Genomic DNA, 58,414 nt, shown 5'->3' on the forward strand with positions numbered 1-58,414 from the left:
TTGTTTTAATTTAGTTTAATAAATCAATTGTTCAAATAAACTTCTGAATTAATTATAATTGGTACTTAAAAGGAAATTACAGTCTTCGTGGGAACGACACTTCACTTATCTCTATATTACTTGTGCGGATTGTGCACTTGCAATAATTTCACAACACTTGGGGCGCAAGTTATTATTAAATTATTTAAAAACCATAAATAAATAAAAAATTGTTTATAACAAATTGTTGTAAACCATAAAAAGTTAATGGTTTTGAATGAGTTTGAGATTTCAGGCTATTCATTCTTTATGGCTTAAAATAATTTACTATTTTAATTTAGTTAATTTTAGCAACCAAACCTTGTATAAATACATAAGTTATTCATTGAAATGAATCAAGTAATTCTAAAAGCAGAACTCAAAGAAGTTCCTTAGTTTCTTCCTTTTGTTTCTCTAATTATCTTGAAATTCCTCGCATTCTCCTGGACTTTGGGTCTAAGGAAGTTTTGGTCACTCACCCTAGGAACTAATCTAAGAGTTGACAAAAATTGATTTAAATATCAATATGTCATGATTTTATTACTTTTATTGTACAAAATATTAATTTAACTTAAACAAAAAAGCAAAAACTTAAAAAAAGAAAAAAATACTCCAACCAAACACACATTCTCTCTCAGAAAACCAAGAACATGTTCTTCCTCCATTATCATTCACAACTACCTTCAACTCCGGCATTGCATACGAAAATCAAGAACACGTGTTGTTTAAGATTCACTCTAATTCTTATTGGTTATCTATTTCATTTCTTGATTTAGATTCAAATATTCAATTTTTTAAGAAACAAAATAAAATTTATGGACCCAAATTCGGAGCCATCAAGTCGGTTCACACTTTAACTTGATTGAATTTCAAGAACCCATAACCAAGTCACTTTCCTGTTGTTCTCTGCCTTTGTGATCAATTTCTGTTTATAAATGTTAGATTTGAATGATTCATGAACTCAATTTGGGAAAACTTCAATTTTTAACAAATAAATTTTGGGTTTTTTTTTTTCTTTCCAGTTCATGAACCTAGACTTGGGTTTCTGCAACTATACTGTATTTTCATGAAAGGTTCATGTTTTCTCATTCACTGGGCATGAAGGAGAAAGATGACTGGTGTCGGAGACAACAGTCTTAGATGCGGATGAGTTTTTTGTTCATGTTTTTCATCTCTCATATTAAACTCTTTTAAAAAAAATTAGTTTTAATAACCAAAATAGTATTTTACTGCAGTAAAAGTAAAATAAAAGATAACATATTGATATTTAAACCAGTTTTTTCTCAACCTTTAAATTAGATCCAAAGGTAGGTGACCACAACTTCCGTGGACCATAGGGTCGATGAGAATTAGATTGAATTCTTGTAACCAAAAGCAGTATTTTTACTATATTGACACCCACCCACCCACCCACCCAACCTTTAGTACGTTCCCGTTTAGAGCACTTCCACCCATTTACCATGGCAAATGGTAAGAGCAAGTAAGGGCGATTACTATTCACGTGGATAGTATATGGCCTAACAATTTGTTTTTTGTGCTTTTCAACCCATTGCCATGGCAACTTAAGGGCAATTACTATTCACACGAGATTAATTTTATTTATATGTGTGAGATTAATAAATAAAAATTTTCTAGTTATGTATATAAAAAAGGGACATTTTGGAAAAAGCAAAAGAGAGAGAAAAATTTTAAAAAGAGCGGGACAAAAATGCCCTTATTTATTTTTAGATTTTCTAAGGAATCAATAATATGCTTTGATTTGAAAGTTGAGTGGTTTTTTTCTTTTAAAAGCTTTGGCTTTTTAAAAGTGAAATTTTTATGTCTAAAACCTAAAAAAAAAAGAATATTCTGAATTTTTTTGGTAATTTTTAAAATTTTTTTCTTCACTGATGTCAGCGCCTTCAAACAACAATTCGGACTATATTGCTTGCCCGAGCTGGATGTCACCGCTGGGATAGCAAGGGGCCTTTTGCCTGGGCTGGGCTGTCGGCTGGAACTGCTCTTTCGCACATCCATTTATCACCCGAATCAATTCGTCCAAAAAATTCCTCTCCGAGCCCACTATCTTCCTTCCCCTTATGCCAAGATACCAAGAATCAAACGTGGGCTCATCAGCTATAGCACTCTCCCTAGTCCCTCATGTGCCCTCGAGTGCTCGTCTGCTCGTCTGCTGTCGGCGGTCAGGTACTGTTCTGTAGCAGCGACGTCGTCTATCAGGTACTGTTCTCTCCTCCGAAACTGAGTCGTTAAATCTTTCGATTAGTTATGAAATGAGACTGTCATACATTTATTTTCATTCCCGCATCTAATGATGATTTTGCATTCAACAGGGTGCAAATTTGGCTATCCAGTCGATTTGTTAATTGCCGATGGCTAGCTCTCTACAACGCTTCTCCACCCGTGCTTGTGTTTCTCGAACCACTATTGTCCAAGGGTCAAAACCATTCCTGGTGGACGCGGTCGGGATTCTCCCTACTATTCCAGAAGAAAATTGTCACAGTGAGGTACTATCATCTCTTTTTCTTTCCAAAATTTAATTCGATCAACTTATATTTTGGCCTACTCTTCAATGGGGCGTACAATCCCTTTGTTTTGATGGAGTAATCTTTTGTGTGTTAGGGAAACAGTTTTTGGTATGCCAATCCACTTGGGCATTTGTGCAAATTGTTATATCTGTGTGAAAATAACAAATCTTGGGGTCTGAACTTGTTCTTTTTCCATGAACCCACAAGTTTTTCATAGTCACCACACCATTTTCTACTTTCTCAGAAGGGACTGTGCTTGGTAATATCTGTTACTCTTTTCTTTTTCATTTTAATTCTCATATTGGCATACATGACAGGTTGTAATAGGCTCACCTGCTAGGACTGCAACTCAACAAGGGTCAGGGTAAGTTTGCGAGATCGAAGTATGTCCTTTTTGCTGTTTACCGTTTTCATTTCTTTCCTGTTGAATATTTGGGTTTTGGGGTATTGGAATTTGCTTTGAGCCTCAGGATTTTCTGTGTTTGGGATATGTTCTTTTGTGGTTAAGAGCAGTATATAGGTGTTATCCTTTTTGCTTAACATAATCTCGTGCACGAGAACTATGAAACTTATGATACAGTCTCATCGTGTATTCATCTAATGGCTGAAAATATGTGTAAAAAATGTGATGCCACCCACTAGAATACCACTAGAATATGCATGGATGTATACACATATTATCATAATATATATTCTAATGATGAAAAATGTTCTATTTCCAGACTGTCATATGCATCTGTCTTGAAATATACATCTGGCAGCAGAACATTATTCCTCTAATATATGTATATATAGTATATGTATGTATAATTGTATATAATATTAGGAATACCATATTCAGATTTTGCGCAGTAACAATAATCAAGCCACTCTTCTTAAATTCAGTACTGAGACCAAACTACTAGACATTTAGAGTTTTTTTCCTTTCTTTTTGTCATATTTGACTTTGAGAGTTTAACTGCAACCTTTTAAACTTTCCAAAACCCTTGAAATAATATCAAAGGTTCCTGAAATGTCCAACGTAACCACAAAAGTTCTCTGCAGGTCCCTATCAAGATTTGCTACTGCTCTTTCTCGCCCTTTCAGCTCAGCCACTACAGCAAATGAGACTCAGACTCAGAAGCTTGAGCGCATCGCTGACAAGCTCCTCAACCTCACAAAGATCGAAAGGCACGATTACTCCATCCTCTTCAGGCTGAAAATGGGCCTCAATCGGTATGGCCCGGCAATCTCTGGAATTGGCCCGTCATCTTCTGAATCCGGGCCTGCCTCCACAGATGCCAAGGCTGTTGAGAAGACTGCATTTGATATAAAGATTGAGAAGTTCAATGCAGCGGCAAAGATCAAGATCATAAAGGAGGTTAGGACTTTCACTGACTTAGGACTGAAGGAGGCTAAAGAGTTGGTAGAGAAGGTCCCTGTTGTGGTGAAAAAGGGCCTGACTAAAGAGGAGGCAGGGCCCATTGTTGACAAGCTTAAGGAGTTGGGCGCTACTGTGGTATTGGAATGAGATGAGTTCTGTCCTTTTGTTTTGCTTTTCAGTTTATTTTATTTTATTATATTTTAGTTTTTCTCTCCCCATAGATTAGTGACAATGAGTTAAATGATAAATGGAGACAATATTTTTTAGAGTGTGTTGAATTGGGACTCTTAAGTTTAGGGTTAGGATGGTTCCTAATTATTCCCTCCACCTAATGGTTTACTTTTGTTATTGTCTTTCATATGATTCACCCTTTTTCTTATTGTTATATTATTGACCTAAAAATCAGCAGATTTGCTGAGAAATGCTATGTTTATGGCTACTTTTGAAGTTCTTGTCAAGATTGGGATTTTAGGACTTATGCTTGAAGCTTGTGATTAGTTTGTGTCTGGTGCTTAGTTTGTTTAATGGGACTCTCACCATCACACAAGGACTAGGGATCACCATATAGGCTGATTATTTCACTGTCACAACCCTCTTGGACTTATAATTTCTCACGTACGGAACATTCAGCGTTTTCTTTTTTTCTTCATGAGAAATCGATGGATTTGGTTTGGTTGATTGTCTCAGCTGCTCGTAATTGCCAATTTTACCATTTTTGGGTTTAGGTATTCTTTTTATATTTTATATTACGGTTTGAACTTCGAACCTCTTCTAACATTGTAGAAGAGAAACAGTACGAGACTAGTGGCTAGTTAGAGAGGCATTTAGGTATTCAAACATGGACAAGCCAATTTTTGCCTATCCATGGTGAATACAATAAATCCAGGAACTTCAAACATGCATGTGAAGGGATCTTTCAACCCTTTTCAGCATCATGCCCTCATCTCTCACTGCTTCAAAGCAGGCAAAGATGCTCATTTTGGGACAGTGTTGGGGCTGAGGTGGGGTTAGCCTTGTATTGTCATAGCTAAAACTTAGTCAATTATAGTTTGATCAAATTTTAATATATTTTCATCAGCAATGGTCTCTGAACTGTTACGGACTATCAATTTGGTCCTCAAATTTCAAAATCGCTCCACATTGCATGTCATGCATCAATTTAGTCCCCGCCGTCAAATTTGTTTCCAACTTTTTGTTAAAAACGATTGCGAGCGGAGAACACGACCACAATTTTGAGTGTAAAATGGCAAATTAAACATGTAAAAACAAAAATTACAAAACAGATGACATCCCAGCTTGAGCAACCACAGAAGTAAATGGAAGCAAAAATCAAGAAGATAAATAAAATTTTATTTGACGAATACCGTACAAGTAATCCAGACAAGTACAACTGTACAAGAAACTTATTATTAATGCAAATCCCAAACTAATTAAGCTCATCTTAAGTTGAAGAATCAAGTGAACCAAGCTGTTGATTTCTTTAATGAAATCGTATGACAGAAAACTAAAAGTAGGCTGCATCTATTCATCTGGAACAACACTGACTTCATCTTTCTCCAGCAATTCATAAAATGACCTGGTCTTCTTCTGCAAATCCCAGTGATACATTTTCCAAAAGCTCCCAGCAGCAAAAGCAATCACAAGACCAAAACACATCTCCCTGATCACGCTTGGTCCTTTCAGGGTGGGATGAGCAACCCTACCTGCCATTTTTCACTTAAATCTGCAATTTCAAAAACAAAACAAATAAGTTAATTATAAAGTATTATCATTTCCCTGATTTTCAATCGAATCTTTCATAATTAAGCTTTTGATCCCCAAATTACTTGTTAAGGTTGGTTGTACTGTCTATCTAAATCAAATGAAACTTGTGACAAGACAATTTGTTTTTAACTGAAGTTTTGTCCCCCCCCACATAATGCTAGTCATGATAAATTACTTCGTTTCAAGCATGAGCATGTAAGGAATAATGACAGAATATGATAAGAAAAAAGAAGAGAAAAAGGGGCAAGTGGTTTTAGGTCTGAACTTGTGTGTGAGAAAACCTCAAAAAAAAAAAAAAAAAAAAAAAAATTTAATAATAATAAAGAGAAGAAAAGAACCATATACTCATGTCATCCAATTTTACAAAATAAAAGAAAGAAAAGGAAAAAAAAATCACAATACATAATTATTCCCCATTTTTCTCAATCACAAACTATCAATAAATGCCAATGGGTTCCCACCACCAGAGCCGGCCCATGGCATGTGTGGGTTGGGCGATTGCACAGGGGATAGGGCCTCCAAAATTTAGGGTCCTCTAAATGTTTTTAAAAGCCCAGGATTATGTTATATATTTTTCGCTACTTTTCGTTCTAAGCAAATTTTTATTCCAAAACATTATTTTTTGTTCCTACCGTGCAATTTTTGTTCCAACCATTAACAAATTTTAAAAAAAAAACTCGTGAGTCATGCGTGCGTGTGACATGCTCTCCTTGCTACTCCCAAATTGCTCATTTGGACCCAAATTCACATCTTCTCAACTTCTTCTTGACTCTCCCGTCCAATTTTTTTTTTTCTTCTTTACTCTTTGGCAAGGCAAAAAGAGTGCTATGCGTCTCTGCTCCTCCACTACACTTCTCTCTCTCTCTCTCTCTCTCTCTCTCTCTCTCTGATATTAGAATTTAGAAATTATGTGTTGCTTTTGGAATTAGCCATCATATGATTGCAAGAAGAAACCTAAAAGATCAGGTGAATCTCTATCCCTAAAGAAAATTTTGAAAACTTGTTATTTTACTTATACATATAGGGCCTCATTAGCTCTCTTCGCACAGGGCCTCCATATCTAATGGACCGGCTTTGCCCACCATAGTGGTGGTGGATTCCCCTCCCTTGCATGGCACCTAGAATCGAACTCCAGTGGAGTTTCTTTCCTCTAATGTAACCCAAAAAAAACTATCAATAAATGGTGAAATTAACTAATGAATTCGTAATTATCTAAAAGAAAAGAAGTCTTGCTCCTTTTGTTTATTTGTTACTTACAATTCTTTATATTTTAATTTTCTAGCAGTAATTCTTAATTTCCACTCTTCTAAGCAAAACCAATCAACAAAGTTCATAGTAAGTTTTTAAACAAAAGAACACCACCGACCATGTGGGCAGAGATTCCAAATCTCCAAACACCTGATGAATATTTGTGTAAAAATCACTCTCCCAATCGCTTGTACTTAAAAAATAATAATATTAACAAAAAACTAATAATTTTGGTTGCTAAATAGGGATACATCATACCAGAAAACAAATATTAATGATAATATGCACACATAAATCACCTCAATCCACGAAGTGCATAAAATTTAATCAATTCCTCTATAGAGTGCTTGTGCTTAGTGTGATTTGATATGAGGACACGAAATAGAAATTTGAACAAAAAAATGGACAGCAAAATTAATAAACCAGATTTGTATTTACAAAATTGGAATAAAAATCAGATTTGTATTTCCTCTATAAATCTACTTGTGCCTGTGCTTAGTGTGATTTGATTAGAGAGAGAGAGAGAGAGATACCTGAGGAAGATGGGAAGAACAAGCAACTACGCACGCTAATTTCACCTTTAACCCAAAATTAATTCCCTTTTTGGTTAAAAACTTCAACCCAATATTACAAGTAGATTTATAGGCTAGTTATCAGAAATCCCCAACTGACTGGCTAACTATTAGTTAGCTAAATACCTAGTCAACCCCTTCATTATAGGCTTGAGATATGAAATTTCTGTTTTAAACAGATGATGTTTTTGTAAATAACATTATCTTATATTTATACTTTCATCACTAATTGGAATTATATCTTGAAATCTTGTACCCACCATCACAGAATAAATTCTTTTGCACACTTTTTTTTGGGTATGGAGAACCTGTCATCATGTGCTTCTTTATTTTAATTTTAATCTTTTAAGAAAACATTTGCACACCTATCTGAAAGATGGTGAATTAGGAGAATATGTTGTTGCTTCTCCTGTTCATCACATTCCTTTCAAAAACAGAGACATAATTGTATTTCACAATAAATCCCCATGGCATGTCATGTGTTGTTACAAATCCACAATGAGTACGAGTCTAGGATTGACCATTTAGAATACAGAATTTAGATGTACAAATATTATAAACTCAGTGCACATGTACGTCCGCTAAAAGTAACGTATAAAAGGAGACACACTGAATGCCAGTCTCAATCTTAGAGCTAGAATTGCAGCATATGATTGTCATCCTTCAGAACAACTGTGCAATGTAATGAAACAAAACACAAATTTTGACCTTTCATCGAAAAATGATGGATTGGTCTGCCTCAGATAATGTACAAAGTTGAGCTGCCTGCTGTTTGGCTGATCCTCTTCTTCCCGTTCGGGTTTGGTTGGCCCAGAAGTATTGTAAGAAGGAATGGAACTACAGGAGAGTCATCTGCAGTTCACACTTGGACAAAGACGACTTAGTGTTGAAGCGGAACACAAGCCACCTTCCAGGCTCAAGGTTAGCACTAAAGTAGGCAAGCTGAATAAGGTAAACTTGTGGAACTCGATTTACAGTGTGCTTATCATCCTTTACATTAAAATGGTAAACTTGTGGAATAAAATCCAACATAACTGGGTTTGCAGGGAAGAGCTAGGTGTACTAGAGATCAAGTAATCATATGAAAACAAAAGTTTCTAACCTTAGGCATCCTTCAGGTCGATATTAGCAGGGGAACACATCCTCATGCAGATTTCTTTAGCCAGTTCATTCCTGCAATTAGTCCACATTTAATTTGGTCTAGCCAAAGTAACATTCCAAATAAAGCAAATAGAACCATTGAGACAGTAATGCCTTCTAAAACAATCACATTATGACAAACAAAACATCTAATCATGGAAAGATTTTGCAGAAATTGGTCAACTCATATCAAGAAAGCTGCAGAGTCTGAGGGAAGAATCTAACTATATCATCTTTAAAATTTCAGGCAATGTTTTACTACACCTAACCAAAATGAAGCCATTTTTCCATAAAATAAGAAAAGGTAATGAACTAGAATACATTACATCATCTTCTTGAAAAGCAGCAAGAAGTCACCAGCATGCCTTTCTTGACAACATGCTATTTTCCAACAGCAAAACTGGTTAAGCCAACTCAGGAGTTTAGCTTTAACCAGAGCCAGTTACTCAAATTTTCAAAATCGGTCAAAATTCAATTATATGGCACCATTCCCTTGACTTCAAAGCTATAGGTCACGAAGTTCAATTTCTTTCATGCTCTTAACAATGTCTTCAACTCTTACAGAGATATATTCAGCATGTTCCTCAAGGTCCTTGAGAATCATGCATAACTGTTGTTGGAATGCTGCAGATCGCTCTCTTTCACGCTGGAGCTCATCATATAGATCCTGGATTTTTTTATCCTTCTCTACCTGCAAATATGTTGTACAATTCAAAATTAGAGGCTAGTACTAACAGGGTTAAAGCAAATTAGAGAACTATCTTAGAATCACACTAATTGAGCAAAATATATTATATTATGACGAAGCTCATTGGAACCACATGTTAATGAGCTTACATAAAAACGGCGTGCAATTATTAGTGTTACTTGTATATTCTTTCTTATCGTAATGTTCATCCAGTATATAAACTATACTCTACCTAAGCTATATCTTCAAATCAATTTACCTTGTCGACCAACCCAAACATGACCTAATAAAAATAATGAAAACCATATCTTAAACGACTGAACAAAGAGCAATACAAGACCACAAGGGCAGTTTCGAAACAATTCCCTGAAGAATTGACTTAGATGAGTAGCTTCTATTTGCACCCACAAACTAGCTCAACACACCAAGCTTCAAAAAATGATTGATAATGAAAAAAACAAATTAATTTCATTGATTGACAAGCTTCCTTTTCCCAATCATGTTCAAGGTATGGCATCAAAATGGATGGATAGAAGGATACTTGCCACTTGCAAGTACCATTATAAGTGCTTCGAACTCAACTGTCCACCTAAATCTTCTCTTTGGTAATTAGACTTGTTTTCATATTAAACATATTAACCCTAATAGTCAAACCTATATTCACACATACATGACCAAGCACTGCACTGAATAAGGTGTAATTGTTTACTTAGCAACTTGCACCTGCAGTCATTGCATATCATCACTGAGCTCTGTATTTTTAAATGAAATTATTCTTTGTGTATATTGGGATTCAGTCAATCGGACCACATGTTACTTGGAGTTGCAGTCCTTTATCCTAAGCAAAATATCAGCCTTTTTCTTTTCTTCTATTTTTATGCAGACTTTAAAGTAGAATCGGTGAAGACCCAGTGGACATCTAGTGAATTGGCTACAGCGCAAGTTTAGAGTACAAAATAAGGCACATCATATCACTGTCAACCACATGTTAAATGTTATGTACAGGTTACAATGCCTTACAATATAAATGGTCAGAGACATAAAAGCCAACCGTTGAAAGCTAAAGTTAGAGAATGCATCAATAACTTCCAGAGAACTGATGAGCTTTGCGCTTGAGAAAAGTAAATCAATTAAACTAGCAAGATCATCCACACTAAGTGAAGATAGCAAGTTAGCAACTGAAGAACAAGGTAGATATGATAAGTGTGTTGAAGCAGTAATAGTTGTACAGTGCAGTTTTTGTCACATGAATTATTTTAAAGATGAATTCAACCAAGCATACTCCTGCCTGAAAAACAGGACAGCTTCAAACGAATCCTTTCGTAAACAATTCCAGAATTGGAAATTAATATACTGAGTTACATTGAAATTCATACCAAAACAAAAGTTACACCAAACGAATCCCTAAAAGTTATATCTCAGACATACCTCGCTGAGTATATTGATGATTGGCAGCTCCCCAGGAAATTTACAATGAGCCATTAGTTTGTGGTTGTGCTCTCTTATGAACTTGGTAACTATCCATCTTCCTTCATCCCTTGCTGCCAACCTTATCATGGCTTTGCACCCTTCTCTTGTGATTGGGCGTGGAGGAAGAACCCTGTCTTTTCGAAGTGTATGCTTTGCGGCACGAAAACCTTCTCTTGAACAAACAAAGTCCCGGCCTATTATAGCCATGTTCTTTAACGAGTGTCGGATTCGATTTGTTCGAATGGTGAAACCTGTGCGCTTTGCATATTCATAATAGAAATCTCTTGCATCATCCAATGACTGAAAACTCATCCCAGTGGATGGTTCCATTGAAATCAGACCATCATTTACAAAATTGCAATGCTGCAGTGGCATGTCATCTTCCACAGAGTAATTATGTTCATGAAAACTTTCAAAAGTTTCATCATCAGAACCACCATCACTGTCTAGAAATTGACGTCCACCATCACCACCCTCCATTGTATCCTACTTCCTACGTATTTTGGTAAGGCAATAAGAACAAAAGCGGATTACAGAAAACCCATGTTTACAACTTTGCAATGCTCAAAACTATAAATTGACACCAATATGATAATCTTCACAAAAACCCAGAAACAAAAATGAAAAACAATTACCTAAACTAGATGTTTCCCGCAAAAAAATAAAACAGCACTTACCGTGGAAGGCTGAAGCTGGATTTGATCAAAGCCTTTGATGGCGTTTCTTGCTTTCTTCTCTGTTTTGCTTGAGTGCCAGGTATTGATCAGAAGAAAAAGCACGAATCTCAAGGCAGGATGCTGGGGTTTACTAAGGGTAAATGCATCGGCGTGGTTCCAAGTCCAACTACAGCAAAGATGGTGATTGGTGATGACTGAGGAGGATTTGGGTTTTCGCAATGCTTCAGGGCCTAAAATTCACCAAAAATTCATCGTAACTCCGAAAAATTCAACTAAAAGATGCTACAGACTCTTTGAAACATTCGCTTTTCATTCTATGAATTCAATTTGAACCCAATAAAAATTTCATTCTTTTTTATTTTATTTTTTATAATAAGGAGAAAGAATTTTATTAGATCAATATGAACAACAGTACAATGGACACAAAATGGAAAGGTAATACGATAGACATGGGTAAAAGTTACCCAAGTCGAAAAGCCGAAATGATACGGAGAAAATCACTATAGAAAATAATTTTTGTATAACCCCTCCCAACCACTAATATTTACATGAATCTAGTTCAATAACATTAAGGACAAAAACTAGCCGTTAGCCAGTATGGCTCTCCTAGAGAGACTAAGAATGCCCAAGAAACTCAACTAAGTTTATGAAATCATAAGAGAAAAAAATACAAAAAACTCGTTGAGTTTTTGGACCTTATTGAACAAACTAAACCAAAATAAAAATCTAAAACAACACCCGCAAAAGGAAAACCAACTGCTGTTAATCTTCCTTCAGGACATGACATAGAGAGCAGCACATAGTTACTCCACGGCCGCAGTGCACCAATGAACAGTGGATCTACCGTGACCAAGCCTCAACACCTTAAAGAGTATCCTCACAACATGAGGCACAACCAAAGTCAGTCTGGATTAGAGACAATAGATCTTCCAAAAGAAGAGTAGATCAACATAAGTCCACCAAAAGCCAAACAACAGTGAAGATACAACAAGATTCAGGGGAAAGCCCCCACATCTAAAGCTCTCTCTCTCTCTCTTAGTGGCTAAAAATTTCATTTCTAAGTTTCACATTAATAGGTGTCACTTCAAAGTTTCATTATAACCAAACTAAGTTAAAATGAAAATTATGATTTGGGACTTGGGACTTGACACCTTAAGATATCGAACACACTTGTTACCCCTAGACACCACCATGACTATCAAACTCGCACACATAACACTAAAATAATAACTAATACAAAACAAAAAATTGAACACTGTAAGTAGTATACCACACAACTTTTAAACAATTTCCTTTCTTTTTTTAACTGAAAACAAAAACCAACAAATTTGTTGTCCATTATCAAACGAAAAGTGAAAACTAAAAAGTGAAATGATTATCAAATGAGTCGTAAGCTAATATAATGTTGTCATGATGAACCTTAAACGGCTTACAGGTTAAAACCTAAGAATAAATGCATAAACTAAAATCTAATGCACCTTGTGTTAGAAATTGATAACTCATATATTTATACATTTATACCATCCATTTCTAGTCTATTTGTGATATTTTTGAGTTAAACATGTTGCGTTTTACCCTATTTTGTGTTAGTATGCAGTTGCACCTACTTTAGGATCAAGTTGAAGGCAAAAGAAATCAAAACATGTCATTTTTGGAGCTGGCCACTATTCAAACGTGGAAAGAAATTTCGTGACCTGTTTTGAAGTCCAAATAAAGATCCAAAGTGAACCTGGCTTGTTTAAAGACTAAGAGCGGAATGGGAAAGTAATGGGGATTTCTAGCCTGATTTGGAGGTGCCAAATAAGGCAAAAACGTGCAAAATAAAGGCTGATTTATTAGGATCTCTTTGGAATATCTGACAGCCTCTTTTACCCCATAAAAACTTGCCTTTTAGCCACTTTCACAGACCCTATTTATTTTGGACGAATTTCACAACCCTAGACATCCTTCTTTTTGTTATTCTCCCCTTTCACACACACTTAAACCCTAGCCGCCCATATATTTCCACCATCAAGACTCATCGCAGGAGGCTGTTCTTGGAGAAGTTCAACATCAGAATTGGTTCAAGGGTTTCCTCTCATGAATTTATTTTCACTCATGTTGTTTATTTTCGTTTTAATCTTTGTGAACATGATGTGTAACTAAATTCATAGCTAGGGATTTCGATGTAGCCTTGCAACATTGATCCATGTTTCTAAGTTAAAGTATTCAGTTCATCAATCTGTTTCTTGTTTCATTCACTGAATCTATTGTTAAATTTGTTTGTCAATTTTAATGTCTGATCACCATTAGGGTTGCCTACAGATTATCTAGTCAAGGTTATTGTAAACATCATGCTTAATCTTGGTAGACATGTGAATGAATGAAGAGAATGCTATGCAAACATCCTGCCATGTGTTTTTTTCGGTTCTTTAACGTTTTCTTGCATGGTAATGACTCTTAACTTGGAACCAAAGTTGAACATCCCAATTAGGTTGCATATTAGGAGAATTTGATCAAAACCACACATCATATGGCTGATCATATATATGTAAAACGAACTCTGGAAACAGGTTGGTAGTTGAATATGGTTTAATTTTATAAACATGGAATTGGTTTTGCAATGGTGAATTCGAAATCCCTGGTCTCATCCCTATTCTTCTTACATCAATATCTCATTCGCTGCTACATTCGTCTTGCATTTTAAGTTATCTTTCATTTACAACACAAACTACTCTCAATTTGTTACTTTCACTTTTAGTTAGGGTTCTTTCAAAACTAGTAATTTATAGAGGTCCAATCGGTCCCTGTGGTTCGACACCCTTACTTGTACCATTATACTAACCATATATTGGCACTTGGAAGGAACACAACAAAATTTTGGCGCCGTTGCCGGGGACTGATTTCAGTCCTCTGTGATTGCTTGTTCTCAAACCCTAATTTCGTTTTATTTTTGTTTTACAGGTAGTATATGTCAGATACACTTGCTGAAATAGGCCAAAGACTTGAACGGTTAAAGAGCAACACTTTTGAGAATTCTGTATCAGCTAGTGCCCAGACTAGCCGTATAGAAGAGGACAATAGTTCTTCTAGCCCAGCGAGTGTAGATTCTTTCGATAACTCTAACTCTGACGGAGAAGAAGAGATGGCTGGCAATAACGATGACAACCGAGCTTTGGAAGATTATGCTCAACCAGTTATACCAAATTCACCTTCGTGCATCTTGCTGCCTACTGAAGCTAGAAATTATGAACTCAAATCTTCTCATTTTCACATGCTTCCTTCTTTTTATGGTTTACCTAACGAAGATCCATTATCCCATATTAAGGAATTCTACAATGTTGTGAGTGGTTTACCTTTGCAGGGAGTGAGTGAAGCAAATCTTAGGATGAGGGTTTTTCCTTATACATTGAAAGATAGAGCAAAGAATTGGCTAATGACTTTAGCACCTGGTTCGCTCACCACTTGGGATGCCGTAGCTAAGAAGTTTCTGGAGAAGTTTTTCTCAACTCAAAAGACAGCTACGTTGAGAGGGCAAATCTTTAACTTTAAACAAGATGATGGAGAACCTTTCAATGAATGTTGGGAGCGTTTCAAAGGCCTGTTGCTGCAATGTCCACATCATGGGTTACCTCTTTACTTACAAATGCAAATTTTTTATGATGGACTAACCCAAACATGTCAATCAACTGTGGATAATGCAGCTGGTGGAGCTTTGAAGAAGAAGAATGCGCAAGAGTCATATAACATTTATGAGATGTTGGGATCTAATGCTCAACACAAAGATACAAGAGGTAAACGAGTTGGAATGTATGAAATGAGTTCTAATAATGATCTTGCTTTGCAGGTGGCTAGTTTGGAAAAGAAGCTCGATTCTGTGCTCAATATGGCGCCTAAGATAGCTGAGGTGTGTGCCATTTGCAACATACCAGGTCATCCTACTTATCAATGCTCAGCTAGTGAGGCTTATCCCGAATTCGTTCAAGAGCAAGTGAATCTCATGAATTCTTACAATCAGAGGCCGAGGAATGACCCATTCTCTAATACATATAACCCTGGTTGGAGAGATCATCCCAATCTCTCATGGAAGAATAACAATCAATTTCAAAATTTCCAACCAAAGCCTGCCACTACGCTTGAAGATACTTGTCAAAATGCTAGCTCAGAACACCGTTCAATTCCAGCAAACTACCAATAGTACTCTCCAACAACATTCAGCTGCTCTAACCAAAATGGAGACACAATTAGGTCAGATTGCTGATGCTTTGAGTCAAAGAGAACCCGGGAAATTTCCAAGCCAACCGGTGATACTTCAAAGGAACCAAGAGCAGGCCAAAGCGGTCATAACACTTAGAAGTGGTAAGGTTATTGATAATAGAGTTGGCAATGAAGTTACTAATGAATCTGATCATGTGAATGCAGGCCCCACTCAAGAAGAGCATGAGAAACCGAATGAAGATCCAAGCAATGCCACTTCTTCGTATGAAGCTCCAAATTTTCACAAGGCTGAAAAACCTTACACTCCTCCAATCCCATTTCCTGGAAGACTTGCCAAAAGCAAGCAGGAGAAGTCATTTAAAGAAATTTTTGATATTTTAAGTAAAGTGAATGTTAATTTACCTTTGCTTGATGTCATTAGGAATATGCCAGCATATGGGAAATTTTTCAAGGAGCTAAACACTTATAAGAGGAAGTATGGACCTAATGAAAGGTGATGGTGTCTGAAAATGTGAGTGCTGTGCTTCAAAGAAAGCTCCCACCAAAACTCAAGGATCCGGGCAGTTTTTCTATCAATATCACCATTGGAGACACGCTAGTTGAAAAGGCTATGCTTGACTTGGGGGCGAGCATCAATTTAATGCCCTATTCAGTGTACCTTCAATTAGGTTTGGGGGGTTTGAAGGCAACAACTATTTCATTGCAACTTGCCGATCGATCAGTGAAATATCCAAGAGGTATAGTGGAAGATATCTTAGTTCAAGTTGACAAACTAATTTTGCCTGCTGATTTTGTAGTGTTGGACATGGAAGAGGCTCCTATACATGATCTTGAGTTACCTATTTTGCTTGGGAGACCCTTTATGGCCACGACAAAGACTATCATAGATGTGCAAAATGGTCTCCTCACCATGACTGTGCTAGGAGAAACTGTACAATTCAAAGTGTTTGAATCTCTTTCTCACCCTTCTAGTTCACTTGATTGTTGTTCGATTGATGTGCTTGATTCACTTGTTTTCTCTAAGTTTTTGCTGGCACAATCCAATGATCCATTACAATATGTTTTGAGTCAATCTCAAGATGACTTTGATGAAGAAGTGCTCATGGAGATGGTGGCAGCCTTGGAAGCATTAAAACCATATCCTTCCACTTTTTCACCTCTTATAGAGCCATTAGGACCATCTGCCACACATCTGACCCCTTCTGTTGTTAAACCTCCAAAACTTGAACTTAAACCACTTCCATCACATCTAAAATATGCTTACCTAGCTGAGTTTGAAACTCTCCCAGTTATCATAGCATCTGACCTCACCCCTTTGGAAGAAGAGAAGCTAATTAGGGTGCTAAAAGAGTTCAAATCAGCCATTGGTTGGTCTATTGCAGATATCAAGGGAATAAGCCCTACCATGTGCATGCATCGTATTTTATTGGAGGAGGGAGCGAAACCAACTCGTGAACCACAAAGAAGGCTCAATCCACACATGAAGGAAGTAGTGAGAGCTGAAGTATTGAAGTTGCTAGATGTGGGATATCATATACCCGATTTCAGATAGCAAATGGGTCATTGTTCACGTAGTGCCTAAGAGGATTGGAATCACAGTGGTAAAAAATGAGCATAAAGTGCTTGTTCAAATGAGACCTGCAGCTAGTTGGCGTGTTTGCACCGATTACATGGAAGTTGAATTCGTACACTAGAAAAGATTATTTTCCTATCCCTTTTATTGATCAAATGCTTAGCGATTAGCTGGTCACGCATATTATTGTTTTCTTGATGGATATTCAGTTATAATCAAATTGCGATTGCTCCAGAAGATCAAGAGAACACTACATTCACCTGTCCTTTTGGCACTTTTGCATATAGGAGGATGCCGTTTGGCCTTTGCAATGCCCCAGCAACATTCCAACGATGTATGCTGGCAATCTTTTCAGATATGATTGAGAGATTTATTGAGGTATTCATGGACGATTTTTCAGTTTTCGGTTCTTCTTTTGATACTTGTCTTAACCATCTCTCTCTAGTGCTTCAAAGATGTCAGGAAACAAATTTGATTCTCAATTGGGAAAAGTGTCAATTTATGGTGAAACACTATATGTGGGATGAGCCCTATTTGTTCAAGTATTGCCCTGACCAAATCATTCGAAGATGTGTTCCAGAGAGTGAGCAGCAAAGCATACTAACATTCAGTCATGCATTGGCATGCGGAGGTCATTTCAGTGCCAAAAAGACAGCTTTAAAGGTTTTACAATTTGGTTTCTTTTGGCCTACATTGTTTAAAGATGCTTTTGACTTTTGCTCTAAGTGTGATAGGTGTCAGAAAATGGGGAGCATCAGTCGCAGGAATGAAATGCCATTAAACAACATTTTAGTGGTAGAGCTGTTCGATGTATGGGGAATTGACTTCATGGGACCATTCCCATCTTCTTTTGGATACATATACATACTAGTGGCAGTAGATTATGTATCAAAATGGGTTGAGGCAACAGCTACAAGAACTAATGATCATAAAGTTGATTTGAATTTTCTCAAAGATATGATTTTCACTAGGTTTGGAACTCCGAGAGCTATCATTAGCGATGGTGGCAGTCACTTCTGCAACAAACCTTTTGAGGCATTGATGAAGAAGTACAACATCACACATAAAGTGGCAACTCCATACCATCCTCAAACCTCTGGACAAGTGGAAATCAGCAATAGAGAAATAAAGAACATCTTGATGAAAACCTGTCACCCTACAAGGAAGGATTGGTCACTAAGGTTGAATGATGCACTTTGGGCGTATCGCACAGCGTACAAGACCCCAATTGGAATGAGCCCTTATCGACTGGTGTTTGGAAAGGCATGTCATTTGCCAATGGAGCTTGAGCACCGTGCATATTGGGCCATAAAGAAGTTCAATTTTGATCTCAAAGAAGCTGGTACAGTGAGGAAGCTCCAACTCAATGAGTTGGAAGAGCTCAGAAATGAATCATATGAGAATGCAAGGATCTACAAAGAACGAACCAAGCTCTACCATGACAAAGCAATTCTTAGGAAGGAGTTTCAACCGGTATGAAAGTACTTTGTATGACTCACGTTTGCGACTTTTTCCAGGTAAATTGAAGTCTAGATGGGTTGGACCATTCAAAGTGCTTCAAGTATTTCCCCATGGAGCTATGGAGATAGAAAACATCAAGAATGGGACCCGTTTTAAGGTCAATGGACAGCGTTTGAAGCCTTATTTGGAGAATGTTTCACAGGAGCAGGTTTATGTAGTTATGGATTCTCTCGAGTTCATGACAACTTAGACACACTACCATGTCTTGCCTAGACATTAAATAAAGCGCTTGCTAGGAGGCAACCTAGCTGGGTTTGTGTTCTTTCCTTTTATTTGTGTTAGTTTTTAGTTTTTTTTTTTTCATTCCATGCACACTGCCAATTTGCATTGCATCCATTCCATTCATTTTTTTTTTAAGCATCGAGGACAATGCTTAGTTTAGGTTTGGGGGTGTGGGATTTTCGTTTGTTTCTAGTTCTGGTTAAAGTTTGCTTTTGCTTACTAATGTGAATGTATATGAGGGCTATGGTTTACAATGAGGACTACTGTGTTGTCATGAAAAAGTTCGTATCATTATTTTTTTTTTCAAAGCTGTTACTCTTGGAATCATGGTGGTTAAAGTATCATGCTCAAATTCTGGAAGAAGAATTGTGGAGACTACCCTAGAGAGTGATTTTGAGCTTATTTACTTCTTTGAGAGGGTTTAAAGTGTTTGTACTCCTATCTTTTTGCTTCAACTTCATTTCAAATGATCTCATTATTTTTGTTTGATTGAACGCTAAGAATTGTTCTCTTTCGCAGATACCATGTGTTTGGTAACACTCATGAATGAACTCATTGAGATGATGTTAGGCTATGCATGTCTTAACCACCAAAAGGCCTAATTTCTTACCTTTATGTGTGTGCCATTACCCCATTTTGAAGCCAATCATGTTTAGCCATTTTCTTTTCTCACATTTTTTCCCCCATATCCTTTTATCTCAATATGAGATATTTAGCCCATTACAGCTATACCCTATGGTTTGGGGAATACCAAAGTGATGAAGACAAAGATAATTCGAGCTCTACATAAAGAAAGTGGTGTGTACCGAGGTATGTGTGCTGGAATTGTAGAAAAAAGAAAGAAAACAGAAACAAAGTTTTAGAAAAGAAAAGAAAAAAAATCAAAGAGGATGTAATTTCTAAATCCTTCCATTATCGCACGAATCCTGGATGCCACGAACAAACAACAAAGATCAATTCAAGAGGAGAGCTTGCTGCTTTCACAAGGAAGACACTTTGGTATGTCCCAAGCTTTAGTATTTCCTATCCTTTCTTTCATAGCCCCTGACCTAAGCCTTAACATTACAAACCTTGTGAAAGACCTAGCTGATCTTTGAGGATGTATTCATGAGTGATGCTAAGTATGTGTGCTATCCATATTCTTAGTGTTTGATTCCCTTCATGAGATCTGTCCAGAAATTGTGCTTTTATTTCATATTTCATATGTGAGGATTTTGATTTCCTTTTACATAACTTCACTCACATATGTTTGAGGAGAGACCGTGCCTTAGGATCTGAGTGAAAATTTGAGTGATATCTGTGAGGACTAGAGTTGAGGCGATTTCTATCTTTGGCATTTGAGTATGGTATCTTTGAAGTCATGGGACATAGAGTAATTATTTTTTACACTTTATGATATGATTCTTTCAAGTGGCAGACTAGTGGTTTGAATGTATGACTAAGCTTTCATTGGTTCTTATTAGTTTGCTATAAGTATGCTTTAACCAATTTGCTTGCAAGTATACAGATGTTTGTGGGTGTCATCACTGTAAACCCTCAGGAGACACAACTCCTCCTACTAGGGACACCTAGGGGTTTAAAGGCTTGTTGCACATGCTCAGTGCAATCGTTTAGCCAGCGAAAGTGGTCTAGTTAGATTTTAGTGTCTTGTGTGTTTTCAGTTTCAGTTTTGCTCGAGGACTAGCAAAAATCAGGTTTGGGGGTATTTGATAACTCATATATTTATACATTTATACCATCCATTTCTAGTCTATTTGTGATATTTTTGAGTTAAACATGTTGCGTTTTACCCTATTTTGTGTTAGTATGCAGTTGCACCTACTTTAGGATCAAGTTGAAGGCAAAAGAAATCAAAACATGTCATTTTTGGAGCTGGCCACTATTCAAACGTGGAAAGAAATTTCGTGACCTGTTTTGAAGTCCAAATAAAGATCCAAAGTGAACCTGGCTTGTTTAAAGACTAAGAGCGGAATGGGAAAGTAATGGGGATTTCTAGCCTGATTTGGAGGTGCCAAATAAGGCAAAAACGTGCAAAATAAAGGCTGATTTATTAGGATCTCTTTGGAATATCTGACAGCCTCTTTTACCCCATAAAAACTTGCCTTTTAGCCACTTTCACAGACCCTATTTATTTTGGACGAATTTCACAACCCTAGACATCCTTCTTTTTGTTATTCTCCCCTTTCACACACACTTAAACCCTAGCCGCCCATATATTTCCACCATCAAGACTCATCGCAGGAGGCTGTTCTTGGAGAAGTTCAACATCAGAATTGGTTCAAGGGTTTCCTCTCATGAATTTATTTTCACTCATGTTGTTTATTTTCGTTTTAATCTTTGTGAACATGATGTGTAACTAAATTCATAGCTAGGGATTTCGATGTAGCCTTGCAACATTGATCCATGTTTCTAAGTTAAAGTATTCAGTTCATCAATCTGTTTCTTGTTTCATTCACTGAATCTATTGTTAAATTTGTTTGTCAATTTTAATGTCTGATCACCATTAGGGTTGCCTACAGATTATCTAGTCAAGGTTATTGTAAACATCATGCTTAATCTTGGTAGACATGTGAATGAATGAAGAGAATGCTATGCAAACATCCTGCCATGTGTTTTTTTTCGGTTCTTTAACGTTTTCTTGCATGGTAATGACTCTTAACTTGGAACCAAAGTTGAACATCCCAATTAGGTTGCATATTAGGAGAATTTGATCAAAACCACACATCATATGGCTGATCATATATATGTAAAACGAACTCTGGAAACAGGTTGGTAGTTGAATACGGTTTAATTTTATAAACATGGAATTGGTTTTGCAATGGTGAATTCGAAATCCCTGGTCTCATCCCTATTCTTCTTACATCAATATCTCATTCGCTGCTACATTCGTCTTGCATTTTAAGTTATCTTTCATTTACAACACAAACTACTCTCAATTTGTTACTTTCACTTTTAGTTAGGGTTCTTTCAAAACTAGTAATTTATAGAGGTCCAATCGGTCCCTGTGGTTCGACACCCTTACTTGTACCATTATACTAACCATATATTGGCACTTGGAAGGAACACAACAGAAATATGTCCTAAAGTCAAACATGTGATGTTGATTTCTGGATATTTAACCATCACTAATGGGCAACATCGTTGTTTTCAAGCATGTAATATGGTCTATTATCATAACAGTAAAATAACAAGTAGTCCTTGGAATATCGAATAGTATGAGAGCTATGCAATGAGATTGGATATAATGAGACACTACATCAATTGGGCATTGACCATCCGCAAAGACTGGTGCATACTACATCTGCCCAATTGAGAGAATGACTAGTCTCAAGTCATTGCGTGTGGAGACACTAAGATAAGTGTGTAGATGCTTATAGGGACAAGTACGTTGAACGCGATCAAACAACCATGAGTTCTAATATGGAAGTCTTACTCACATATCAAACTAGAACTCATAAGTTGAAATAGTGCAAACTAGTTCTCAGACTTGAGACATCATAGTTGTCTTTGTCAGATATATGCCCTAGAAGCCAATATAAAATTGAAAAATTCTAAGGATATAATATAATAAATACAATCAAAAGGGCGTGAATGTTTCTTTAAGAAACATAATGTATACAAAGTAACAAGTCCATGGATAAGGATATAAATGGAAACTAGTATAAAGAAGTTAGACTCACAAGACCTTTCCAACACAAGAATATCGTATCCTAAAAGGTTCCTCGTCATAGGATCACCAATTGGACAATAATGATCCGCAAAGACTGGTACACATCATGTTTGCTCAATTGGGAGGATGACTATTCTCAAGTCATTCGTGTAAAGACAATGAGACAGGTGTGTAGGTGATCTATAAGGATGGAGTTCACTAGACACGATCAAATCAAGAATTCTTGTATGGAAGTCTTACTCACAAGTGTCAAACAAAAAATTCTAAGTTGCGATAATGCAAGTTGGTCCTCAGACGTGAGACATTACAGTTGTCTTGTGTAAAAGTTGTTTGTCTTTGAGAGCACAATACAGTCGTATCAAAAAGATGTGACTTGAAGGTGTTCCTCAGGATACTCAGCATATGCATAGAGGCATGTGAATATACAACAAGGAATCTCTACTGTTAGTAAGAAGAGAAAATACTCTACAGATATCATTCGTGAAATCTTTGGCCAAAGTATAGGATGAGAATTGAAACAAGAATGTTTGCAATACATCCAAGTGAATCATATAACCTAGAAATGTCGTGTGAGGGGATTTGACACGAGTTAACCATATCCCAACAATACGACATAGAGTATTATGTTAGAGAATGACTGAATTGCATTGCAATCACAAACTGACTAACCTGAGGAAGGTGTTGAAGAGGCAATTGCAAGAAGATGAAGAAATCAGGTGCAGACATGCTAAAGAAGATCGTGAGTTGGATGAAGAGGAGGAATAAGTTGTTTTAGCGGTGGGTATGCTCAATCAATCAAGGCAACACCACCGTGGTTTGGCCTAAAGGTGGATAGACATAGGCACTCTTGAGGTAAGAATATCTTGGAAGATTACTTTATCCCAAATTCGTTATATCCCCGTTTCCTATTTTCGAGGGAGATGTAGAATGCAACCCCATTTGTTCCAAAAAATCATGCATGAAATTTGCAATTATGACACATACTTTGTTCAAAAGTACGATACTCTTGGGGTTTTGGGTCGTCTTCCAAAGCAAAAACTAACAGTTGCTTTGCGGCTGCTTGCGTATGGGGTATCTATAGATCAGGTGGATGAGATTGCTAGGATGGGGAAATCAACTATCCTAGAATGCTTCGTCAGATTCTGTGATGCAATAGAAACTCTCTACATGAGGGATTACCTCCACAAAGCTAAGCCTAAGGACCTCCGAAGGCTTCTACAAAAAGTCAAGGCTCGAGGTTTCCTATGCATGATTAGAAGACTGCATGCATTGGCATTGGAAGAACTGGCCAACTGCTTGGCAATGAGATTATAGGAATAGGAAGAGCCAAAAAGTATAATTCGGAGGCCGTTACATCATTCGATACAGGTTTGACTGCCTTTTTGGAGTTCTTTGGATCTCAAAATGACCTCAATGTGCCGGTCAATTCCGGTATTCAATTATGTCTTGAGAGGTCATTCCCCCCCAGATCACGTATCAAATCAATAATACCATATACTCAGTGCGTACTACCTAGCCGAGAATTTATCCGAGCTGGGACGACATTCGTCAAAGGAATTCTGAATCCCTAATTGGAGAAGGAAAAAAGCTTTGCTGCTTTTCAAGAGGGTTATAGGAAAGATGTGAAAATGTGTTTTGGTATCGTGCAAGCTCGTTGGGAAATTATTAGGGCTGCTTGTATGTTTGATGAAGAGGTGCTTCAGAGCATTATGATGACTTGCATCATCCTCCATAACATGATTGTGGAGGATTAGTATGATTATGATGCCCCAGAGATGTTCGAACCCAATCCTGTGAATGGCTCATGGGAGCAAATGAACAACCACTGGAGCACGAACTGTTGATTAGGGTCGATACAACAACCTTATGATTGACCGTTATCAGGAAATGCAATATTCTTATGTTCACGAGAGACGTCAAGTTGACTTGATCGAGCACTTATGGGAGATGAAATGCAATCATGATGGATGAAGTCAAGTTTAATGCTTTGTTTAGAATTATGTTTTGTTTTTAATTATGCTTTGTTTTATGTGTAGTTTGTAATGAATTAAGGTTTGTTTTGATGTATGAAATTTTTTTAATAAATAGCTATATTATTTAATGCTTTCTTTATTCAATAAAAGAGAAACAATACAACAAATTAATACACATGACAACTCTTTCAATACAACCTAATGGTTTTGATCATTTAACCAATCTGTGTTGCTAGGTCCATCGTCATGGAAAAGCTTTTTTCTCATACATCCTTTCATTTTAGCTTCCAATAAGACTTTGTTTTAGGAGACATGTGGTTCGTATCCATGGTCATGATTTTCATCTCTCTGTCCTCCATGTCTTGTTCTTGTGCTTGCTGCCTTTCAATTGCATATGCATCATATCGTGCCTTGTCTGCTTCTTCTCTTTTCAAGTCTCTCTCAATTCTCAGTACGCCGTTCTTAGCAATTTGCCCCTAAAATTTTGCACATTTAGTGTTCGAAGTGCTCCCTCTCTTGGCCTTTGCCTCCTTTCTCCCAATAGGCCTCAGCTCACGTTGGATTGGTGACTCTTGATCCATTAGGGAGTCTAATGGCGAATCGGTTGCCGGTGATTCGTGGAGCAGCGTCTCATTCAACACAATCATTGGGCCAGTGGAAATAATTTTGAATCTTGAACAATTCTTCACAACGTCACAACATTGGTGATTGATGCAACTTTTTTTTGCCTTGGCCAATGGCACTGAACCACATTGTGCTTGAATAATCTATTAAAAAGAAATTGGAAATGCAAGAAAAAAAAATTGGTGACATTAAATTGAATAAAACGGCATTTATAAATATTTTACCTCGTCGGCAAGATTTTGACCGCTCCGAATGTTGTCCCTCGGTTTTGTCAACCCATCTCTCCATTTCCCTAACTATTTATTCAAAATTTTCCACCTACTAGTTAGTGTCATTTCAGTATGAGTCGAGCCTGATCTTTCACAAAATTCTCCATGAATTTTTCTCCACATATGAGAGGACTTCATCTCAATGCTCGTGATTAGGCAATGACCAACTTTGACCCAACATGCACATGATAAAATATCTTTCACGTTTGTCCACACGCCTCCATCTTTTTTACACAAATGGAATTTAGTAATAGAAAAATTTTGTGTGGAAAGTGAAAAATATTGGAAGGAGATGAATTTGTATGAAGATTTGGTGTGGAACGTGAATAATATTGGTAGGTATTTATAGAAAAAATTTCTAGAATTTTTTTATATATATTTTCAATTTTTTTTAGCCAAAAAATGGATAGTCATTGGATTTGACAAGATTTTTGGATTGGTGGCTCCAAGAGAAGCCACATGGCTTGTAGCCGTTGGTTTTTGGCAGTTGTGGGTTAGCACTGATGTTAGTAGCCCGAAGGCAAGATGACGGGCCAGATCTCCCCTTGGGCTTGCCCGGGCTCGTGGGTCCCACGCATTGCCCTAGCTAGATGTTGCACACTAGAGCTGCTCCTTGGGCCTAGGGCCCCCTCCTGCTTGGGTTGGCCTCTTGTGCTAGAGATGCTCTCATGGTTCAAGTGTTTTAGTTTGTTCTTGCTTCGTGTTGGTTTTACTCAAAGTCAATTTGATGATTCTATGTTTGTTTATCAGGAACAATCGCATAAGATGATTTTACTTGTCTATGTTGGCGACATAATACTCACTAGGAGCAGTCAATCACATTTACATGCCTTTATTGATATGTTGGGAGCTGAATTTGACGTCAAAGATCTTGGCAGATTACATTATTTCCTTCGCATCGTAGTTACCTATCACTCTAATTTTATTCATCTCAATTAGACCAAATATGCCCTTGATATTCTCCAAAAGAATCAACATGCTGGATTGTAAACCGATCTCTACACCAATGGCTTCTAAAGGCAGCCTCTCCCACACTGATGGAACGGCTTTGTCAGACCCCATTGTGTATAGACAGCTTGTAGGTGCTCTATATTACCTAACCATGACCCCTCCTAACATCTCATACGTCGTGCAACATGTTTCCCAATTCGTTAGTTTCCCCATTGATGTTTACCATGAAGTAGTGAAACGCATTCTGCGTTATCTCAAAGGCACCATTGGTCATGGCCTTCCTATTCGTCGTTCTACGGACTCCTCCTTGCTTGTTGCCTATTCGGATGCCGACTGGCAGGTTGCCCGGATACTCTCCGGTCCACCACCGGGTACTATGTCTTTTTAGGACCAAATCTAATTTCCTAGAGTGCAAAGAAACAATGCACAGTTTCTCGTTCAAGTGCCAAAGTTGAGTATCCCGCCTCAGCCTATGCTTGTGCTGACACTATACGGATTCAAGGGCTCTTACATGAACTTCGGCATCCTATTACACATCATGTTATTCTTAATTGTGATAATCTCTCTGCCACATATCTTGCTGCCAATCCGGATTTTCATGCTCAGACCAAACACATAGCTATTGATTATCACTTTGTTCGGGAACGTGTTGCCTTGGGGAGTCACCAGGTTTGTTTCATGCCTTCTACTCACCAACTTGCCAATGTCTTCACCAAAGGATTGCCTACGGATCGTTTTGCCCGCCTTATTTCCAAACTTGTCTCCTTCCTAATAGTTACTCATACTAATGATAGAAAATGGTCAGTTGTCAGTTACGTTGTTATTAGGCTATAATTCTACATTTATGTTTATTATAATGACTTATTGTAACCGTAGATTGTTCTCAACAAACTTGTCTATATCTTGTATAATGATCTTGTGAATGATTAAGTGAAAATCAATTTCTACATCTCCGCACTCATGTGGTGGTTGCTCGAGCCTTTTCCTCAGATATGAGGTTAAAATGTCTCAAGTTATTATTATTATTATTTTTTTGGTGAAATGTCACAAGTTAATTTTGTGGCGACTTTGGTCAGTGGTTGCGGAAGTGGAGGCAGAAGTGGCGAATTTGGTGTGTTTTTGCTTTATGTTGATTTTGCTGTGGTTTTAGTTTGAACTTCCATGTGCTTCTTGTCGTGTTCCTGTTTTTGGCCCTTTTGGCTGTTGTTTTCTACTCCCTGCATTTTGGGTTTTGAATGAACTTTGATTGACCAACACACCTTTTTTGAGCATCTCTGATTATTCCGAAAGCCACCTTCCACTTCATCTTCTTCAAACCCAGTGCAGTACCAAGTGAATGCCACAAACCCATTTAAGCACCGAAAGGATGCGATCAACATCCCCTTCGCAATTCATATAATATTTTCCTCCAACACTCTGATTGCATGTTGACAACACTAACTGCCAAAGGCCCCAACCAAATTCTCATTCATTTACTATTTTTCAACATCAAGCTTCAGCTTTTAACCCCTCTTCTCACACTCGCTCTTCATACAAGTAAAAGAAAAACCCAGAAGGCCTGCAAATCTCTGCAGTCTGGCGACCATGATCTATGGTGGTGGAGCCATAGGCATAAATTGCAGCACAACGGCCTCACACCCACTAACAAAAACCAAGTAGGTGGAGCTGTTGACGTCCAACAATGTGACCAAGGTAGGGAGAGAGAGAGAGAGTTCAACCGAACCAACCACTCCACAAGGAGAAACATGAGCAAATTTTGGTGCTAAAACCCTGTACAGATTATTGAGCTTGCTAACCTAAACCCTAATGCAAATTGTCTTGTCATGCCAAGTTCGCCAAGTATAAGCATGTGTCTTACAGTAACAGTACTGTAAGGACTGTATGACTGACAAGTCCGTTTTCCTCAAGCTACAATATCTTTGATCTTCGGCATTAGTTTGATAATGCCAAACTCGAACAGAATGCTTACCTTTACATATTTGTGGTTGTTTGCAGTGGGTTTTGATTCTATTCTCTTGCAAGAAAAATTAAAATGTTACAGCAACAATTGAAAATTTGATTTGAGAGAAGAAAAAAAAATTAATACATTAAGATACAACATGAGAATGATCCGGGACACAATTCGACATATGATTTCTGCTCAATTTACTCATAAAGACTTCATCGAGCATGAGCATCTTGACCAGACATCAAACATCAGCTGCCAATTTTCTGGAAAATAATCAATTTTGTGGGACTAACTTTATCATCTTTGGGAACTTCAACCTAAACCATAGGTGAATTGCTAGTTGTTAGATGGCTCCTGAAAATGATTAATGGGCACTAAGTCCATCCACTATCTGAGTCCTCCGATTGTTCCTCCTCAATCTCTCTTATGCTTTGAACTATATCCGCCACTTTTTTTGACATGTGCTCTGTATGTTTTTCCAAATCTTTCAAAATCAAATTTAACTGTTCTTCGTATGCAGCGCAGCGTCGCTTACATTTTTGCCTCTCATTGTACAACTCAAGGGATAGTTCACGGATTCTTTTATCCTTCTCATCCTGCAAATTACAAGAGTATTAGGTCACTATGTTATTGTTTCAATTTTATGTTTAAGAAGGGTCACTACATTATTGTAACAATTAAGCTGCTGAACAATGAATCCTTTTGGATGTTTACTAAACTAATGGTTAATTCAAGATGAAACCAGGCTTAGTAACCCAGAATCCTGGTAACAATTCCTACAGCTCTTCCACATTTGAAAGCATTAGGATGTCATCCAACAATTATTTTCAAATCTAATACTTCCTCTCATGTGTCTCTCTACTCACATTAGAGGGTGCAACATGTTCAATTGAACTTATATTGGGAGGCTTGTATACTCAAAATCTTCTGCTCTGATACCGTGACAAGTTTTGTTCGTTTACCACTAGTTCCCAAAGCTTCAACTATTTGGACATTGATGAACAATTATTTTATAATCTAAAAGAAATGCCATGATCTGTGTTTATAATATTAGGTAGTCTGTTTATTCCAGTATTTAGTAGCAGTGAGTAAGTGGCAAATCTTCATATGTAAACATTTCATTCAGAATAATGTTGATAAAAAAATACTCCCCAACATACCTCACTTGCTAAGTGCTTTCCTGATCCCCGCCATGGAACCTTGCTGGGACTCATTAGTTTATGATTATGCTCTTTAACAAATTTTGTGACTACCCACTTTAGTCCATCTCTTAAAGCTAGCCTTATCATAGCTTGACAGCCCTCACGGGTTACTGGCGGTGGAGGAAGAACTCTGTCTTTTCTGTGTACATACTTTTTTGCACGAAAGCCTTCTTTCGAGCAAACAAAATCTTGACCAATAACCTGATTGTTTACTCGTGAGCGACGATTGTGGTGTATCCGTACAGTAAAACCGGATCGTCTGCCATATGCAACATAAAATTCTCTCGCTTCATCTCTTGAGTTGAACTCCATGCCTATATTTGGTTCTAAAGCTTCTATGTTCATAGGTAGATCTGCTGATGGTTCTGCTATCCCATCCTTTTCATCTAAACACAAGTCCAGGTTCTCAGAAAGCACATCTTCCATCCCTTCATTATTTTCATAGGTTTCAGCATGCATATCTAAGTCACTTTCGTCTGAATCAAATCCATGAACAGATTGGTGATCCATTATGTTCCTACAGGTAGAAAGAACAGAATTGACTTGTCAGTCTCACCCAAAATTAGGACAACCTCTTGAAGTAAACAATGTCGAATAAGTATTACCGATAAAATAGTAGGTCAACTTCTATTACTACTAAGTTAAAAGGGCAACAGATTTTTTTAAGTTTCAAAAACTCTGTATTGTCAATATGCTCCATTACCATTTCTTATAAAGAACAGAGTCTGAGGGAGATGAAAAGGACAAGAGTCAAGGACTTACAAAAGCAATGCTTAATTGAATTTAGTTACATGTTTTCACATTTCAAAGTGAACCAAAAATAAATGCCAACCAACAAGCATTTATATAATATATGGAACACAATAACACAGTAATAGCAATAGATTAGCATGTAGCAGAAGAAAACTGAGCATGTAAAGTATAAGTCACCGGGAAAAACAAACACAGCAATGTTACTTCTACAACCAAGCAGGCAAAGTTAGTAAGACCTGAAAATTACCTGGCATTGCTACAGCGAGCACAAGAAATGGCTTGCATGAGAAAATATGATATAAAGCACAACAGACATGTAAAAATTTCAAATCCAAACAGAAAAAAAAGTCACAAACAATAGAGCATGAAGCATCTTATTATGAATGGAAAAACCATAAGATGAATATAGTAATGAAGATTTCATAATTTTATAATTAAAGTTTTGCCAAGCATAATGCCCATACAGGAGCTGACATGTTCTCATTTTAGTATAAATGAATGTCTCTGACAGTGGTGCAGTGCAGAACTATGTTAACAGAGAGAATTTATTAATAAGCGTAGGATCTACATTACAGAGGGCTGCTGATACATTGACCCCATGTTGCCACATTATTCGGTCTAAAGGGAACTATGGTCTTTAGTTCAGGGTTTCAAGCTGCTAACTGAGTAACTTTTACAAAGAAGCGGCGTAATTAGCCAAAAAGAACCAGCAGTTACCAAATTTTGTTTAGGAACAGTAAAGAAAACGGGTCTACATCCATAATTTTGGGTCTACATCCAAATTTTGTTACGAAGAAGAGGCATTGCCTACATCCATTCACCCCAACCCCTTTGTTGGATTTGATCATCCACTCATTATGAAAATGGGTCTCACAAGTTAACCTACAAACCCCTCCAACGCTAAGACAAGTCATGGTCAAACTCATTCTAAATCTCATTCTTACAGAATCTACAGTTAACCTTTAAACAAGTCTTGAGATTTATGTGCTGCTCCAAGCCAAACTCACCTATGCTAAGTGGGTCATGATGTGTACCTAACTTTGTATATTGCCGCATTTACTATATTCAGCAAAGGGGTTAACACAAACAGTAGGAAAAATGCACAGCAAAGAAAGGAAACATCACCTCTACAGCTCCAGATTCCACAAAATGAGGCAGTAAGAACCACTGAGTATCCAGAATGTGACTCAATCCTTGTTCATTGTGTTAAGAGAACTAAACTCCTTATGTGCAATGGAGGATTCATAGCTAAGAGTGTTCAAATGCAATATGAATCTCTCTTCACATTCTTGGTTTTTTCTGATGGGTGGTGAAGTGGATGAAAGTAGGTTGATAAGCAAAGAGAAGGTTTACCTTTGCATGAGAGAGCTTAGAGAATAGTTTATAGCACAATAATTGTTCAAGTACCATTTAGAGGACAATGTGCGTTCCAGAAGCAAGCTTCTCAAGTAAGGGCAGATAAAAGAGAAGCAGTTACTTGCAAAGATACCAGGCAAGCTCAGGACTAAGGCTGTTGAACTTCAACTTTGAAGTAGTGGAGTAGATCTTACCAACCTAATTTCGAAATGAAGAATTACATCTGTTGAAAGGAAGCACTCTTTTTTCCCATGACAATATTTTTTTAGTCTTTGTAAAGTACAATCAGCAAGTCTATTTCAAAAGCCGTCACAGTCTAATTGCAGTCTTTACCCCTTAAAAAAAATGTAGTTGCAGTCCAACAACACAATTTCAGCAGATACAGTGTAAAAGTAGTCACCCTTATAAAGACAGACAAGAATCAACCGGTGAACAGACCCCAACCGCTGTTTTCAAAGTATTTTTCTTATAATAAATGTGAATGCAAAATGTATCAACAAAGTTAGAGAACATAGGATACAACTAATTAGTAAGTACAATCCAATTCTTGAGACAAAATATCAAAGTAAATACACATTTTGTAAATATATATATGCAGAGTAAGGCTATAGTAAGCAACTTAAATATAAATAATCAGGAGCCGTCATATCTCTTCCTATGGTCAAAATTAAAACACTGACGATTGGAGTGTTCTAAGAGAATCCAGAAATGGGTTTTGCACCAAAGTTGGGAATTTGAATGAAGAAGAAACAATGAGGGAAATTTCTGCTTAAAATCAGCATCTAAACCTAGCAGACAAGTCCTTGAAGTAGTAAGATGAACAGGAAAAGCATCAAGAACCACAACAATTACTTAATTGTGATTGCATTACGAAACTGAGCAAGGGAAAGTAGAGAATAAAATGACAAACTGGCTTTGATGAACTCACCAAACACCAACACCAAGGTTTGAAGAAAGTGGAAGTCTTAGATCGATCTCCCCATGGCCACTCCACGAACCCAAGTGGTTAATTTTGCATCTCGTTGCTGGGCCCCACCGTTTCTAGGGCCCACCGGAGATGTAGAGAGAATGAACGGATACAGTGACTGAGAGATGCAGGTGGTGGAGGACTCGGAGGCAGAGGCGAAGTCAGCAACAGTTTCAGTTGGGGGGTTTATGCGAACATTGTTTTGTCTGGAAACTCAGAAGTTTCATAAAAATAGAATGCCTACACGCGTCACCCAAGCTCTTAGAAAATTCTTTATTTATTTTTTTCATAACCTAGGCAAGGTCTAAAATATTCAATGTTTCGGAAATGTTGATAGTCTAAAAATACATAAATAAATTAGATAAAAATTATGAAAATTTTGAGAAAAATTTGGAAACTTTTATTACAATTTTAGAGAATATATATTTAGTTAATTATCTATTATTTTATCACAAAAAAATCTAATGAAATGTATTTCATTGTGGGTTTGAGTGATTTAAGTTAATTATATATTGAACTAACAAACACGAATTTAGACAATTTGTAATAATTAATAAAAGAATATTAAACACACCATAATCAATTATTTATAATGATTTAATACAATATTTTGTCCTTTATACATTGCGTGGTAAGTTACATTAGTAATTTAGTACCACAATATTTTCAAATTGTGCCATGTTTGTTTTCGTCTAGTGGGTCTTCATGTTCCTGAGTAGGATCACGTTTATTGCCTGCACTAGAAATATTAAACATTCCTATATTCATTTGTCACGGAAATTAGGTGCATTTTTTTCCTTTTTCACCAAACAATACAAAATTTTCATTAAATGCAAAAAAAAGGTTTACAATGCTTAAAAAATAGTAATGTTGGTTATCCAAGGGAATCTAAATAAAGTTATCCTAAAAACAGAATTAAATAAAAAGTAAATAAAATAATTATAGGAATTTAAATAATTAAGCAATAATATGAAACTCTACTTCTCTAAAAAAACCATTAGGGGGGAGACATTATAAATATTAAACGGTGTAGATTATAATCATGAAGTTATGTAGTGTGCTGGATAAGATGCTGGAATAAGGTTAGAAATGGCATGGGTCCCCTTGTTGTGTGCAAGGATCGAGGAAAATTCGCGAAGACTGATAAGTAAAAACCATTCCCCAACCCCTTCTTTTTTCCCTCCTCACCCTTGTTTTTCCCTTTTTCCTATCCACCGAAATCCAACAATTCTCAACCTATCTTAATTAATAAAATATAAATATTAGAAATCACTAATCCATCATAGTCCAACAATTCTCAATCTCATAATTCATATATATATATATATATATATATATATATAATAATGCTACTTTTACCACATTCTCATATTACCTTATGTGGTAGATGAGATAGGCAGCCACATCAATTAAAATTAATTTAACATTTTCTTTTATGATTTATTGACGCTTGTGGTTGTACATCTCATCTGCCACATTAGGTGGTATGAGAATGTGATATACAAATGTGGTAAGAGTAGCATTACTCATATATATGGAGCTTCAGTTGAGGGATCCCTCAAATAAGCTTATTTGAGGAACATCCTTGTAGGACTCAGTCTATATAGTATTTCACTAATCCAAATTGTCTATTTTGTAAATACTCATTCAAAGATCATTTGTACAAAAAAATCACTTGAATTTGATATCATTTGACCACTCAATTGAATTATTGAAATTTTAGTACTTTCTTGAAGCACAGTGTTCATTGATTTTGTAGGACACAATTGGATATCGAAACAGTTTCAAATTTATCTATTTTTTGCAAGGATAATCTATAAATGTAGACTTAAAAAATAGATGGTTTGGATTGTTGAAAAAAAATTCATAAGGTACCCTAAAATGTGTCCCTAAAAAAAAAAAATTTGAGGAATCCCTCAATTAAAGAGGACTATAAATATGAGAGATTCACTATTATATCCAATATAGGAGCCCAAATTATAAAAAAAAAACCATATATGAAATGGACTTTAGAAACATACTCAGACCCGATTTACAACATAACAAGGCTTTTAACTTCTTTTAAATTACAAAACTGTCATTGATTTCTTAAAACAAACCTAATCCCAAAACCCATAAAAAACCCCAAAACACTCAATAGGGTATCAAAGTAATTTAATAATCAAAATTAAATTCAATAAGGTCAGCTGTCATTTTTTGGGTTTTTTTTTAAATTTAATTTTTTATAGAAATTAAATGGTATAGGATTTATTTATAGTTTTAGTGCTAAGAATGGGTATATGACTAAATATCTATATATATATATATATATGCAAAATCGACAATGCCATTATATCCAATCCACTGAAATCTAACGATTCCTAGTCTCGTAATTTTATTGAGTAAAGATTTAGGAAATCGCGATAACGATTCCATAACTCTCTTAATTCACCAATCATAGATATGTGAAACTGGCGATGCCATGGGATCTCATCCATCGTAATCTAGCGCTTCCAATGTGTATTAATTCATCGATATAAGTGAGTAAAACATAAAAAGACTAACATACTTGAACAAAAAAAGTGAGTCTCACATACCTCCACCAGTCATAATTACAGTGCACACAAGTCATTGCCTTGTTATTGCACAAAAACACTCCAAGACCTTGTAAATCGATGAACTACGCAACTATCATACACAAGCTCCGCAAAAAATTAAGCACACACAAACCGTAAAGTAAACACACACACAAAGAACTAGGGGTGGCATTTTAGACCGAAAAACTGAAAAACCACAAAAACCAATCGACTATTTACCGCAATGAAACCGCGATCGCGTAAACCGAACCGCATTTGCGGTATGAAGAACAGAACCGCATTTGCGGTTGCGGTATTTGATTTTCAAAACTTGTGGTTACTGCAAACCGCAAAGTATAGCCAATCTATGTTGTTTTATTTGATCTTCTTATAATAAAATATACTAAAGTATGTTGTTTTATTTGTAGATAGCATTGGTGCTCAAACAACACAACAATGTTCTTCAAATCCACTCGCTACCAACACTTGAGTTTGTAACATTGATGCATTGCATTTTTCTTTTAGTTTGTAACTTTAATTAACTTTGAATTATATTTTTCTTTTTAGTTGTAACTTTAATTCATTTTGCTTTGCATTTTCCTTTTGGTTTGTAACTTTAAAGGATTTGGAATTGGAATGCTTAAGAAGTTTAACTTTAATTGGAATGCTTGGAATTGTAACTTTAATTTTCTTTAGGTTGTGAATGCTTGAGAAGTCGAGGAAATTGTGAATTTATATATGCTTGAGAAGTTGAAGTTGTGTATTTATTTATTTAGGTTGTGAATTTATATTTTTGTGAATGCTTGAGAACTTGCGGTTTTAAACCGCAAAAAGCGATCGGTTTGCAGTTTCAAAATTACAATACATAAATAGTCGGTCGGTTTGCGGTTTGGGCAAAAATTCGTGGTTACCGAACCGCAACCACCCCTACAAAAAACACAAGAATTTATAGAGGTTCAGCGTTGTGTTTACGTTCTCTTGGTGATTCCCAATAAATTCACTAGTATGAAATAACCCCCTTGGTTACAATGAAGAACCTCATTTGATCTCTCCCAAACCCTAGCTCTCCTTTCTCTCACCCTTGACTCGAACCCAATTTGATGCCTTAGCTTTCTCACATTACAATAACCAAGCGCTAAAGTGCCTATTTATATGTCATACGGCTTTAGTACAATTATACAAGGAATAGGAAACATAAAGGACCCAAAAACTAGGAGAAAATTTGTCCATATTCACTAGGGATACGCAATAGATTTGCTTGTCCCACTTGAGCGCCACTTCGCAGCTCGAGTGCTTGCGTTTACTCGAGTATGAGTTCTGCCGCTCGAGCAGGCGCTCAAGCACTTTTGCTTGGACAAAAACCTCATCTCTACCGCTCGAGAGCTTGCAGTTTCCACTCAAGCTCCAGAGCCCATTCAATAAGTCTTCAACTTGTTGGACTGCCCTTTTCCTTCAATCATTCTGCATCTTTAAGATGAACCAAAATCAACAATCTCCATCTTGGGGAGCCTTAAACACCTTGTGAAAATCATTGACTCCTAGAACCTCTTCAAACCTCTTGGAAACAGTTCTAGTAATTCCCAATAGCTCCACCTCAATCTTTCGCATGTAACAAGATTGAGCAAGCTCAAATAGTGTTTGAACTTCTCAATTGTGATTGGCTTGGTCAAGCAATCCAAAGCGTTCTCATCTATATGAACCTTCTCTATTGCAATGTCTTCATCGTTCACCCAATCCCTTATCCAGTGGTACTGTATATCAATATGCTTAGACCTTCAGTGAAACACTTGATTCTTGACTAAGCATATAGCACTTTCATTGTCACTTTGTATCATCACCAAGTCTTGAGCTATCTCGAACTCTTTAGCCAATCTTATAGCGTTTCCTTAGAAGCCTCCGTTAGAAGCTTTGATAGTAGACAAGTCAGTAATTGATTGTAGCATCGCTCTTTAACTAATCGATCCTCCACCACAAGTGAAAACATACCCCATATTGGATCTCCTCTATGTCTCCTGCATAATCTGAATCCACATAAGCCTTTCTTTGTTGTCTTTGAAACAAGATCCCAAGCTTCTTAGTGCCCTTCAAATACCGGAAAATCCACTTCACCGCATTCCAATGTTGTTTGCTCATATTTTCCATGTATCCTTGAACACATGAGAGTACACACAACAATCCCATTCGCACCTTTTATACCCAATTTGAAGCATATAGGTGTCAAAGCATTTGTACCACTATCTTGGAGATTGCTTGAGCCCATACAGGGCATGTTTGGCAGGGCTCACTAGATAGGACTGTGCTAAATTGGACCTGAAGCCCATGTTTGGTTAGAAAGGGGACTAATTTAAATGGGATTGTATAGGCCAATTGTAAAAAAAAACCCCTCACTCCTTCTCCTTATACAGAGAAGCGGAAAATGGGTTCGCAAAATAAGCCTTCGCTATATTGAACACGCCTCTCATTGTGGTTCATGACTCCACCTCTCCTTCGTTCAACATCGACTCATCTTCTTCGAATCTTGACTCATGCAAGTTTTTTTGATCTTTCCCTTTGGATACCTCTCTTATTCCTTCTTCCACCTCTTTGAATTTTGCAATTGTCCTCAACAATTTTAACTGTGTGCTCTGAATCTCTCCTTCCTTTTCTTTGTTATTTTCTTCTCTTCTCTAATTTTCATAGAATCCATGTCTACTATGGCGATATATATATATATATATACTTATACTTGATGTTAATTGATAATTAATTTGTAATTAGGTATTTAAGAAAACCTAGAAATTTAGAAGTATAGTAGACTTTTGGCATGAATCCTGAGTTTATTGAACTTACTGGTTCATGTGGGATGATGCATCCTTGTGGTTTTAGTTTTTATGGAGTTCATTACTATCTAATGTATTTAAATAGTCTACACATGTGAAACTCTGAGATTTGGAGATGGTAAGAAATAGTTTGGATGCTCAAGCTTATCACCTTTCAAAAAGAGGTCAATCACTCGATACTATTTATGTAATTTACTAATGATAATTGGCTTGAATCAGGTGTTAATTAGCAGCAGCAGCATCTTTTGGCCAAAAGTGAAATAATCCTACAACTTTTTTCTTCATATTTGTTGTGGTATTAGGCACATATTGGTTGATAATTTTTGGTCCATTTGGGTGAATTTTCCATAATATGCTAATGGTATTAATTATGGCTTTGCATTAATTGTTCTCTTTGAATTTGCATATGAAACTGTTTGTTTTCAATTTGGGGTTATTTCACTTTCAGTAGGATTGCTTAAGTGCAATAATTCTTTTCTTTTTTGATTAATACATATGGATCAAAGACGAATGTTGTTGATATTATTGTTGGAGATGTGGCATTTAGAGACCATGTGTGCTTGCACGATTCTTGTGCTTATGATGCTAAAAAATATGAGAGAAGAAATTGAAGTACTTTTAGAAAGATGTTCCCTCAATAACCATTCGTTTGTTAGACATGAGAATCGATTACGTTATTTGAATAGTATATTAGGCAATGACAGAGAATGTGTGAGTGAACTAAGAATGGATGTAAAGACGTTTGGTTTATTGTGTTATTTGCTTTGTACAGATGGAAAGTTAAAGAATGACGGTTTGGAGACTGTGGAGGAGTAAGTATGTATGTTCTTGCATATGCTTGCTCATCATGTTAAGAATTGTACTATTAGAAATAAATTCGTTCAATCAGGAGAGACTATTAGTAGGTACTTCAATTACGTGTTACAAGGCATTTTGAGATTACAAGGTAGCCTATCGAGAGTACCGGAACTTGTAGGTGATAACTACACAGATCATAGATGGAAATGGTTTAAGGTATGTTTATTATGCTTTGGCTTTCTTTTCTATGATATGTGCTGCATATAAACTTAATGAAAGTTTACCCTCTTTTTATTTTTATTTTTTATTTGATTTAATTTATAGAATTGCTTGGGAGTACTAGATGGAACATACATTAAAGTGTGAGTAGCTGAAACCGAAAAACTGAGATATCGGACTAGAAAGGGAGAAATTGCAACAAATGTGTTGGCCGTTTGCTGACGTGACATGCAATTTATATTTGTGTTGTCGGGTTGGGAAGGATCCGCGTTCAACTCTAGAGTCCTTCGAGATGCCAAAACTAGGCCTAATAGATTAAGAGTTCCTACCGGCAAAGCCAGTACCTAGTGTCCACTTTATAAATAATTGGAAGTTTATATAATTACCACATAATAATAGGAATTGACTTTTTTTCCTTAATTTTTGGTTATTAGGTTATTATTACCTTGTAGATGGTGGGTACGCAAATGGTGAGGGATTTCTTGCACCATATAGAAGAACAAGGTATCATCTATCGGAATGGAGCGAAGGAAATACACGTGTAAATCATCAAGAATATTTTAATATGAAGCATGCTAAAGCAAGAAACGTAATAGAACGTTGTTTTGGGTTGCTAAAAGCTAGATGAGGCATACTAAGGAGTCCATCTTTTTATCCAATAAAGACACAACGTTGAATAATTACGGCTTGTTGTCTTTTACATAATCTCATTATGAGGGAGATGTCTAGGGATCCATTAGAGCGTGAAATAAATGAAATTGAAGAGACGGAAAATGTGATAAAAAGTGATATGGTTGGCATCATTGGAGCATCGGATGAATGGACTACTTAGAGGAATGACTTGGCCTTCCAAATGTATAATGAGTGCCAAGGAAATGCGAATAACTAGCCAACTCTTGTTATTTATGTTTGAGTTCTTAAGGTGTTTTCTTTTTTATGTGATTGTAATTTGTATTTGAGGCATGATAATTCAACCTTAACAATGTATTGATTGTGGTATTGTAGTCAATTTATCAATTTGTTTGTAGATTTTATTTTTCCTTTTGTTTTTAAGGTTATGTGATGTACTAGAGAAGAGTCATGTTTTGAAACAAAGTTATGTTTTCTTTGCAGATTCCAATTATTAATTGTGGTATTATTTTATTTGTGCTGATTATTCTTAGGAATGGAAAGTGAAGATAACAGTCAAAACTTTGAACAAGGAAAGAAAGGAACTAGGCGGTCATGGTCCAAGTTTGAGGAAATGCATTTTTGACCGTGCTAGATGATTTTGTGGCTGCAGGCCAATGCTGTGAGACTGGTACTTTCAAATCTGGTACTATGGTCCAAATGGAGAAGGCTTTGAATATTAAATGTCCTAATTCGGGGCTAAAGGCATGTCCTCATATTGAATCAAAATTGAAGAAGTGGAAAAGGCAATATAGTATAGTCTATGACATGGTAAACACAAGTTGATTTGCTTGGAATGATATAAAAAAGTGTGTTGAGGTTAACAGTAACGATGCATGGGAAACCTATGTGCAGGTACATGATTACTTATTTTTGCTATTTTCTTTCATAAAGATGTCAAGTGGGTTTGATGAGTGTAGATTAAACTTGCTTTTGTTACCTTTTTTTTACATATTGAAAACAAGCTAATTGGTGCCTTGTTTTATCATAGCATCACAAGGAAGCAGTTGAATGGAGGAGCAAACCATTTCCTTTGTTTGATAGACTTTCTAATATCTTTGGAAAGGATCGTGCTAACGGACAAAGAGCTTAAGTCCCTGTTGACATGATGGAAGAGTAAATCAATAATGAAGTTAGTGTTAGTGATAATTGTGTCCAGGAAGATGTATCTCCTATGTCTTTAAACAAAGAAGAAGCCAATCCATGAATAGTCAAAATAAGAGGGAAAGAGCTGCAAGCTCAAGTGATGAAGAGAAGATTGTGATTGTATTGGAGAAATTGTTTGAAGCATCTGGGAAAAGGATGCCAATGGTGACCGAGGCTATAATAAAAGGTAATGAAGATCGGTCTAATAAGATCGGTCTAATATTGCCAAAGAACTCAAGAAAATGGGATTTTCTCCTTTAGATCAAATAGTAGCACTAAAACTCATTTTGGAGAATCCACAAAATATATCTATATTCATGTCTTTGGATGATGATATCAAGAAAGTGTTTGTTGAGCAATTGCTTAGTGACAATGCTTGAGGACATGGCCTAGCTAAATTTGATGCATCTATCTTTTTGGAAACACCACAAATTGTATAACATATTGCTAGCATTAGATAGTTCATGGTTATGGGGCTTATTTGTTCATTTTGAAATTGTGGATGTTTATTTGTATGTATTAATGGTAGGATTGTGTGTAGTGAACTAAACCTCTAATTTCTGAGTCATGTAGATGACTTTGGCTTATATGAAGAATTACTAACTTTTTCATATATGAAATGTACATGTCAATTTGGTTTGGAGGAAAAGAAATGTATGTCAATTTGGTAATTCTAATAACAAAAAAACTTACATTTAATTATTTAAAAATTATTATTTTTAAATATAATTTTTTTTTTTTTTAGTCCGACACAACACCAAACATAAGTCTTCACTATTTTTACAATCCAGCTTCTTAGTCCGACGCAGCACCAAATGTAGGTCAGTACTTAATCTAGCTTAATCCAAGATAGAACTAGGATTTAGTCTAGCCCATGACAGTCCGCCGTACCAAACGACCCCACAAAGATTTCTTCAACCTACAAACCAGATTTCCTTTACTCGTTTCAATGAACCTTTGAGGTTCACTCATGTAGATGTCTTCCTTTAAGTCTCCATGGAGGAACATCGTCTTCACATCCATTTGCTTCATCTCCATATCCCATTTTGCCACTATGGAAAGCAACAATGGTATAGAAGTATTCTTCACAACAAGGGAAAAGATCTCATCATAATCAACTCCTTGCTTTTGTAAGCACCCATTGGCCACTAGACGAGCTTTGAATCTAGATGGCTCTTTCTCATGTACCCCTTCCTTCTTCCTAAACACCCATTTGCAGCCGATCACCTTTCAATCTTTGGGTGTGGAACCAACTCCCAAACAGAGTTCTGGTGTAGGGATTCCATCTCATTCATCATAGTATTCATCCAACTTTCCCTCTCCAAACTTTCCATCTCATCAAATCGTTGAGGAGGTTTGATGGTTCTCTTAGGCCTGGACCTAGCTAATGATGGCAGCTCCACCTGATCCTAAGCCTCTTCTTCATCTTCATCTTGAGTTTGTTGTTGTTGCCTAAATTCTTCCACCCCAATATCGGACTCCACCACCTCATGAACGTCTTCAATTCGTTGCATACTTGGAGTATTCTCGAACACCCTACATGGTGAAATTGTAACGGTTGTCTTTGTTCCAACAAAATCCTCATTCGTCTTCGGTTTCTTGACTTTAATCATAGGCATGGTCTTCTCATCAAGCACAACGTCGATATTGAGTATTTTCTTCCGGTTCACTGGATCCCATAACTTGAAACATTTCACACCGCTCTCAAAGCCGAGGAATTTTCACTCAAGAGACTTTAGTTTCAACTTGGTTCTCTCATCACTAGATATGAGAGCATAGGCACTGCATCCAAATACTCTCATACTAGTATACTTAATAGATTTATTAGACTATACCTCTTCTGCACACTTGAAATCAAGATACTTCGATGGCATTCTCCTTCATGAAATAGACCCAAACCTTCCTAGAAAAATCTTCCAAGAATGTGACATAGTAGCTCGCTCAATCATATGCCCTAGCCTTAAATGCAAAGTTGAGTGTCATCCTCTGAGTCCTTATTGGTAGATATAGTTGCTCCACCAATCACCATTGTACCACATAGTTGATACATGCAGTTAGGTTGAATCTCTCCCTTCATAACCACTTGTGACTTTGAGATCATGAGCTTACCTCTCTTGGCCTTATAGGAACACCCATTCTTGTCAAAGGTACCGAGGGAGATGAGATTTTTCTTCAACTTTGGTATGTACCTAACCATACCCAAATGTCCTAACCACGCCATCATGCATCTTCACATTGATTGTAACCGTTTCTTCGATGATACAAAACAAGTCTTCCCCCATCATAACTTTGTTGCCGTAGTCCACCTCATACGTGTCAAACCAATATTTGTTTGAACACATATGATATGAGCACTCAGAATCCAAAATCCAATCAGAAGATGAAACCCTAGAAGTGATAGCAAGTGCATTAGTATTAACAATGATATTAGTAAATAAAAGCTCACCATCGCTATCCTTCACGACTCTGACTTCTTCCTGTTGTTTCTCTTCTCTCTCCATGTAGGAAAATTCTTCTTTTAATGATCCTTTGACCGACATTCAAAACAACCGTCTTTCGCCTTGGATTTTGATTTTCCCCTATTTCTTTTCTTGCCTTTGCACTTACTCGATCGACCTCTTTCTCCGGACTTTGCTACAAAACCTTCAAATTGAGAAACACCCCCGGAATGTTGAACCATTTTGTCATGCATCAGGATGTCTCGTGACAGGACCTACCCTGAATTCCAATCTCACATGACCTCTTCAAACTTCAAAGTTCCATCCCCAAACATAAGCGTCACACAGAAGTGTTTATAAGATGGTGGTAGGGATGTCAATAAGATCACAGACTTGTCTTCCAACTTATAAACCTCATCCATCCTCTTCAAGTCAGCAATGCACCTATTAAAAGTGATCACGTGCTCCATCACGCTTGTGCCTTCCTCCATCTTTAGAGAGTGAAGCTCCTCTTTCAAGAAGAGTTTGTTGGACAACAATTTGGCCACAAACCTCTCTTTGAGTTTCTCCCATGTTTGCTTCGTGGTGTCTTCTATCACATTACACAACACCTCGTCGGTTAGATGTTGTTCAATGGATCCTCTAGCAAGCTCATCTAGGTCCTCCCAATATGCATCCGTCGTGGTTATTGACTTTTTTTCTTTGCCTGCCAAGACTTTGCTGAGACCTTGCTTCTTAAGGACATGTTTCATCCTTCTTTGCCATAATATGAATTTCTCCTTGTTGGTGAACGGTGATCCAAAACTTCTTGTCAATAGAACTATGAATTCCTAGTTTATAGAAATAAGGGAACGAGAGGAATTTTAAGACAATTAGAGAAACAAAAGGAAGAAGTTAAGGAACTGCTTTGAGATCTGCTTGAATGGTTAATATACAAGCCTGAATGCCAAGAATAGAAAGCTAAAAATAATAAATGAATTTAAACCACAAATGTTAAGTGGTTTAAATTCCTTAGGTAATTCAAACCATTAATTTTTAAATGGTTGAGAACCATTTTTTTTTTTTTTATAAACCATTCGAGTCTAATAGTTAACAAGTTATTCAATTTAATTTAATTTAATTTAAATAATATTTATTGTTTAATTATCTTGAAAAGATCCACCTGGATCATGGCTATCCCATTTAAGACCTTGAGCTTCTGCTCAAGTTAAATGGTGAGATGTGGAAAATCTTGGGTAGCCTTGTCTTGAATATACCACTTCGATTTGCTAGGAAGTTGCCCTTTACTCCCAATACGAAAATACTCATACTTTCCATGTCGGGTCTCACGAACCTTCTGCTCCAAAATACAATCCTCTAGCAAAGGGTCTTCTCATTCAATCTTTAAGTCATCAACGGATGGAAGACGTGTGTCTTTGTTGGGATCATCATCAAGTAGAGATGGCTCAAAAAGTTTAAGATTCTCGGCATTGATGATCGAGTACATATGCATGTATGGTGGTAATTCAAGTTGAAAGGCATTGTCCCCAATTTGTTTGATGATCTTGAACGGTTAGACCTGACATTCATGTCGTGTTATCAGTGTTCATGTCGTGTTCGTGTCAACCCGTTTTTCTTAACGGGTTGACACGACTAAGAAAAATGGTGGAAAATATCAAACTTGAACATGACTCACTACGATTTGCGAATCACACGACACGACCCGTTTCACCCCGTTAAGAAAATAAACTTTTTTAATAAAAAATTTGAACAAATTTTTGAACAAATTTTAAATGCAAATAGTACATGTCCAAAAAATTAATATCATTCCAACAAAAGCTAAAATTCTTGAATTTAATTCAAACTTCAACATTCGTGAACATGATCCATTATAAAAAAAGGAAAAGGCAAAACAAATATGAAGTAACATCCATGAAGATCCACATTAAAAAAAAATCCATGAAGATGATCCAAACTTTAACATTTCACCAATTGCAATTTTCCTGGAAAAAAAAATGATAGACAACTATGAGAAAAGTATACAATTATTGAGAAATATTACATTGATAAAATATCAATTACTCATCAATACCTCTCATCAATCTTCAAGAGAAATACTATTGGAGCTTTGTCCTGATCTATTATCTTAACAAGTAAGTTTGAAGATATCTTCAGTAAGGCTTTTCACAGTAGCACTCTCTTCCTCCCTAGCTAAGCATTGAAAACCCAAAAGTTACAAAACACAAAACATTCACATAATGAAAAAAAACAGAAAATAAAACACTAGTTTTAAGTTATATAAAATTTACCTCCCTTGCCAAAAAGCCAATCTTGAGTACACAACAAAGTTTGAACAATTTCAGGCAATAATGAACTACGGTATTGATCTAGTACTCTACCACCAATACTAAAACCGGATTCCGATGCAGCCGTAGAAATAGAAATTGTTAACACATCACGAGTTAGATTTGAAAGTATCGGATAATGAAAATGCTCCATTTGCCACCAAGAAAGAACATCTATGTCTTGCTTTCTATCTAGTCTTTCCTCATCCAAATACTTGCAATTCATTTTTCCTACTTGTACTTAGACCATTTTTGTAACTATTATCAAAATCCTACATCATACAAAATGAAACATGCAAATATTAGAATTATGCATCATTGTAATATATAATATGCAACAATAAATATAAAAAAGAAAATAAGTTTAGGTTACCAAAAATGGTGTCTCCATCTTCTGTATGACTAGCCGTCTCATTGATTCCATTATTCGAAGTAACAAGATGAGACAAATTTTCGAGTACACATCAAAAAGAGATGACAATGTGTCTCTAACATACTTGAACTCTTCAGAATCCTTACCATGAAGCTTGGTATAAGCCCACTCCACAAAATGCAACTTATAACGAGGATCTAAAATAATTGCAATTGCAAGAATTAAACTGTACTCTGACCAATACTTCTCAAACTTCATGTTCATATTAGTTCCTATCTTGTTCATGAAACTATCATTATCTTCCATGACTACCTTGATTTGGTGTTGTATTATGAACACCTTAGGGAAGAATAAATTTGATGTGGGATACTTTGTCCCAGAAAATAAGCATGTAACATCATAAAAGTACCCCAAAAACTTGAAAATCTTCTCTACTTTAATCCACTCTTGAGGAGAAGGACAATTACTAAAATTGGAATCAATCAATCCTAAATTAATAAAACCACGACGATAGAAAAGTGCACTCTCAAGCATGGTATAAGTTGAGTTCCATCTAGTAGGGACATCTTGTCTCAATCCTTTCTTACTACCCATTATCCCTACTTGTGCAACACATTCATAGAACTTTTGTTTCCTCCTCAGAACCCTTTATATATTTGATGCACTCACGAATCTTTATCATTGACGAATCAATTTCCTTAAGTCCATCTTGGACTATCAAGTTTAAAATGTAAGCACAACAACGCATATGAAAAAACTTGCCACTCATCAATAGAAGACCTCTAAAGTTCAATTGATTCGTCAAAATCTCAACAAACGAAGTATTTGCAGAAGCATTATCCAAAGTAATAGAAAACTTCTTCTCAATCCCCCACTCAGTTATTAATGCATTGATCTTTTCAGATAATGCAACACCAGAATGTGGAGGAGGCATATGACAAAAATTTATAATTCTTTTGTGCAATCTCCAATCTTGGTCAACAAAGTGAGCAGTAAGAACATGATACCCGTCAGCACATACAGAGGTCCATAAATATGAAGTTAAACAAATTCTTCCATGAATTGAGCTTAATAAAGTATGAAGCTTTTGTCTTTCACTTTTAAACATCCTCAACACACATGCCCTAACAGTATTTCTACATGGCAGCTTAAAATCAAGAGAGACATATGCAAACAAAGCCCTAATTTCCTCATATTCAGCAAAACTAAAAGGAAAATTATGCTTGATGATCGTCTCTATTAACAAGTCACGAAATTTCACATAATCAAATTGCGGGGAATGCAATCCTGAAGATGACATAAGTAATTGCTTCACATCACCATGAGACTTCTTAATGCAATTTTTAGCATGATTCAACAAATTTCCTGTCCCATACCTACTATCACACACATATACAATCCCACAATGTTTACATTTAGCACTTTTTTGTTATCTTCATCAACGGGCAGTAAATCAAATGATTCCAAAGCAGGAGATCTTAGTCTACGCTTACCCACATTGGCTATAACCTTTTTCTTTGTAGGGCTTAACTCTTTCTCTTCTGTATTTTCAGTATTTGTTGCATCAATACCCATTGAAACGTCAACTGACTCCTCATCATTAATATCAATAGCATTGGTAGGGCTATTTTCTGTAACATCCATCCCCTTAAAAAATAAAAACAAAGAGATATAAATATTATTAGACACAACAATAGAACCAACACAACTAATATGAGAGAACCAACAGTAGGTAGTATGCAGCACCAAATATGTCTCCTAAAGAGAAGAAAACATGCAACATATCCTAAAAGCCTTACACAACACAGTTACAAAATAGGGACAAATAAACTATTTGAGTTTTTCAGGACAGCAACCAATAGAGTATTTACATACTAGAGTTTACAGTCCAAAAATTATTTGCAATATAAAAAATCATCGTGGCAAAATATAACAACAAGGTCCACAAGATAACAATTGCTTTGAAATATGTTTAAAAATCATTGCTTTCAACAACTTCATAAAGTAAATGTCTGCTCTGCAACTCTAAAATGAAAAATATAAATAACATTATAAATAAATAAAAATAAAGACCTTCCAGGTTCCTTGTTTGTGTGATACCAAAGGCTTGGCAAACTTCAGTAGCTTGATCTTGCTTAACAACTATATAGCAAGAAGAGTTTGAAGCTATTTCGCATTTTAAGTAGTGGTGAATTTATATAAAGAAACAAGCAGCAAAAAGCCCAAAATCTCCAACCAAAAAAATTAAGAAAAACATTCCTATCCTGAGAGAGGATTTGGCGGCGGGGGAAGATCTTCAAAGATAGAGAGAGCAGAGATTGCAAGAAGAAGGAGAAGATGAGGACTTGAGAGGTAGAGAAAGAAAGTTGCAGAGAAGAGAGGATGAGACGCTATGCTCTACTCACTTAGCTAGCCGACGGCCCGATGCAGAATAAAGAGATGATCCTAGGGTTAGAAGGTTTATTTTTGTTAGAATTGAAAATTACAAAATTACCCCCGCTTAACGGGTTGGTTTGTGTATTCGCAAATGGGCACAAACAACCCGTTAGCTTAACGGGTGGCTAATGGCCCAACACGATAGCAACACGACACGATAACTCAAACCCGAATACTGAATTTTTGTGCGAATCAGATCGTGTTAACAGTGTCGTGTGCGATATTGCTAGGTCTATGAACGGTCCATAACGAATAGGCTTCAGTTTCTTGCCTTCACCGGTTAGTCGCTCCTTCCCAAGGTGTAACCATACTAGGTCACCTTATTTGAAGTTACATGGCACACGATGCTTATCATGGAGAGCTTTGTATCATTGCTGAGAACGTTTCAGTTGTGCCTACACTTCAGTATGAATCTTTCTGACTCGTTTGGGAACTTTTTGTGCTCGAATATGTTCTTCTTCTTATTTCCCACTTACTGGCATAGTGAATGCTAAATCAAAAGGACTCTGGGGTAAATAACCTAAAAAAACCTCAAATGGAGATTTGAGTGTGGAGCCATAAATTGCTCGGTTAAAAGAAAACTGTAAGTATGGGAGACTTTCATCCTAAGTCTTTGGATGCTTGGAATTGTAACCCCTCAACAAGTGTACCATAGTTCAGTTTACAACCTCCGTTTGCCCATCTGTTTGTGGATGAAATGCAGTACTTCTTTTCAATCTGGTATCCATCATTCCCCATAACGACCTCTAGAAATGGCCTAAGAATCGACTGTCTTTGTCAGAAATAATTGATGTAGTTAAGCCAAAATTCTTCTAAACATGTTGGAAAAATAACTTAGCAGCTCCTTCTCCAGTAACGATCTTCTTGCATGGAATGAGAATCATCATCTTATTAAAACGATCTACCACCACAAACAAGTAGTCATTTCCAGACTTGGTGTTAGGCAATCCACCTAAGAAATCTATCGAGATACTCTCCCAAGGTCAGCTAGGTATTGGCAATGGAAGATACAGTCCTAACTTTCTATTGGAAGGCTTCGATGTGTTGTATAGAACACAACCTCGAATGTATTGTGAAACATCGAGATGCATCTTTGGCTAATAAACATAGCGACGAAGATTCAATAAAGTCTTCTCAACCCCAAAATGTCCTACTACTTTGGAAGTATGAGCCTCACGAATCCACTGCAATCTGTCACCATCTTCTGGAATGCACAATTGTGTTCCCTTATACATTAGTCCATTCGTCAATTGGAACTCACTTGTCTTTCCTTGTTGCAGCTTGGCATAGGCTAAGTTGAAATTAGCATATGTGTCATACCCTTTGGCATATTCAGAAGGAACAATATGTTGGATTTTCATAGCCACCAACAATGCGGAACTAACTGGTGTAAGTGGTTTAGATAACATATCTGCCAACTTAGTAGTTGCTCCCTTCTTGTACTTTATCACAATATTGAATTGTTGTAGGTAAGACATCCATTTCATATGGCGAGCTTGCTATAACTTAGATTGTGTAGTTAAAAACTGAAGAGGTTTATGATATGAGTGAACTACGACTTCTTTTCCCAAGAAGTAAGCTCTCCAATACTTCAATGCTTGATGCATTACATACAACTCCTTGTCATAAGTCGGATAATTCAATATTAGTCCACTAAACATCTTAGAATGGTATGCAACTGGTCCCATCTTGAAATAACACGGCTCCTATAGCATAGTTTAATGCATCTGCTTCCACTTCAAATGGTCTCTGCAAATTTGATAATGCTAATACTGGGGCCTCTGTAATCTTCCGTTTCAACAATTGGAAAGATTCCTCAAGGTTTCTCGACCTTCAAACTTTTGATTGGCCTTTGTTAGAGAATGTAAGGGTGCTGCAATTTGTAAACTTTCGTAAATATTGACATGCACCTATAAAGCTCCGAACTTCAATCACTATTTAGGGAGTAAGCCATTAAGAAATCACCTGCACTTTCTCTACGTCCACTTTCAGTTCTCCTACACCAACAATGAATCCCAGGTACAGGTATACAAGGTTTTGTTTCCCAAACTCACTTTTCTTACTATTTAACTGTAGTTGATTTGTTTGAAGAACCACCAAAACTTGAGCACTATGACAAAGATGGTCCTCCTATGTGACACTGAATATCAATATTTCATCCAAGTATACAATGACAAAGTCATCAATGAAAGGGCAGAGTACCTCATTCATCAATCGCAAGAAAGTAGCTGGAGCATTACATAATCCAAATGGCATGACTAACCACTCGAACAGTCCCTGCTTTATTTTGAATGCAGTATTCCAAGTATCTTCTTCATGGATGCGGACTTGGTGATAGCCAGATTTGAGATCAAGCTTAGTGAAGTAGCATGCACCATGTAGTTGATCTAGTAGGTCATCAATCCTTGGCAATGGATACCGATTCTTAATGGTTTTTTTGTTGAGTGCCTTATAATCTACCCAGATATGCCAGCCACCACCTTTCTTAGGCACAAGTAACACTGGCGAACCACATGGTGAGCAACTAGGTTTGATGACGCCTTGTTCAAGAAGTCCTTGAATTTGCTTCTTGATCTCGTCAGATTCCGTCACAGAAGTGCGATACAAACCCAAGTTTCTTATAGGTGAATCTCCTACCAACTAGATATCATGCTCTACAGCTCTCCTCAATGGCAAACCATGCATATCCTGAAATAAGTCCTTGAACTTCTCCTGTAATTTCCTTATGTTTGAGATTGCGTAGGAGACAAAGTAGACAATGTTACAGCTCTAGCACTCTGATCTTATGGTTGAATCATCAACAAAACAAATCACCCACATGAATTGACTAACCTCTTGGCTTGGTTAGCTATCAGTAAATTATTTGTAAGAAAATTATCTGTAGCTTGAGGCTTGCAAGCATTAATGTGGAACTCCTTCCCATCCTTCATAAATCGATACTTGCAAAGCCTCTGATAGTGAATGACATCTCTGTCCCATAAATATGGACTGCCTAATATGACTTGGCAAACGTCCAAATGAACCACTTCACATGTCACCTCATCAATATATCGATTGGTGACAGCAAATTTGAAGGTACATTGCGTCGTGATCTGTAAGTCAATGTCCTTCTGAATCCATCATAACGGGTACGGCTTAGGATGTGGTCCACTTTTCTTACTCATGCCTCGGAAATCAGGTTTTTCTGACTTCCAGGGACAATGATAGCTTGTACAAAACTTTGCTTTCCCTGAATATTCACATGAAACAACTCTTCACGGTTGTACATGTCTTCAGTATCTGTTGGTCTTGTCATAAGGGTAAGTGTAACATCAGGTTGCTTCAATTATGGAAGCTCTTCTATCTTTTGTGCAGTTAAGGTAGCTTTTCTATAATTTCTCTCCTGGTTGTTTTTCTCGCACTTTGGCCACAACTCTGGATGGAGTATCCAACACTTGACTTTGGCATGTTTGCTGGTTTGACAGTGATCACAATAGACCTTCTGTGTTTGATCTTCCTTACTCTGCTTCCCTTTTTCTGCCAGTCAGTTTTGTTGACAAGTTTTCATCTGTCATCCTTCTTGTCAATTCTTTTATTTTTCGCCTCAATAGCGATGGCCTTCATAGTAACTTCTTCAATATTATCTACGGTGAACAATTTTAGTTCTTTCCGTATGTAGTTTGCAAGACCTCCGATATACTTCATGAATACATCGTAGTCCTCGACGTTGATGTCAAGAACCATAGCTTGGTTGTGGAACTATGTTGTATACTCTTGCACTAGCTGCCCAAATCTTTGTCTGAAGTGTTGCCACTTATACCATTGTTCATCTTCATAGCAAATTAGATAGAATTGTTTTCTCAAAAGCATCTTGAAGTTCTTCCAAGTCAATTCTGAGACATCATACCATCTTTGATAAGACTTCCACTATTTAAGGGTATGGCTTGAAAGTTTCAAACTCGCAAATTTTATCTTTTGCATATTAGAATACTTATAAACTGTTAAATAAGTTTCTACTGTGTCTATACAGTTATCTAGCCTTTCAGGATCAATATCTCCTTTATGTATAGGGATATCAACCTTAAAATCAATTTTTTAAGGTATCAATAGAACTTTTGTTCTCACCTGATTCAGCTTCCTTTTTCGTTGGATTGGCTTGTGTCTCATCTTCATCTTCACTATCCTCAAGTCTTCAAACTCTCCACGAGTTTAAGGATTGATGCAGACAAGTTTCCAACTTGTTGCTCAAGCTTAGTGATGCAATCGCCATCACTAGATATATCCTATTTGTTTTCTCCAGTCTTAATGTCTCTCTTGGATCTTGGCTTTCGGTGTACGAGCAAAGGACCTAAAAGTTCTTCTCCAGAAGCTTTGCGTTGGTTGCGAGTTGAGACCATAAGCCACCGTCACCCTCTTGATCTGGTGCTCTGATACCACTTGTTCCAAAACTTCTAGTCGATCGAACTATGAATTCCTAGTTTATAGGAATAAGGGAACGAGATGAATTTTAAGACAATTAGAGAAACAAAAGGAAAAAGCTAAGGAACTGCTTTGAGTTCTACTTGTTTAATTCATTCAACTAAAATGGTTTATATACAAGTCTGAATGCCTAGAATAGAAAGCTAAAAATAATAAATGAATTTAAATCACAAATGTTAAGTGGTTTAAATTTCTTAGGTAATTCAAACCATTAATTTTTAAATGGTTGAGATCCATTTCTTTTTAAACCATTCGAGTCTAATGGTTAATAAGTTATTCAATTGAATTTAATTAAACTAATATTTTTTTGTTTAATTATCTTGAAAAGATCCACCTGGGTCAAACGGCTTCAACTCCACCTTCATACTTGACACACATGGCGATTTCATAATGGAGCTTTCTCCCTTCTTGTCTCCTTGGGCATAAACTAGTACTTGTCTTAACCGCGACTTTGATACCACTTGTTGTGTGAAAACACTCCAAGACCTTGTCGTTGTTAGACTATGCAACTATCATACACAAGCTCCGAAAAAGATAAAGCACACACAAACTAAAAAGTAAACACACACACAAAGAACACTAGAATTTATAAAGGTTCAGTGTTGTGCTTACGTCTTCTTGGTGATCCCCGAGAAATTCACTAGTATGAAAGAACGTCTTTAGTTATAATGAATAACCCCTTTTGATCTCTCACAAGCCCTAGCTCTCTTTTCTCTCACCCTTGGCTTAAATTCAATTTGATGCCTTAGCTTTCTCACATTACAATAACTTAGTGCTAAAGTGCCTATTTATATGTTACAGGGCTTTAGTACAATTATACAAGGAAAAGGAAACTTAAAGGACCCCTAAACTGGGAGAATATTTGTCCAAATTTGCTAGGGATACACACTGGATTCGTGTGTCCCGCTCGATCGTCTGCATCTGCTCTAGTTTGAGTTCTGCCGCTCAAGCACCTGCAGTTTCCTCTCAAGCGCCAGAGCCCAGTCAATACATCTTTAACTCGTTTGACTGCTTGTTTCCTTCAATCCTTCCGCATCTTTAAGGTGAGCCAACATCAACAGTTACCAATAGTAGTACTTGCAATGAAGAAATTGACATGTAAAAACCACGACCACACTCTTTTTCTTCCATGAAACAAAAGCCTAGTGCTCCCACAAGCATAAGCACCCGAAAATAGATCCCATTGCTGGAAAAAAAAATCGATACTCTTTCTTTGCTAAGCATTGAAATGGGTTATCATCTAGTGAGTAAGGCGATGGATAAATTGATTTATATAAGGTCCTGTGCATAAGTACCACATGCTGCTTGTTATCTCGCATTTCCATGCAATCCCATCCACCATAATTGAGCTATTCCCAATATCTCTTATTCATCATTAATAGATATGGGAAATCGCTAATCCCCCATTATCCATTGATTCTCAAACTATTTGAATCAACTAATTATAGATATGGGAAATTGTTAATCCATGGTAATCCATTTATTCTCAATCTATCTTAATTAATCAATTATTGTTATTAGAAAGCTACAAAGAAAATTATTTTAAACCGCATCAACAACATCATGGCCGATCTTATTTACCTTTTACACAAACTTTAAGCTTGAATCCTTAACAATTTCTTTCATAAAACGAATCATGTAGTAGCCACACTCTACAGTCGTATGTTGCTTTGGAGAGCTCAACCACAAATGTACAAGAAAAATCCTCCTCAACCAAATCCAACTCCACAACAACAAAAACAAGAAAAAAGGGTTCCATTTCGAGTGATGGTTCTACATGCTCCTAATCATAAGCAGTTTTGGAATCTTTATACTATAGAGCGAGAACAACGATTAGCTTGATAATAATCTCTTATTATAGTACAAACAAAAACAGTACCTTAGTGTGGAATGAAAGGCTTGTATCTTCAATTATATCCATCATCCATCCCATCACACAATACCCACATTTACCTAGTATATATAGTTGTTAATTATTTATCTATTTGCTAAAGTTTTGTTGTTGTAGCCAAAAATAATGCCCGAGGATGACATAGATCAATCAACATTATGGAAGAAAGGACACGAAGATAAAAATGGGAATATTCCAGACAAGAAGACAGTTGAAAAAGCTTTGAGAATTATAAGTGATGCAATAAGAGAGTCAATGAGTGATGATTGGACTTTGCAGCCAAGGTACTAAATAGTTAAAGAGGAGTTATTTATATGTGATTATTATTCTCAAGTCAACTCCCATATTACCATGTTTCTGGATTTGCCCAATTCAATATCTATGAGTCAAAGGTTTGGATATTGGATATGTGTGTGTGTGTGTGTGTGTGTGTGTGTGTGTGTGTGTGTGTGTGTGTGTGTGTGTGTGTATGCAAAATCAATGATGCCATTAGATCCCATCTACCGTAATCCAGCGATTCCCAATCTCTCTTAATTTTAACAATTATAGATTTTGGAAATCACGACAACGATCCACAATCTCTCTTAATTCATCAATTGTAGATATATGAAACCAGTGATCCCATGCGATCCCATCCATCGTAATTGTTCAAGCAAAATTATGCACGTGGAATATTTGGGGATTGATTCATCGATCTTAGATCTTCCTTCTCTCTCTTCCTCAATCCCTGCGAAATAAATTGGAGTAAATAGACCACACATGAGCGGTGTTGGCCAAAGGCCCTCCGATGCCTAAGTTAGTTTGATTGGATCTTGATAAAGATATAACAATAGCTAAAATGGATGGAGTTTTTCTCATGGGGAGACCCAAGTGGCCGAAGCCGTGTGGGAGAGAAAGGAGAGAGTGTGGCAGCAAGAGAGAGTTTTAGGGTTCAAAAAGAATTACCTTGAATTCCTTGTGTAGCCATGTATTTATAGGCTCCTTGTATGCTAGGGTTTTGGGAGAATAATCCTTATTTGGTTAGGATTATTCTTTCCCAAAAATATTATATGAATTAATCCAAGAGATTTGGTGGAAATTGGTTCCTTGATTTAGGGAGATATTCCTATCTTAAATCAAAGATGATTCCCTTAATTAAATAGGATTTAATTAAGGTAATTAATTTACCTAAAGAGATGAGGACCGAAATATGATATTTGACCAAGCTTGTTGTCCTTCATGTAATATCTTGCAGCTTTCTGCTTGATTTTTCTAGCCTCAGACTTCTCCCTTGGAAAATTTTCATTTACCAAGTAGTCGATGATGGGGTCTTGCCAGCTAGGATCCTCATCGATCTGCATTAGGTTCGGCTGCTCTGCTTCTTCAATGCTTGGCTGATTAAGGTGCTCAACCGGAGTTGAATGTCTGAACTGGGTGTCCATCGCTGATCTCAGGCTTGCCAGAGCATCTGCATGTGTGTTCTCTGCCCGAGGAACTTGTTGGATGGTAAAGGTAGGGAATGCCTTCAAAAGCTCTTGGACTTTGTCTAGAAATTGGATCATCATTCGGTGCTTCGCCATGAACTCCCCTGACACTTGATTGGTGATTAGTTGGGAATCTGAGTAGATGACTAACCTCTTAATAGACAACTCATTTGCCACACGCAAGCCTACGAGTATTGCCTCATTGTTTGAGGCTAGAAAGCCTAGTGTATTGGCTCGCTCCAACAAGGTTCCGTCTGGGGTGATTATAACTATGCCTACTCCAGCTCCCTTGTGATTTAATGCTCCATCTACATGCAACTACCACATGTCTTTGGGCATGTCAAGATCAGCAGAGGAGGTTTTGTCTTCTCTAGAAATTTTCTTGAATCTATTAACCAGCTTCTCTTCTTCGACTCGTGAAGTGAACTCTATAACAAAATCTGCTAAAGCCAGGGCTTTTATGAAAGTCTTCGACAGGAAGATGAGGTCATATTGACTCAATTCAATAGCTCACTTCATGAGTCGCTGAGAAATATCGAGACTATGAAGAATCGATCTCAAAGGAAATTACGCCATGATGATGATTTGGTGAACTCGATAGTAGGGTCTTAACTTTCTTACGGAAACCACAAGGGACAAAATGACCATCTTCATTTTTGGATAGCGAGTCTATGCATCGAGAAAGGGCTTTTGACGTATAGAATACTAGATGTTGTACTCCCAGCTCTTGTCGGATGAGAGTTGAGCTGATTGCTAAGTGGGACACGACCAGGTACATGAACAGATCTTCACCTAGTACAGGTTTTGAGAGCAGGGAAGGTGAAGTGAGGTAGGTCTTCAAGTTTTGAAAAGCTACTTTGCACTCTTCATCCCACTTGTCTCTTTGTCCTTTCTTCAAGGCTTTGAAGAATAGCCTGCACTTATTTGTGAATCTCGAAAGGGATTGGTTTAGATGTGCTACTTTACCTATCAGACTTTGTATCTCTTTCATTGTGACAGGCAACTTCATGTTGAGGATGACCTTGAATTGATTCAGATGTGCTTTGATGCCTCTTTAGGTAACTAAGTATCCCAAAAATCGGCCAGATGAGATTCCAAACGTGCACTTGCTCGAGTTCAACTTCATGTGGTACTTTTGGAGCAGGCAGAAGTCTGAAGGCCAAATTCTTGATGTGATGTGCTCTTTGGGGAGCTTTGACTGGCATGTCATCTACATAAACCTCCATAGTTTTGCCGATCTACTCTTTGAAAATCTTGTTCATGAGCCTCTAGTACGTTGTTCCAACGTTCTTCAACCCAAAGAGCATGATTTTGTACCAATATGTGCCTTTTTCAATTATGAAAGAAGTCTTCCTTTTATCTTCATTCATCATGATTTGATTGAAGCTGAAGTATGCGTCCATGAAGCTTAGCAGTTGGTTACTGGAAGTTGAATCTATAAGCTTATCAATTCTTGGCAATGGAAAGTTGTCATTCAGGCATGCCTTGTTAAAGGTCGATGTAGTCCACGCACACTCTCCACTTGCCTCAGTCTTTCTTTGCTACCATGACAATGTTGGCCAGCCATTCCGAGTAAAAGACTTCTTCAATGAAGCAGGTAGCTAGGAGCTTGTCAATCTTGGCTTCAATGATGGAAACTCGCTTAGGAGCGAGGTGGCGTCTCTTCTGCGCCAACAAAGGGGTAGGATAGACGTCGGCCACAAGATCAAAAGGAGAAGTAGAAAGAGCTTCTTTGTTGGCGGGGTTGACATGAAGACAATGGTAGATGATTCGCGGATTAATGGTTGGCATGTCAGATGGTGACCACGTGAACACGTCTTTATTGTTCTGGAGGAAGGCGGTAAGCTCCACCTTCTCTTCTTGGCTTAGGTACGAGCCAAAATGCGCTTTCCTTTCTAGCTTATCAGGATTAATGGGTACAAGCTTGACGCATTCCTTAAGGTTCCATCCTTCTTCAGGAAAGACATCCGGACGGATTCCCTCACTTTGGTCATGATTCTTTAATTTCTATTGGGGAATGGCTAATCCCTTTCCTTTCTAGTCTACTTGACTGTCAGGAACTAGATTTGCTTCCTCCCCTCCTTATTCTATTTCCTTCATATATGCTTGATTTACAGGGACGAATGGGTTAGTC

General features: G+C 36.9%; 4 protein-coding genes, 1 non-coding gene and 1 pseudogene across 15 annotated transcripts; 2 read left to right on the forward strand and 4 right to left on the reverse strand.

Annotated features, from left to right (window-relative positions):
* The first annotated feature begins 2,096 nt into the window (after positions 1-2,096).
* On the forward strand, positions 2,097-4,328 carry LOC107881309 (uncharacterized). Its single transcript, XM_016794851.2, has 4 exons — positions 2,097-2,235; positions 2,349-2,522; positions 2,861-2,907; positions 3,588-4,328. Exons 2-4 carry the CDS (start codon positions 2,388-2,390, stop codon positions 4,051-4,053), a joined length of 648 nt encoding a protein of 215 aa, XP_016650337.2. The 5' UTR covers positions 2,097-2,235; positions 2,349-2,387; the 3' UTR covers positions 4,054-4,328.
* Positions 4,329-5,235: 907 nt separating this feature from the next.
* Positions 5,236-7,612, reverse strand: LOC103336003 (cytochrome c oxidase subunit 5C-2-like). The gene is made up of 2 exons (XM_008239038.3): positions 7,452-7,612; positions 5,236-5,629 (listed from the first exon to the last, which is right to left on the reverse strand). The coding sequence occupies exon 2, from the start codon at positions 5,614-5,616 to the stop codon at positions 5,428-5,430; it is 189 nt and encodes a 62-aa protein (XP_008237260.1). The 5' UTR covers positions 5,617-5,629; positions 7,452-7,612; the 3' UTR covers positions 5,236-5,427.
* Positions 7,613-7,911: 299 nt separating this feature from the next.
* Positions 7,912-11,842, reverse strand: LOC103336002 (protein FAR1-RELATED SEQUENCE 5-like). 11 transcript variants are annotated; one of them, XR_016124430.1, is made up of 5 exons: positions 11,466-11,842; positions 10,747-11,281; positions 9,193-9,321; positions 8,593-8,663; positions 7,912-8,342 (listed from the first exon to the last, which is right to left on the reverse strand). XR_016124430.1 is itself a non-coding variant. In XM_008239037.3 (4 exons), exons 2-4 carry the CDS (start codon positions 11,266-11,268, stop codon positions 8,658-8,660), a joined length of 657 nt encoding a protein of 218 aa, XP_008237259.2. In that variant the 5' UTR covers positions 11,269-11,281; positions 11,466-11,842; the 3' UTR covers positions 7,912-8,657. The 11 variants fall into 11 exon arrangements, 2 of the variants coding, with proteins under 2 accessions (XP_008237259.2, XP_088902897.1); XR_016124429.1 differs by having other exon boundaries at positions 7,912-8,397; XR_016124428.1 differs by having other exon boundaries at positions 7,912-8,418.
* Positions 11,843-14,967: 3,125 nt separating this feature from the next.
* On the reverse strand, positions 14,968-15,074 carry LOC148920482 (small nucleolar RNA R71). Its single transcript, XR_016124807.1, has one exon. It is a non-coding gene; the product is annotated as a small nucleolar RNA R71 (small nucleolar RNA).
* A 13,430-nt stretch (positions 15,075-28,504) lies between these two features.
* LOC103336000 (protein FAR-RED ELONGATED HYPOCOTYL 3-like) lies at positions 28,505-32,930 on the reverse strand. The gene is made up of 3 exons (XM_008239035.3): positions 32,653-32,930; positions 29,574-30,132; positions 28,505-29,009 (listed from the first exon to the last, which is right to left on the reverse strand). Exons 2-3 carry the CDS (start codon positions 30,123-30,125, stop codon positions 28,788-28,790), a joined length of 774 nt encoding a protein of 257 aa, XP_008237257.1. The 5' UTR covers positions 30,126-30,132; positions 32,653-32,930; the 3' UTR covers positions 28,505-28,787.
* A 5,846-nt stretch (positions 32,931-38,776) lies between these two features.
* On the forward strand, positions 38,777-41,324 carry LOC148920483 (uncharacterized; annotated as a pseudogene).
* The last annotated feature ends 17,090 nt before the right edge of the window (positions 41,325-58,414 follow it).

The sequence above is a fragment of the Prunus mume genome, linkage group LG2, assembly GCF_029339155.1.
Source record: "Prunus mume cultivar Tortuosa linkage group LG2, ASM2933915v1, whole genome shotgun sequence".
In the NCBI taxonomy this organism is placed as follows: domain Eukaryota; kingdom Viridiplantae; phylum Streptophyta; class Magnoliopsida; order Rosales; family Rosaceae; genus Prunus; species Prunus mume.

Bases quoted from the DNA above. Each gene is read 5' to 3' on its own strand.
- LOC103336000 (XM_008239035.3), bottom strand. From the start codon at position 30,125: ATGGATCACCAATCTGTTCATGGATTTGATTCAGACGAAAGTGACTTA. The intron at 29,010-29,573 runs GTATGTTGGGGA...TGTAATTTGCAG, and splicing joins GAAAGCACTTAGCAAGTGAG to GATGAGAAGGATAAAAGAAT.
- LOC103336002 (XM_089046771.1), bottom strand. From the start codon at position 11,268: ATGGAGGGTGGTGATGGTGGACGTCAATTTCTAGACAGTGATGGTGGT. The intron at 9,322-10,746 runs GTATGTCTGAGA...ACATATTTGCAG, and splicing joins TCATCAATATACTCAGCGAG to GTAGAGAAGGATAAAAAAAT.
- LOC107881309 (XM_016794851.2), top strand. From the start codon at position 2,388: ATGGCTAGCTCTCTACAACGCTTCTCCACCCGTGCTTGTGTTTCTCGA. The intron at 2,523-2,860 runs GTACTATCATCT...CATACATGACAG, and splicing joins AAGAAAATTGTCACAGTGAG to GTTGTAATAGGCTCACCTGC. The intron at 2,908-3,587 runs GTAAGTTTGCGA...AGTTCTCTGCAG, and splicing joins GCAACTCAACAAGGGTCAGG to GTCCCTATCAAGATTTGCTA.
- LOC103336003 (XM_008239038.3), bottom strand. From the start codon at position 5,616: ATGGCAGGTAGGGTTGCTCATCCCACCCTGAAAGGACCAAGCGTGATC.